The 72,089-nt window shown below is 35.8% G+C and overlaps 2 protein-coding genes and 1 pseudogene across 2 annotated transcripts; 1 reads left to right on the forward strand and 2 right to left on the reverse strand.

The window, feature by feature from the left end:
- Positions 1-34,492: 34,492 nt before the first annotated feature.
- Positions 34,493-35,449, reverse strand: LOC113261881 (olfactory receptor 6M1-like). The gene has a single exon (XM_026508197.3). It carries the CDS (start codon positions 35,447-35,449, stop codon positions 34,493-34,495), a length of 957 nt encoding a protein of 318 aa, XP_026363982.3.
- Positions 35,450-52,977: 17,528 nt separating this feature from the next.
- Positions 52,978-53,937, forward strand: LOC125282940 (olfactory receptor 6M1-like). Its single transcript, XM_048220770.1, has one exon. It carries the CDS (start codon positions 52,978-52,980, stop codon positions 53,935-53,937), a length of 960 nt encoding a protein of 319 aa, XP_048076727.1.
- A 12,482-nt stretch (positions 53,938-66,419) lies between these two features.
- On the reverse strand, positions 66,420-69,533 carry LOC113249698 (60S ribosomal protein L10-like; annotated as a pseudogene).
- Between the last annotated feature and the right edge of the window lie 2,556 nt (positions 69,534-72,089).

The following is a 72,089-nucleotide window of genomic DNA, read 5'->3' on the forward strand; positions in this document are numbered from 1 at the left end:
GAATGGGATAGGCTGGTAATGGGTAGTAAGGAGGGCACGTATTGCATGGTGCAGTGGGTGTTATATGCAGGTAATGAATCATGGAACTTTACATCAAAAACTAGGGATGTAATGTATGGTGACTAATGTAATATAATAAAAAAAATTATTATTAAAAATATAAATGTACCTAATGCCACTGAATAATGGTACAATTAAAAATGGTATAAATGTTAAGAAAATAGATTTCAGAATAAAAAAATATCAGATTGACTGAAATTAATAACTCAGGAAACAACAGATAGTGGCGAGGAACACTCTTACACTGTTGGTGGGAATGCAAACTGGTGCAGCCACTCTCGAACACAGTATGGAGGTTCCTCAAAGAGTTAAAAATAGAGCTACCCTGTGATCCAGCAATTGCACTACTAAGTATTTAACCCAAAGATACAGATGTAGTGAAGAGAAGGGCTATATGCACCCCAATGTTCATAGTTAACATGTTTTTAAAATATGTGTTTATTTATTTTAGAGAGAGAGAGCATGAACAAGAGGGAGAGGCAGAGGCAGAGGGAGAGGGAGAGAATCCTTAAACAGACACTCCCCTGAACATGAAGCCTGAAGCAGGGCTCAATCCTAGGACCCTGAGATCATGACCTGAGACAAAATCAAGACTCAGACACTTAACTGACTAAAGCACCGAGGTGCCCCAAGTTGTCATGTGAAAGGGAGTTTAGTAAAAGAATTCTGTACCATGAAATTATACAGTGACCCCGGATTCTACGTTCTTGTGTATAAGGTCACAATTAATTTTGATTAAACAAGTGAGAAATAGAAAACATGTTCTCCAGAAAATTCATTAAAGTAATATAAATATTAGTATCATAGTCCATAGTTTACCGAGACAGCTTATGATTTATATTTCAACTTTGTTATGTTGCTTACCAAATCAAAATTTTCAATTTTAATGACACACCTAGGTATAAATATACAAGCTTGATACAAACTTTGAAGTATTAAAATATTAGTAATAATATATGTAGTCATTGTTTTATCATACTTAATCTTTTAAAAATTCAACAATTAAAAAAAACAGCCATTCCTTCTTTTAATGTTTTCCTCACATATTTTATTTCTGTACTTCTTCAAAGTAATGAAGCATTTTTTTTTTATTAATTAAGATGCATTCACTGGACTTTTTCATTGCTAGAGAGATTATTTCTTCTCATATCACATAATTTTCTACCTACCAGTAGAAACTCCTGATGCATTTCTGATGTTTTGGGAAAACACAAGATTATTCACTTTTAAATTATCCAGTCTTAGATGTATTAGGGGGATTATTCTGTCCCTTTCTGTGCTCCCAACTACATCTTATACACAGCAGGATGATTGCCACCTCATTGTAATTTTGACAAAAATTACAGCTTGGGTCAGGCCAAAGATTTTCTTGAGGATAGATGGCAGCACAAGACCAGTCTCTTTCCAGGAAACTGTCTATAGGATACAGGGATACAATGGAGGTGGAAGTGGCTGTCTATAGGATACAGGGATACAATGGAGGTGGAAGTGGCTGTCTATAGGATACAGGGATACAATGGAGGTGGAAGTGGCTGAAAAGTCTCATTTATTATTTGTATACAGCATGTGTATAAAATAGATAGATTAATTATTTTATCTATCATTAGCAAAATATGTGTTTTAATGGATACTGGGATAGTTTCCATTTACCAAAGGATATAAAGCCAGGAGGAGGTAAAAGATTGCCAACTTCAAACCTGATGTTTTTAATATAAATCTTGCAAAGAGATATGTTCATAGTTTGGAAGGATTTTAATTTAATAATTTTTAAATGACAAAAACATGTACCTCTGAAACTAATAATGCACTACGTGTTAATTAATTGAATTTAAATAAAAAAATATTTTTCTCATGTAAAAATGGCAAAAAAATGATTTTGTATTGCCTAGATGTTTTATAACAATAGTGAACTGTTGGTAGTATTTATCAAGAAGAATTTATGGAAATTATTTGGTTAAAATATTCTTTTTTTCATTATGATATGTTAGTCACCATAGAGTACATCATTAGTTTTTGATGTAGTGTTCCATGATTCATTGTTTGCCTATAACACCCAGTGCTCCATGCAATATGTGCCCTCCTTAGTACCCATCACTGGGCTAGCTCATCGCCCCACCCTCTCCCCTCTAAAACCCTCAGTTTGTTTCCCAGAGTCCATAGTCTCTCATGGTTCATTTCCCTCTCTGTTTACCACCTCTTCATTTTCCCCTTCCTTCTCCTAATGATCTCCCTGCTATTCCTTATATTCCACAAATGAGTGAAACCATATGATAATTGTCTTTCTCTGCTTGACTTATTTCACTTAGCATAATCTCCTCCAGTCCCATCCACGTTGCTGCAAATATTGGGTAATCGTTCTTTCTGATGGCTAATATTCCATTAAAATATTCTGAGTGAAAAATCCGTTAGTTAAGCTTGTATTATGACTTTGATTTCTATAGAAATATGGAGACATATTTGTCAAGAAATAAATCCATACAGGAACAAAAATATTAGTTTCATTGCTGTGGAAAAATAAAAAGTTACCCAAAGTTTAATTAAACTTTTCCCCCCCTAGCTAATTATTTTGATCCTATTAAGGTGGAATAGGTATAGCCAGGATTCTGGTGTTATTAGCCCTAGCTAATTCCCTGAGGATTCTCTACATTTTACAGGAGTTCTCCCCAAGAGCTCCTTAAATAAATTCAGACTTCTTACTTCTCCTAATGATAATATTTTCTTAAAAGAAAATAAATAAGAAGGATGTCTTCTAGTTCAGCATTCTCTTCACCATGGATCACCACTATTATCGGCTATGTTTCTGAAAAGTAAATGTCTATTAATGAAAAATCAAACTCAATTTTGAAATGTGTATCATTATTGCTTTTTCTACTAAGGTAAGAGCTTTTTTGCAATCTCTACTTAGTTCCTCTTATGTTGTAATGGATTTAATGATATTTTCTAGGTTTCTTAGCAAAGATGCATACATGTCTCAGGTCTGTATCAATATTCATTGTTTTTCATATTTACTTTGATTTTCTTGAAATACTTTGATCCTGGCCAAGTAATCCTAATTTGTATTTCTGTAGATGTAAAGCAGATAAATGTTTTGGTAGTTGGGAAGCAGACATAGGGAAGGTCTATGAGAGTTTGTGCCTTCATGAGAGGAGTTAGCCTTCAATTCTGTTAAAAAAAAAGTTAGAGTTTCACTGAGTTATTTTTCTTTAGAGTTTCTTGATAAGCCAAATGGAACTAATTAAGAAATATCAAAGAATATCTATATTCAAAAAATGGGTATAAACAATTTCCAGAAGACTTATTCACCTTACAATAAGATATATTAGTAATGGAAAACACAAGCAAATTCAACCATCTGTATCCATGTATGTTCTTCACTCAGATGTGTGGATCTTCTGAAAATAAAGGGTAAGTGTAAACTGTATACATAGGTTTAAATCTGGGCCTACTGTAAAAAAATTTAAAAAATAATTGTATATTAAAACTTAAGCTGATCTGGACAAATAAAGCTTAGCTAACTAAATTATTATTTTATTATATGGCTTGACAATGTTTTGAATATTAATTTTAGTAAGTTTTTCATTCTGCCTCAGAGTTAGATAACCATCGTTTCCAAACTTATAGGAGAAATATAATAATTATTTAGAAATCATACATCATAAACTCTGAGGAATACAGCATGATATTTCCTGAATGAAACATATAATGTAGGTTGATTACATAAATCAACACCATAACTTTATGAATGAGATTTTTGAAAATCATTTGCTATTGAATTTGTAAAGTATTGAAATTGTTGGATTTATGAAAAGCATCTTTTGTGTATTTCTCTTAATGATTCCTAAACTCTGAAATATCTATTGGGCATTTTTTGCAAGAAATGTTATATTTAAAAGGAAGATACAATTTTAGATACATATTTAGATAACATTTACCTTGTGTCTCTATTTATATCCTGGTTCTGTTCATCCATTTATTAAAAAACATTTTAAAATTTAATTATTTCTCCCTACTGTTAAGAAAATAAGAGGATGTGAAGGAGTTTGTAATACAAATCCATGAGCAGTGTTTGAAATAAAATGATTAACTCTATAGGCTCCATTTGCATTCCAATTACTAATGATACTGGAGAAATTCAGGAATCCATTAAACAAGAAAGACTTAACCTCAAACTTTATACTACACAAAGATAATATTTGGAACAATATTAATTTGGAATTGTCATATTCTTTCAAAATACTACATTCAGTGATACTATAATTTAATTTTCAAATTTGATCTGAATACTCTCCAAGAGAAGCTTTGTCACTTTGAGTAACTTTGTAGTTTATTTTTATTTATTTTTTAAAGATTTTATTTTTATTATTTATTCGACAGAGATAGAGACAGCCAGCGAGAGAGGGAACACAAGCAGGGGGAGTGGGAGAGGAAGAAGCAGGCTCCTAGTGGAGGAGCCTGATGTGGGGCTCGATCCCAGAACGCCAGGATCACGCCCTGAGCTGAAGGCAGACGCTTAACCGCTGTGCCACCCAGGCGCCCCATGTAGTTTATTTTTTTCTATCAGTAATACTTCCCAGTCAAAAAATATTGAGAAAATATTTTTATTCTTGGAAATGTCAAGATGACATGAATGTTGAGTTTAACCATAACATAAATTGTATGAGTACTACTAATATCAATGTTTCTTATTCCACCAGATGCAGGAATGTAGCAGATACAGTAATGTATAAATTGAAGACATTATAGTAAAAAAAAAATATGAAGCCATGTGGTCATTCCAATAGTACAGATATATAAGAATATTTGGAATCCACAAGAGATTCAATAACTTTGAGTGGGGTTGTGAGAAAAATACCCAAACATGCAGAAGTAATTAACCTCAGATTTTAAGGATTGTGTGGTCTTGTTTGATAGAGATAAATTAAAACAGGAGATAAAGCATATATAGAAGATTGGCTTCTGGGAGACCCTACAGTCTTTGAAAAATAGTGTGTGATGATTTGCTTGAGACAGAATTTTTACATGTACCAAAAAATTAAAAAAAAAAAAGAAAAATCAGAACCAGATGTTGAGAACAATTTTCTGATAGCCCCTGGAGTGTGTAGTCAATGGCAGGAAGTTTTTCTTATATTTAGAGATTAATGTACAATGTACAATGGTAAAATGGCTAATTTAATTAATAAAATAATAATAAACATAATAGTCTGGATATTGCTCCCTGAATAGTCAAAAGAAAGGCTGCACTGCTAGCAAGACCAGGATGTTATGGGAACCTCAGTAGTAGAAGACAGATGTGGTTACTCTTGGCCAGGATGACTGAAGTCGGGTTCATTTCTTGGGTTTACTGACTCAATGAATCTGATCCTTCATTGTGTCAGATCTTCCTATTCCTGCATCAAACTGCTATTACTGAGGTTTGCTTGTGGGCATAGAGAGAAGCAGAATCATCTACCACAAATAAGCCAAGAGAGTCATTTCTATCTAAGAAGGATTCCTTACTTGTGCCTCCTAAAGAATAACTTTGGCGATTATATTTCAGTCAATGATTTGTGGAGAATCTGGTTTTTGAAGATAATTTTTAAGACATTAAGATTTTTAAAGATAATTGTGGTGCTTTCTAAATATCCTTCAATAAATATGGACAGAATATACTAAGGTTGGTAACCATTTTTGGAGTAGATTTATCAAGAATTGATTATTGCTTGAGGGGTACCTGGATGGCTCAGTTGATTAAGCATCCTACTTTTGATTCCAGCTCAGGTCATGATCTACACATCATAAGATCAAGCCCTTCATCGGGCTTTTCACTGATCATGGAGCCTGTTTAAAATTCTCTCTCCCTCTGTTTCCTTTTGCCTCTCCCCTCTCACACACATACTCTCTCTCTCTCTCTCTCTCAAAAAAAAAAATATTGCTTGAATGTAAAAGTTAAGATGTGACCTAAAAGAAAGGAAAAAAAAAAGATTAACAATGTCTATTAGAAGAAATTCAGGTTATGATAAGATATACATTAGGAGAGGAAGATAAATAAATATGGAAAAAGCAGGCAGGCTAGCCAAAATGCACTGTTCATTTAAATATACTAAATCACATTATTGAAAGAGAGATTGGGGCATAGGTTTAGGCTTCCAGAGATGAACATAGAAGAGTTCAGTGAGGATAGTTAGCTGGAACTTGAAGCCTTGACAGGAGATGAAGTCACTTACAGATCCTAAAACCAGACCTCAATGACAACTATCAGAACAAAATGTATAATTTGCTGTTTTGAAAAGTGGTTTAAACCACGTATGTGATGTATATAAAAAGAAATATAATTATCACAGTTTTCTTATGTATGATAAACTTGTGTTAATGCAAATTTTTGATGCTAAAAATAACTCTAAATCTGGAATGATAAGGCCAGGAGGCAATTTGGGTTTCCTTTTCTGCAGATAATGCTTTTTTTGAGAGATGGCCTTTAACAATGAAACTACAATCGTGACAGAATTCATCCTTCTTGGTTTTCACACTACCTGGGACATGAAGATCTTGCTCTTTTTCACATTCCTGATTACGTATGTGCTGACAGTTTTAAGTAATGCTACAATCATCCTACTTGTGTGGAATTGTAACCACCTTCATGCACCCATGTATTTGTTCCTTGCAAACCTCTCCTTTCTGGAAATTATGCTCACTTCCTCTGTGACACCTAAGATGTTGGCCATTACAATTTCACAAATGAATACCATATCCTTTGAAGGCTGTATCACCCAATCTTTCTTTTATTTTCTCTTTGGGACTATAGAATTCTTCAACCTGGCAATTATGTCATTTGACCGCTACGTGGCCATCTGTATTCCTCTGAGATATTCCACCATCATGAGAACCCAGGTCTGTCTGAAGATGATCATGGCCTCTTGGGTGGGAGGGTTGATGTATATTCTACTGCCTTCCATTGCAACCCTAAAATTGCCATTCTGTGGTCCCAATGTTATAGACCACTTTTTCTGTGACACTGCTCCCATGTTGAAACTGGTGTGTGGTGATCTCTACATTGTGGAGATGACTCATTTTATCTGCTCTGCAGTTCTTCTTCTGACCTCTCTTTTCTTTACCCTGACTCCTTATATCTTCATTGTGTTTACCATTGTCATGATGCCTTCTACCCAGGGACAGTGGAAGGCTTTCTCCACTTGTGCTTCTCACATGATTGTTGTCACTATATTTTATGGTGTTTCCATTTCCCTCTATGCCAGACCTTCTAAGAAAAATGTCTTATCTTTCAACAAATTGGGCACTATTTTGAGTTCAATAGTGACACCCTTGTTAAATCCATTTATCTATACTTTAAGAAATAAGATAGTCATACAGTCCCTAAGGCAGGCATTTGTCAAGCTGAGGGGTTTCCTAAGAGTATAAATAAATGTTTATTTGATATGTTATGTTAGCAATACATTGTACTTGCTTTTGGAACTGTTTTTTTGCTTTTTTTTTTTTTTTCATATGACACAAATAGGAAATATTTACAAAAGACATACTGGTAGAGAACTGTTAACTAAAACATACAATGATCTTATAAAATTCAGTAAAAAATGAACAACTCTATTAAAAAATGTGCAAAAAATGAACAGATACCTCCCACAAAAAGGTATGCAGATGTCAAATAAGCATATAAAATGATGCTCAACATCATATATCATTGGGGGAATGCAAATTAAAACAACAATGAGATACCATAACACACATATTTGAATTGCCAAAACCCAAAACACTGACAATACTTAATGATGGTGAGATTGTGGATCAATAGGAACTCTTATTCATTTTTGCTAGAAATGCAAAATGTCACAGCTACTTTGGAAGACATTTTGTTGCTTTTGTACAAAGCTAAACATAAGTTTACCATACAATCCATCTATTGTCCTCAATATTTACTCAGATGAGTTGAGACTTATGTCCACATAGGAACCTAAACAAAGATGTTTATAACAGCTTTATTCATTATTACCAAAACTTGGTAGCAACTAGGATGTCCTTCAGTAGGTAAATGGGTAAATAAACTTGTAGTGCACCAGACAATAGAGTGTTAATCAGTGTTAAAAGAAATGAGCTACCAAATAATGAAAATATATAGAGGAATCTGAAGTGTGTTTTCCTCAATACTGAGTAATACATATTACACATTTTACAAACCATAGAGTGTACAACACCAAGAATAAACCTTAATGTAAACTATAGACTTCAGGTGATAATAATGTGTCATTGTAGGTACATAAATTATAGAAAATGTACCACTCTGGTGGGGCATGTTGATAGTGGGAAAACTGCATGTATAAGGCAAGGGGTGAATGAGAAAACTCCGTACTTTCCTCTTAATATTGCTGTGAATGTAAAACAGTTACAAAATATAAAGTCTATTTAAAAGGAAAAAAAATAAAGCTGGTGAAATTCTTCCTGGCAAATTTGAAATAGAACGCTGTAGAACAACAACCACAACAACACACTAAAACTAAAATTATTGGTATTAAAAAAATATCTGTGAACATGAAGAAAAAGTGAAATTAAAAAAAAATATTTGAACAACAGCAGAAAGAAAGAGTGAAAGAAAGAAAGAGAAAGAAAGAAAAGGAGGAAAATTGACCAACCATAAGAAATAATTTGAAAAAAAAAGACAAAACATAATCTCATAAATGTAGACTAAACTACAACATGCCCTGCAGAGTTGATTTGACTGAAACGAATTTCAATATATGTAATTAAGTCAGTATGTGTAATAAAAGCAAAATAATCAAACTGATAAAGAAATAAAGATGTGAAAAAAATTAACATGTAAATGATTAAATCAGAGCAGAGAAAATTCAACTAAAGTATAATTTGAGTTTCCTAAGTAAGAAATAATTGTACAAATGATATAATAAAATTATAACCTGATAATTTTTTAAGAAGTTAATGAAGATCTCTGCATACACAATGGAAAGTGTGTACTCATGACATTAACATGGATGAGTTGATATTAATCCATGTTCTGAAAAAAACAAGTTACATTTTAAAGATAAATTTGTTGTCACCATGCATGGTGCTCAATCTCACAACCCTGTGATCATGACCTGTGTGAAAACCAAGTGTCTGATGCTTAACCGGCTATGCGAACCAGGCATCCCAAACTTCTTAGAATAACCTTCAAGACAAAGCACTTGAGCAACATCATGATCTTCAAGACAGAAAGGTGTCACACCTGGATGTTAGAGCTATCCATGTTGTCTTCAAGTAATACAACTATAGGAGACAAATTTCAGACATTCACCAAAATAGGGAATGCTGTAGTTGTTAACCCTTCCTGGGGAAACTACTACAGGATAGTATGCTCACAAGTGATAGCTTGATAAATTCTGGGAAGATTTTGATGGTGATCATGAAATATATGTAATAGTAATGACAGGATTTTAAAAAAATAGACTTTGTGTGAAAATTCAATTTACATGTATGCGTATACATATGTAACATTTTGATAAAAGAAATAATGTAATAAACATGGCAGAAAGGTGAAAGAAATGGAAAAATAAGCTGAGTTTATTGAGTAGTGCACAAAGTAAAGTGTAAAAACAAATATATTTTAAGCTGGCATACTATGAAGCAGAAGACTAAATAAGGGAATAAGTTTAGGATATGAAATATTAGTATGAAAATTGTTTCAAAATGTTGTTTTTAGACATTCTGACAGGTGTGAGTTGATCTCTCACTATAATTTTGATTTGTATTTTCCTGATGATGAGTGATATTGAGCATCTCTTCATGTGTCTGTTGGCCGTCTGTATGTCTTCTTTAGAAAATGTCTATTCATGTCTTCAGCCCAGTTTTAAACTGGATTATTTGTTTTTTTGCATGTTGAGTTTGATAAGTTCTTTATGTATTTTAGAAACTAACACTTTATCATATAAGACATTTGCAAATATCTTCTGCAATTCCATAGGTTGACTTTTAGTTTAGTTGATTGTTTCCTTTCTGTGCAGAAAATTTTTATTTTGATGAAGACCCAATTGTTTACTTTTGCTTTGTTTTCCTTGCCTCAGGAGATGTATCTATGTAAGAATTTCCTATGGCAGATGTCAAAGAGTTTACTGCCTCTGTTCTCTAGGATTTTGATGGTTTTCTGTTCACATTTAGGTCTTTCATTCTTTTGGAATATATTTTTGTGTATGTTGTGAGAAAGTGTCCACTTTCATTCTTTTGCATGTTGCTGTCCATGCTTCCCAACACCATTTGTTGAAGAGACCGTATTTATTCCACTGCATATTCTTCCTGCTTTGTCAGAAATTAATTGGTCATAGAGTTTGTGGTTCATTTCTGGTTTTCTGTTCTACAGGTCTGTGTGTCTCTTTTTGTACCAGCACCATACTGTCTTGAACACTACAGCTTTGCAATATAACGTGAACTCTGGAATTGTGATACCTCCAGGTTTGCTTTTCTTTTTCAAGATTGCTTTGGATATTTGGGGTCTTTCGTTGTTCCATACAAATGTTATCATTGTTTTTCTAGTTCTGTGAAAAATGCTGTTGCTATTTTGATAAGGATTGCATTAAATGTGATGATTTACTTGGATAGTGTAGATATTTTGACAATATTTGTTCTTCCAATTCAAGAGCATTGGATATCTTTCCATTTCTTTGTGTCATCTTCAAGTTCTTTCATCAGTACTTTATAGTTTTCATAGTACAGTTTTTTTTAGCTCTTTGGTTAGGCTTATTCCTTGGTATCTTGCTCTTTCTCCTACAATTGTAAATGGTATTGATTCCTTACTTTCTCTTTATACTGCTCATTACAGGTGTTTAGAAATTCAATCAATTTCTGTATGTTGATTTTGTATCCTGCAACTTCACTGAATTTGTTATCAGTGCTAGCAATTTTTTGTGAAGTATTTTGGGTTTTCTATCTAGACTACCATATCATCTGCAAATAGTGAACATTTGACTTCCCACTTGCCCATGTGGATGCCTTTTATTTCTTTGTGTTGCCCAATTGCTGTGGCTAGGCATTCCAATACTATGTTAAATAATAGTGTTGAGAGTGAATATCTCTGTCTTGTTCCTGCACATAGAAGAAAAGTCCTCAGTTTTTCCCCACTTACAATGATATTAGTTGTGGATCTGTCATGTTTGGCCTTTATTATGTTGAGGTACGTTCCCTCCAACCCTACTTTGTTGAGGGTTTTTATTGTGAATGGACATTGAACTTCGCCAAATGCTTTTTCTCCATCTACTGAGAGGATAATATGGTTCTTATCCTTTCTTTGATTTAATGTGGTGTATCACACTGATTGCTTTGCAAATATTGAGCCACCATTGCAAACCAGATATAAATCCCACTAGATTATAGTGAAAGATTCTTTTAATGCACTGCTGTATTCAGTTTGCTACTATTTTGTGGAGAATTTTTGTATCCATGTTCATCAGGGAGATTGGCTTCTATTTGCCTTTTTCAGTGGAGTCTTTATCTGCTTTCGGTATCAGGGTAATGCTGGCCTCATAAGATGAATTTAAAAGTTTTCCTTCCTTTTCAATTTTTGGGAACAGTTTGAAAGGAATAGGTATTAACTCTTCTTTAAATATTTGGTATAATTCACCTGTGAAGTCTCCTAACCCTGGAATTTGTTTTTTTGGTGAGAGTTTTGATGAGTGATTCAATTTCTTCACTGGTTACTGCTCTGTTCAAGTCTTCTATTTCTTCATTTTTCAGTTTTGGTAGTTTATATGTTCCTAGGAATTTATCCATTTCTTCCAGATTGCCCAATTTGTTGACATAAAGTTGTTCATAACAGTCTCATAACTGTTTGCATTTTGTGGTGTTGGTTGTTATTTCTCCTCTTTTATTTATGATTTTATTTGTTTGGGTCCTTTATCTTTTCTTTTTGATAAGTCTGGCTAGGGGTTTATCAATTTTATTAATTTTCACACACACACACACACACATACACACACACAACAGCTCCTGATTTTTTTAATCTCTTCTATTGTTTTTGTTTGCTTTTTGTTATATATCATTATATTTTGCTGTAATCTTTATATTTAATTCCTTCTGCCACCTTTAGGCTTCGTTTGTTGTTCTTTTTCTTGATCTTTTAGGTGTTAGGTTAGATTGTTCATTTGAGATTTTCCTTGCTTTTTAAGGTTGAGGCTATTGCTATATACTTCCCTTTCCGGACTGTTTTTGCTGCATCCCAAAGGTTTTAGACATTTGTGTTTTCATTTTTATTTATTTTGATGCATTTTTAAAAATTTCTTCTTCAGTTTCCTGGTTGAGCCATTCATTATTCTGTAGCATGTTTGTTAACCTCCATGCATTTGGGGTCTTTCCAAATTTTTTCTTGTGGTTGAAGTTTCACAACATTGTGGTCAGAAAATGTGCATAGTATGATCTCAATCATTTTATCCTTATTGAGGCCTGATTTATGACCTAGTTTGTGATTTATTCTGGAGAATGTCACATGTCCACTTGAAATGACTGTGTATCCTGATGTTTTAGTATGGAATATTCTGAATATTATCTATCAAGTGCATCTGGTCCATTATGTCATTCAAAACCATTATTTCCTTGTTGATTTTTTGCTTAGATTATCTGTCCATTGATGTAAGTGGGTGTTAATGTCTCCTACTATTATTGCAGTATTATTTATTAGTCTTGTTATGCTTGTGTTATGTTGTACATATTTGGGTTCTCCCTTGTTGGTTGCATAAATATTTACAATTGTTAGTTATTGTTGGATAGTCCTCTTTGTTGTGATATAGTGCTCTTCACCTCTTTTTTTTTTTAAAGATTTTATTTATTTATTCGACAGAGATAGAGACAGCCAGTGAGAGAGGGAACACAAGCAGGGGGAGTGGGAGAAGAAGAAGCAGGCTCATAGCAGAGGAGCCTGATGTGGGGCTCGATCCCAGAACTCCGGGATCACGCTCTGAGCCGAAAGCAGACGCTTAAGCACTGTGCTACCCAGGCGCCCCAGTGCTCTTCACCTCTTATTCCAGTTTTTGGTTTAAAGTCTACATTGTTAGATGTAGGTATTGCTACTCACGCTTTTTTTTTTTTTACATCTATTTTCATGACAAATGTTCCTCCATTCCTCACTTTAAGTCTACAAGTGTCTTTAGGTCTAAAATTAATCTCTTATATGCAGCATATAGATGGGTCTTGTTTTTTTTTTTTTTTTGCCTTTTTATATTGTGTTCAATTAGCCAACATATAGTACAATCATTAGTTTTTTATGTGGTGTTCAATGATTCAATAGTTGTGGGATTTTTATTGTTGTTGTTTATGTTTTTCCATTCCGACACCCTGTATCTTTTGATTGGAGCATTTACTTCATTTACATTCAGGGTCATTATTGATAGCTATGTATTTAGTGTCATTTCATTTCTTGTGTTGTCATTGTTTATGGAGATTGTTCAATGAGACCTGATACTACTTCCATTAGAACTGAAGGCCTACAGTACTCTCTGGTGTGGAGACATGGTGTGGGCAGAGTTTTTGCTGGTCTCCAGGAAAGTGGTGCACTCCAGTGGAAGTGAGGCAACCTTGACTGAGTAAGGAAGCCCCACCAGTGTGCAGGGGTGTGGTACTTGGTGTAAGCAGTTTAGGCAGTCAGTGTGGGCACTCCATTTTTTCTAGCAGGTGCTTCTGTTTTTATGCTGATGGGTAGGGGAGGGAAATGGTGCCAACCAGCTTCTTTGTCCATACAGAGACATCCCCATGAAAGCAAATTCTCAGGAGCCACTGCCAAAAGAGCAAACATTCTCCATCTGTGTGTCCCAGGTTCAGTTAAAGTGGAAGTTCTATAAAAACTGACACAAGAAGAGATTAAAAACTTGAACAGACAGACAACTAGCAAAGAAATTGAATCAACAATAAAAAAATCTTACAACAATTAAAGTCTAGAGCCAGATGGTTTCACAAATTCTACCAAACATTTAAGAAGAGTTAATACCTCTGCTTCTCTATTCAAAAAAACTCCCAAAAAACAAACAAACAAAAAAACCCAAACAAAACAAACAAACAAAAAAAAAAACCCAAACAAAACAAAACAAAACAAAACAAAAAAAAACCCTACACTAATCACAAGTGCACTCCTTAATCCCCATCAAATATTTATCCATGATTGTGTGTGTGTGTGTGTGTGTGTGTGTGTATGATGGAATATTAGTCAGCCATAAACAAAGAGAATGGAATCCTGCTATTTTCAACAATATGGAAGGAACTACAGAGTATCATGCTAAGAAAAATAAGTCAATCAGAGAAAACAAATACCATATGATTTCACTCATACTTGGAATTTAAGAAGAAAAATAAAGAGAAACAATCATGGAAACAAAAGGGAGAAACAAACCAAGAACCAGACTCTTAACTATAAAGAACGAACTGATATTTACCAGCGGGGAGGTGGGTGGGGGAAGGGGTAAATAGTTGATGGGGATTAAGGATTGTGCTTGTGATTAGTGCGGGTTTTGTATGTAAGTGTTGAATCACTAAATTGTACACTGAAAACCGATATTCTACTGTACATTAACTGACTGGAATTTAAACAAAAACTTTAAAAAATAAAATAATTTTCTGAAAAAAAGTATTATTCTGTTTCTGTAGTTCTAAAAGTTAGGTAATGATTATGAAAATGTATTTTATTTTGCTTTATTTTTTATAATTTTATATGATTCTTGTTTCTCCTCAAGACAAAACTACCTTTAATTCCTTGTTTCTCCAGCTATAAATGAAAGGATTCAACATTAGGTTAATGACCAAATAGAATAAGATTAGTTTGTCTCACTGGTGAATAGAAAGATTTGAGCTTCACGTTCCTGATCAAGCCTGTTCCATAAAATATCATCACCACAATAAGGATTGTACACGTAGAGGTCTGTGTTGCTGGTGCTGCTGGTTTCCCTTAGCTGAATCTATGTTCATCACAGCCACCAGGAAGCAAAGGTAAGAGAGTATGATGTGGAGGAAGGAGAATAACATTGTTGTAGCCCCTCCTAGAACTTTCCTGGTCTCCTGCAGGGATGCAATAGCACAGAACATGTATGAGAATAGTAATTTATAGAAAATCTAATCAAGAATATATGGACCACACAAACTGAGGGCTTCAGAGGGGAGGGGGGTGGGGGAGTGGGATAGACTGGTGATGGGTAGTAAGGAGGGCATGTATTGCATGGTGCACTGGGTGTTATACACAACTAATGAATCATTGAATTATACATCAGAAACCAGGGATGTACTATATGGTGACTAACATAATATAATAATAATAAAAAAAGAATATATGGACCACAAAGTAAGAGGATTGTGAAGTATAGATGCACCACTGGGGCAAAAACATTGATGGTCTAAGCCCCAAGAGCCAGTACCACAGCACAGATACATTCATGATGAACAGATATCTCCATGGGTAACAAATGACCACAGAGCAATCAAAATCATCCATGCAAGAAGAAAGCACTCAATTGCCTCCTTACAGGCAAAGCAGAAATAATATATGACTTTCTTGCTTGCAACAAAATTGAAGAAAACCTTTGGGACAAGTATACTAAAAATAGGTTGAGAAAAGTGATAAAGATGAAGAAATACATGGGTGTCTGTAGAATGGAGTTCAGAATTACTAAGGTGATAATCTATGTGTTTCCAAAGAGATTCAACAGGTAGAGCAGAGAGAAGTAGAAGAGGAGGATCTCATCTCGGGGCAACTTGAAAATCCCACAAGAACAAGCTCGGTGGTGGTACTGTAACCCTCATGCCCCATTTTGACATTGTAATCTGTATATCTTGATGGAAAAACAAAAATATAATAACAGTGTCATGTGGAAATAATAAAATGTACCAAATTTCTAACACTACCAAATGCAACCCTAATTATAAATATAGCTTGAATTAGAATGACAACTTTTTCTGGAATTTCATTGGACATATATATGATTATTTAGAACAATATCAAATTTCTTCTATCAGTTCAGCTATGATACACCCACTAAAACATTTTAGAGGAAAAAGAAAATCAAGTCCATATGTGTGTGACTTACAAAAAGGGCAGATAATTTCTCCCACCTCTTCCCAAGTGGAAGGAACTGACCTACACTGAAAACATTGAGTAGAAGCTGTATGGTATGAATATATGGACACATTGGATCTACAAAACCTCATAAAGCAATAACCAGAGACTTTCTAATTTTATGTAGTGCTCCTTTCAATTTTTTAAGTCATACTATTGAAGTATTGTTGACATAAGTTGTTATATTAGGTACAGGTGTATAACATAGTGATTTGATACTTCTATACATTACACAGTACTCACCACAGCTCTGGTTACCATCTCTCACCATCCAGCATTAATCTCCTTCCAATTCTTAATAACTACATAGTAATTATCCTTTCATGATGCTATTTTTTATTCATGACCTCATTTATCTCATACTCAAACTTAACTCTACTGTACATTAGGCTTTCAAAGTTTACTTTCACTAATTTTAAAGGAGCATGTCCAATTTCAGAAAAGTGACTAACATAATATAATTTAAAAATATTATTAGAAAAAAAATCCCATTTTATCTTCAAAAAATAAATAAATCATTTACTGCATTAAAAATAAAATAAAGAGAATTTTATTAAAAAAAGATATTTCCAGACCAGGGTCAATTCAAGGGAGGGTATCAAGTGTTTGCCTTGTGTTCCTCTTCCATTAAAACAGATGACCATCAACAAGCTTATGTAAAAGCAAATTTTGTTTCAGTGTGAACATGAACCCCCATGGTATCCTTAGGTCATGGAAATATAAACATGCACAGTGGTCTAAAAAAGTTGTATATATTTTTTAACAATTTTTCACTTTCAGAAAAGTAAGAGAAAACAATATTTCTTGCCTTAAAATTATGACATTTATAAAGTTTCTGATAAAATAAACAAGGATGTACCTAGTTTTGTGAATTGCAGGAAATGAATTAGAGCGTGCATCTCTCTGGGGATTTAATTGACAATATACAAGTGACTCAGATTTGTTTGTGAGAAGGTGATATCCTCATTAAAAGAATATTCCATTGGCAATCAGCAATTTAAGGCATTTTGTACAGACCACAGAATTATTTTCATTGTGTTTTCAGGGTACCATTAATCTATCCCAATAGCAACAATAGCGTTTATACTTTGGCTAAATTTTCAAGCAGTAAGATAAAAATTTGTCACTACAGAAAACTGTCTAAACTGATTTAATTGCCATTAATAAGAAAAAAATAATTTATGACTTTCAACTTAAGAATTTTTTTTCTTATTATCCTTTATTTTAACATTTTTAGCATAATGTATATGCCAGGAAGATTTATAGGAAATACTGATAGAGTAAAACTAATCTACAGAAAGCAAACAGAAATCTTCAATTCTGTGGGTAAACTCAAAATAAATGATAGTGTTAACTGATATAAATTTAAAATATCTATGGACAGGTAATCTGAAAGAAAAGGATAAACTGCTAGAAACATATAAACTGCCAAAACTGAAACAGGAAGAAATAAGAAACCTGAACAGACCCATAACCAGTGAAGATGTTGAAGCACTATTCAAAAATCTCCTAATGAACAAGAGTCCAGGGCCAGATGGCTTCCCAGGGGAATTCTACCAAAGATTTAAAGAATTCTTACATATTCTTCTAAAACTGTGGCAAAAAATAGAAATGGAAGGAAAATTTCCAAACTCATATGAAGCCAGCATTACCTTGGTCCCCAAACCAGACAAAGACCCCACTAACAAGGAGAATTACAGACCAATATCCCTTATGAAGGTGGATGCAATAATTATCAACAAGATACTAGCTAATCAAATTCAACAGTATATTCAAATCACCATGACCAAGTGGAATTTCTTTGTGGGCTCCAGCGGCGGCTCAACATCTGCAAATCAATCAACATGATATACCACATTAATAAAAGAAAAGATAAGAATCATATGGTCCTCTCAATAGATTCAGAAATAGCATTTGAACTAATCTAGCATCCTTTCTTGATAAAATCTTTCAAGAAAGTAGCGATAGAACAAACATATCTCAAGATAATATAAGCAATATATGAAAGACCCACAGTGAATATCATCCTCAAGGGGAAAAACAGAGATTTTCCGCTAAGGTCAGGAACATGACAGGGATGTCCACCCTCACCACTGTTTTTCAACATAGTACTGGAAGCCCTAGCCTCAGCAATTAGACAACAAAAAGAAATAAAATACATCCAAAACAGCAAGGAAAAGGTCAATCTTTCAGTATTCTCAGAGGACATGATACTCTATGTAAAAATAAAAACAAAAACAAACAAACAAAAAACCAAAGACTCCATCAAAAAACTGCTAGAACTGGTCTGGGGAGAGAAGATGGTGGAGGAGTAGGGGTCTCCTTCTTCAGCTGGTCCCCTGACTCGAGCTGGATAGGTACCAGACCACTATGAAAATCCAAGGAATCAGCCTGAGATGTAGGAAGATACATCTGGAACTCTACAAATGAGTGTCTCCAGCACTGAGTATTGAGGTAGGATGTGGGGAGCCGTGAATCTGCACAAAGACATTGGAAGATAAACGGAAGGGGGAGGGAGCCCCCATGCTCAGGTGCCTGGAAGCGGTAGCCGCATGCACTGGGGAGCGGCCAGACTCACAGATGGGCACCCACAAGAGAACAGACTGAGACTGTGAGCCTAGGAACGCATCCAAACTGAAAACCGGAACTCTGGAGCACTCACTGGAACCAGACTGAGACTGGGAGCTCAGGAGCACGTGTGCAACCAGACTGAAAATCTGCATTCTGGAGTGCAAGTGAACCTCACTGAATCAGGGAGCTCAGGAGTGCACACGGCGGGGGGGGGGGGGGGTGGAGGCTAGCGGAGTTAGAAACACAAAGGACAGAGACATGCCAGCCCTGGAAGTGAGGGCTGGGATGCCGGCTGCAGGGTTTTTAGCAGCACCAAGAGAAACAGAGTGAAAGAGGCCAGAAGAGCTCAGGGGAGAGTGGACTGCGATCTCTGTTCTGAGACAGAGGCTAGGATATGGCCACTGCTGCTCTGACTCTTAGAAGTCTTAGAAAACCACCAGAAACAAAACCCCAGAAATACCAGCTTATATTGTGCCAATCCCCATCCCCCCTAGCAGGGGACAGGAAGACTCTACCCAAACAGGGTTGCTGAATATCAGCGTGGCAACCCCCTCCCCCAGAAGGCAAGCTGAAAAATCAAGAGGCCCATATCCCTAAGGTCCCTATAAAACAAGAGCACACTGCCTGGGTCATGGTCAATAATTTGGGTCTGGGCAACCCCACAACCTCTCCTCATCAGAATGACTAGGAGGAGAAATCCCCCCTAGCAAAGAAAAGAAGATTCTGTGGCCTCTGCCACAGAACAGATGGATATGGATATAACCAAATTATCAGAAATGGAGTTCAGAGTAACAATGGTCAAGATGATGTGTAGACTTGAAAAAAATATTAACGAAAATAATAACGAGAATATAGAATCTCGAAGGGCAGAAATGAGGGTGAATCTGGCAGAAATTAAAAATGCTACGAATCAAATGCAGTCAAAACTAGATGCTCTGATGGCCAGGGTAAATGAGGCAGAAGAACGAATTAGGGAATTGGAGGATGGGATGGTAGAAAAGAAACGTAAACCAGAAACTTGGCTCAAAAAAATCCAATCTCAAGAATGTAGGTTATGGGAGATTACTAATTCAATGAATCGTTCCAATGTCAGAATCATCGACATCCCTGAGGGAGTAGAGAAAGAGACAGGTTTAGAAGAGATATTTAAACAAATTGTAGCTGAAAACTTCCCCATTCTAGCAAAGGAAACAAGCATTCAAGCCCAAGCAGCAGAGAGGACCCCTCCCAAATTCAACCACGACAAACCTACGCCCGTCATGTCATAGTGCAATTCACAAATATTAGATCCAGGGATACAATATTGAAAGCAGCCAGGGCAAGGAAATTTCTTATGTACAAAGGCAAAAATATTAGGATTATGTCAGACTTGTCTACACAGACCTGGAATGAAAGAAAGGGTTGGGGGGCATTTTTAAAGCTCTTTCAGAGAAAAACATGCAGCCAAGGATCCTTTATCCAGCAAGGCCGTCATTCAGAATGGATGGAGAGATAAGGAACTTCCAGAATTGCCAGTCACTGACCAATTTTGTAACCACAAAACCAGCCCTACAGGAGATATTAAGGGGGGTTCTACAAAAGTAAAAAGGCCCCAAGAGTGATACAGAACAGAAATTTACAATCTGTAGAAACAAAGACTTTACAGGCAACATGACATCATTAAAATAATATTTCTCAATAATCACTCTCAATGTGAATGGCCTAAATGCTCCCATAAATGCCACAAGGTGGCAGATTGAATAAAAAGACATGACCGATCCATTAGCTGTCCAGAAGAGACTCATTTTGAACTTAAAGATACATCCAGACTGAAAGTGAAGGGATGGAAAATAATTTTTCATGCCAATGGACCTCAAAAGAAAGCTGGGGTAGCAATTCTCATATCAGACAGATTGGATTTTAAACTAAAGACTGTATTTAGAGGTACAGAAGGACACTATATTATTTTTAAAGGATATATCCAACAAGTGGATATGACAATTATAAATATCTACACCCCCAACAGGGTAGCAGCAAGATATGCAAGCCAACTCTTAACCAGAATAAAGAGACATAGAGATAATAATACGTTAATAGTAGGAGACCTCAACACTCCACTATCAGCAATAGACAGATCATCTAAGCAGAAAATCAACAAAGAAACAAGAGCTTTGAATGCCATACTGAATCAGATAGACATCATAGATATATATAGAACACTACACCCCAGAACAAAAGAATAATCATTCTTTTTGAATGCACATGGAAAGTTCTCCAGAATAGACCATATGTTGGGTCACAAAACAGGTCTCAACCAATATCAAAAGATTGAAACTATTCCCTGCATATTCTAGACCACCGTGCTTTGAAATTAGAACTCAATACAAGGAAAAATTTGGAAGAAACTCAATCACTTGGAAACTAAGAAGCATCCTGCTCAAAAATGATTGGATAAATCAGGAAATCAAAAATCAATTTAAACAATTTATGGAGACCACGAGAATGAAAACACAATGGTCCAAAACCTATGGGACACTGCATAGGCAGTCCTAAGGGGAAAATACATAGCCATCCAAACCTCACTCAAAAGAATAGAAAAATCTAAAATGCAGCTTTTATATTCTCACCTCAAGAAGCTGGAACTGGAACAGAAGAATAGGCATAACCCATGCACGAGAAGGCAGGTGATCAAGATTAGAGCAGAGATCAATGAATTAGAAACCAGGAGCACAGTAGAGCAGATCAACAGAACTAGAAGCTGGTTCTTTGAGAGAATAAATAAGATTGATAAGCCACTGGCAAGACTTATTCAAAAGAATAGAGAAAGGACCCCAATTAACAAAATTATGAATGAAAAGGGAGAGGTCACAGCGAACACCAATGAAATTGGAAGGAACATTAGAAACTTTTATCAACAGCTGTATGCCAATAAATTAAACAACCTAGAAGAAATGGGTGCCTTCCTGGGAACCTATAAACTACCGAGGCTGAAACAGGAAGAAATTGACATTTTAAACAGACTGATTATTTATGCACAGAATGAAGCAGTTATCAAAAACTTCCTGAAAAACAAGAGTCCAGAGCCTGATGGATTCCCTGGGGAATTCTACCAAACATTCAAAGAAGAAATAATACCTATTCTCCTGAAGCTCTCTCAAAACATAGAAACAGAAGGAAAACCACCAAACTCATTCTATGAGGCCATATTACCTTGATCCCCAAACCAGGCAAAGACCCCATCAAAAAGGAGAATTACAGACCAATATTCCTGATGAATATGGATACGAAAATTCTCAACAAGATGCTAGCTAATAGATCCAACAGTTCATTAAAAGGATTATCCATCATGACAAATTGGGATCATCTGTGGGATGCAAGGTTGGTTCAACATTCACAAATCTATCACTGTGATACATCATATCACAAGAAAAGAGTCAAAAGCCATATGATCCTCTAAATTGAGGCAGAAAAAGCATTTGACAAAATACAGCATCCTTTCCTGATTAAACCCTTCAGAGTGTATGGATAGAGGGCACATTCCTCAATTTCATAAAACCATCTATGAAAAGCCTACAGCAAATATTATTCTCGATGGGGAAAAGCTCGAAGACTTTCCCTTAAGATCAGGAACACGACAAGGATGCCCACTCTTGCAATTATTATTCAACATAGTAATAGAAGTCCTTGCAACAGCAATCAGAAAATGAAAAGGGATAAAAGGTATCCAAATCAGCAAAGAAGTCAAACTGTGTCTACTCACAGATGGCATAATACTCTATATGAAAAACCCAAAAGAATCCACCCCCAAACTATTAGAATAGAGCAATTCAGTAATGTGGCGTGATATAAAATCAATGCTCAGAAATCAGTTGCATTCTTATAAATGAACAATGAGACCAAAGAAAGAGAAATTAGGGAATCCATTCTATTTACAATAGCACCAAAACTCATATGTTATCTCAGAATTAACTTAACCAGAGATGTAAAGGATCTATATTCTAGAAACTACAAATTACTCTTGAAAGACATTGAAGAAGACACAAAAAGATGGAAAAATATTCCATGCTCATGGATCAGAAGAATTAACATAGTTAAAATGTCTAAGCTATCCAGAGCAATCGACACTTTCAATGGCATCCTAATCAAAATACCAATGACATTTTTCAAAGAACTGGAACAAACAGCCCTTAAATTTGTGTAGAACCATAAATACCACGAATCACCAAGTAATTGTTGAAAAGGCAAAATAAAGCCGGGGGCATCATGTTGCCAGATTTCAAGCTATACTACAAACATGTGATCACAAAGACAGTATGTTACTGACACAAAATCAGACACATAGAGCAATGGAACAAAATAGAGAACCCAGAAATGGACCCTCGGCTCTTTGGGCATCTAATTTTTGACAAAGCAGGAAAAAACATCCAGTGGAAAGAAGAAAGTCTCTTTAATAAATGGTGCTGGGAAAATTGGGCAGCTACATGCAAAAGAATGAAACTTGACCACTCTCTCACACAATACACAATGATAAATTCCAAATGGATGAAAGACCTCAATATGAGATGGGAATCCATCAAAATCCTAGAGGAAACTTACGCAGCAACCTCTACGACATTGGCCACAGCAACTTATTTCTTGACACATGTCCAAAGGCAAGGGAAACAAAAGAAAAATGAACTTGTGTGACTTGATCAAGATAAAAAGCTTCTGCACAGCCAAGGAAACAATCAAAAAAACTAAGAGGGAGCCCATGGAATGGGAGAAGATATTTGTGAATGACACTACAGATAAAAGACTGGTATCCAAGATCTACAAAGAATTTCTCAAACTCAATACACAAGAAAGAAATAAACAAATCATAAAATGGGCAGAATATATGAACAGACACTTTTCTAATCAAGACATTCAAATGGCTAACAGACATGAAAAAATGTTCAAAATCATTAGCCATCAGAGAAATTCAAATAGAAACCACACTGAGATAAAACATTACATCAGTTAGAATGGCAAAAATTGACAAGGCAGGAAACAACAATATTTGGAGAGGATGTGGAGAAAGGGGATCCCTCTTACATTGTTGGTGGGAATTCAAGTTCGTACAGCCACTCTGGAAAACAGTTTCGAGGACCCATAAAAAGTTAAAAATTGAGCTACACTATGATCCAGCAATTGCACTACTGGGTATTTACCCCAATGATACAGGCATAGTGAAGAGAAGGGCCTTATGCACCCCAATGTTCATAGCAGTATTTTCCACAATAGCTAAATCATGGAAGGAGCTGAGATGCCCTTCAACAGATGACTGGTTTAAGAAAATGTGGTCCATACACACAATGGAATATTACTCAGCCATCAAAAAGAACAATTTCAGAAAAATTGCAGCAACATGGACAGGACTGGAGGTGAGAATGCTAAGTGAAATAAGTCAAGCAGAGAAAGACAATTATCATATTGTTTCACTCATTTATGGAACATAAGAAGTAGGAAGATCAGTACGAGAAGAAAGGGAAGAAGGAAAGGGGGGTTAACAGAAGGGGGAATGAACCATGAGAGATTATGGACTCTGAAAAACAAACTGAGGGCTTCAGGGGGGTGGGATAGGCTGTGATGGATATTAAGGAGTGCACGTATTGCATGGTGCACTGGGTGTTATATGCAAGCAATGAATCATGGAACTTTACATAAAAAACTAGGGATGTACTGTATGGTGACTAACATATTATAATAAAAATATTATTAAAACCTTAAAAAACTGCTAGAACTGATATGCGAAGTCAGCAAAGTGACAGGATAAAAATCAATGCACAGAAGTCATTTACATTTCTATACAGCAATAATGAAGCAGCAGGAGAAATCAATGAATTTATCCCATTTACAATTGCACCAAAAACCATAAGATACCTTGGAATAAACCTAGCCACGGAGGTTAAAGATCTGTATTCTAAAAACTATAGAACACTTATGAAAGAAATTGAGGAAGACACAATGAAATGGAATAATATTCCAACTTCATGGATTGGAAAAAATATATATTGTTAAAATGTCATACTACCCTAAGCAAGCTATACATTCAATGCAATCTTTTTCAAAATAGCACCAGCATTTTTCACAGATCTAGAATAAACAATTCTAAAATTTCTATGAAATCAGTAAAGACCCTGAAGAGCAAAAGTGATGTCAAAAAAGAAAACGAAAGCTGAGACATCATGATTCTGGATTTCAAGCTGTATTACAAAGCTGTACTCCTCAAGACAGTATGGTAGTGGCACAAAAACAGAGACATAGCTCAGTGGATCAGAATAGAGAATCTAGACATGTACCCTCAGCTCTATGATCAAGTAATCTTCAACAAAGCAGGAAGGAATATCCAGTGGAAAAAATACAGTCTCCTCAATGAATATTGTTGAAAAATTGGACAGCAACATACAGAGGGATGCAACTGTCCACTTTCTTACTCCATACACAAAAATTAATTCAAAATGAGTGGAAGACTTAAATGTGAGATAGGAAAGCATCAAAATCCTAGAAGAGAATACAGACAGCAATCTCTTTGAGCTCAGATGCAGCGACTTCTTACTGGACACATTTCTGGAGGCAAGAGACACAAAAGCAAAAATGAACTATTAGGATATCAAGATAAAAAGCTTCTGTACAGCAAATGAAACAATCAACAAAACTAAAAGGTAACCTATAGAATGGGAGAAGATATTTGCAGGTGATAAATGGTGGGTATCTAAAATCTACAAAGAACTTGGGTGCCTGGGTGGCTCAGTCAGTTAAGCTTCTGCCTTCAGCTCAGATCATGATCTCAGGGTCCTGGGATTGAGCCCCACTTTGGGCTCTCTGCTCAGCAGGGGATCTTGCTTCTCCCTCTCCCACTTCCCTGCTTGTGCTCTTGGTCTCTCTCTCTCTCTCTGTGTCAAACAAATATATAAATCCTACAAATAAACAATTATAAATACAATTTATAAATAACTTACCAAACTCGACACCCAAGAAAACAAAAATCGAAGATGACATACAAATGGCTAACAGACACATGAAAAAATGCTCAACATCACTCATCATCAAGAAAATACAAATCAAAACCACAATATGTCACTTCACACCAGTCAGCATGGCTAAAATTAACAGGTCAGGAAACAAAAGATAATGGGGAGGATGTGGAGAAAGGACAACTCTATTACACTGTTAATGGGAATGCAAGCTGGCGTAGCAACCCTGGAAAATAGTATGGAGGTTAAAAATAGAGGTACCCTATGACCCAGCAATAGTAATACTAGGTATTTATCCAAAGGATACATACATAGTGATTTAAAGGGGCACACACACCCCAATATTTATAGCAGCAATGTCCACAATATCAAAAATATGGAATGAACCTATGTGTCTGTCAACTGGTGATGAATGGATAAAGAGGATGTGAGATGATGATAAATGATAGATAGATAGATGATAGATAGATGATAGATAGATGATAGATAGATAGATGATAGATGATAGATGATAGATAGATGATAGATAGATAGATAGATAGATAGATAGATAGATAGATGATAGATAGATAGATAGATAAAGATCTGTAATGGAATATTAATCAGCCATCAAAGAGAATGAAGTCTTGTTATTTGCAACAGAGTGGATAGAACTAGAGCATATTATACTAAGCAAGAAGTCATTCAGAGAAAGACAATCCATATTATTTCATGTCTGTGGAATTTAAGAAGCAAAGCAGATGAACATAGGGGAAGGGAAGGAAAAATAAAATAAGATTAAGACAGAGGGAGGCAAATCATAAGACTCTTAACTATAGGGAACAAGCCGAAGGTTGCTGGAGGGGAGGTGTGTGGAGGATGGGGTAACTGGGTGATGGGCATTAAGGAGAGCGCTTGATGTAATGAGCATTGGGTGTTACATGCAACTGATGAATCACTAAATTCTACCCCTGAAACTAATAACACACTCTATGTTAACTAACTTGAATTTGAATAAAATGTAAAAGAGAATCTATGGGCAAAATGTTTGAGAAGTTGGAGGACAAATGGGATATACTGAAAAAAACTGAAAACAGTAAAGAAAAGAAAGTAAAATACAGAAGTCAATAATAAAATAATTGAGATACAAAGCCCAATGCATAAGATTTACTTCAATCTCAACCAAATTCAAGCATAATTTTTGGAAAAAATTACAAGGTCATTAAAAAAATGGACGGCACTGAAGGAGATAATGCTAAGTGAAATAAGTCAAGCAGAGAAAGACAATTATCATATGGTTTCACTCATCTTATGGAACATAAGCAGGAAGATCGGTAGGAGAAGAAAGGGATAAAGAAAGGGGGGTTAATCAGAAGGAGGAGTGAAGCATGAGAGACTATGGACTCTGAGAAACAAACTGAGGCCTTCAGAGGGGAGGGGGCGGGGGAATGGGATAGGCTGGTGATGAGTAGTAAGGAGGGCACGTATAGCATGGTGCACTGGGTGTTATATGCAACTAATGAATCATCAAACTTTACATCAAAAACCAGGGATGTACTGTATGGTGACTAACATAATACAATAAAAAATATTATTATAAAAAATAAATTAAAAAAGTAAGAATAATGGAAAGAATCTTGGAAAATGTTTAAATGAAATCTCTCAGATTTAGAATATTTACTGTATCTTAAGTTAAGGTTTACTCTATAGCTCTAGTAATGAAGACATTGTGGATTTGGTGAAAGTGTAACTAGATAATTAAAGCAGAATAAAATGTACAGAAATAGACCTGCACATTCTGAACAGTGATCTCTGACAAATGCAGGAAGGTAATTTAATGGGGCAAGATACTAATCAGTACATCATGAGGGAGAAGTGACATTATCAAAAAGGGGGCTCAGAAAATTTTAAATCTCATTACCCCTTAACCTTGAAACATCTTTTTGAAGAACTATCCATGCCTAAAAATACTTTCACAAGAGCCAAGAATTCCAGGTGAGGAATTCCAGCTCCTGGATGAAGCACAGAAATCAGAAAAGATATATTGATGAAGGTAGGGAAGATAGATTCACATTACCTCTATCATTCATCCCCCCTACCTGCGCAGCCCAGGGCAGAGTAGTGACACCTTCCCCAAAGGAAGAGAGGAAGTGACTGCCTGACTTTACCACAACCCCGTGATTCAGCTGACTCCAGCACCATGATGACCCCTTATGGCCCTAGGTGGCTCTCTGAAGGCTCCTGCTAACCCAAGATTCTGGTTCATCACAGCACATTATCAACTCCAGTGACCACATGTGGCTCCCGCAGCCTTAGGCAGCTCTCATGATCCATCCCTCATTTAAATGAACCCAGGTTCCTGGACCACCGGGCTTTGGCCAACTCCTGCAGCCCAAGTGGTTCCTGTGTCTGCTGGCTCCAATCCAGTCCCTGCTAACCAAGGCTCCAGCTAGGGAGCTGCAACCCTAGGTTTCTAGCTGGACCCAGTGCCAAGCCAACTACCACAGACTGATGCTTTCGACCAACTCCAGAATCAGACCATGTCCCAGGGCCAGAAACCCCAGCCCATCTCAGACCAGTCCAACCCCTGGACCTAGACTCCAAACACTAATCATCAGGGAAATGCTATCAAAACCACAATGAAATATCACTTCCTACCTGTTTGAATAGCTACTAATTAAGGGACAAGAGCTAACAAGTGTTGGCTATGATGTGGAGAAAAAGGAACCTTTGTGAACGATTGGTAAATTATTACAATCTCTAAGGAAAACATTATGTAGAGTCTTGAAGAAAAACTAAACATAGAAACTAGCATGGAACTTAGTAATCTCATTTATGGTTACATAGCCAAAGAAATGAAATCATTCTTAAGAGATATCCGCACCCCATGCTCACCGGAGCATTATTCACAAAAGCCAAGATATGGAAACAACCTTTGTTTCTACTGATGGGTAAATGCATAAAGAAAATGTGGTATATAAATACATAATGGAATATTATTCAGCCATAAAAAGGAGGAAATCTGGCCATTTACTACATTAATTAATATTTAGTGCATTATGATAAGTGAAAAAGTCAGACAGACCAAAATAAATACTACATGTTCTCACTCATATACGGAGTCTAAAAATCCTAAGTCAAAAAGACAGATTAGAATGTTGGCTGCCAGGGTTTGGGAATGTGGGAAACAGGTAGATGTTGGTCACATGACACATACTTCAGCCTAAAAGTGGCCTAAGGTTCTGACATCAAATGTATAGCATGGTGACTAAAATTAACAATATTGTATTGAATATGTGAACATTATTTTGAAAGTTGACTTTAAGGGGCACCCGGGTGGCTCAGTTGGTTAAGTGTCTGCCTTGGGCTCAGGCCATGAACTCAGGGTCCTGAGACTGAGTCCCACATGGGGGTCCCAGCTCAGTGGGGACTCTGCTTCTCCCTCTCCTTCTGCCCCTCACCCATGCTTGTGCTCTCTCTCTCTCTCTCAAATGAATAAATGACATCTTTTTTTAAAAAGTTGACTTTAAATGTTATTGCTATAAAAATGGTAATTATTTGAGGGAATAGAGGTGTCAACTAACCTTATTATAATGATCCTTTCACAATATATGCTTACCAGATCATCATGTCATATACCTTAAAGTTACATATGTTATATGAATGATTTCAGTAAATCTAGGGAAAATTTAGGAAATATACAGGAAAAAATATATCACGGACAAAAATATTTACGCAAACTTATTGAAGAACATTTCATCTCCACCTCATTTCATATGGAAAAAATTAATTTATTCCTTATATATAAAAGGTAAAACTATATGATTGTAGAAGAAAATATAGGCAAAGATACCTTAAAGGTGAAACAGCCATTAAGCAAAATATTCAGCTCATGGCATATCAGTACGTTAAAATAAGCTCAGGATCATTAGTAATCAAATGCAAATTCAAACCAGAGGGATATACAGCTTTGCATAATCCCCCGTGGCTTTAAAAAATAATATACAACACCAAACATTGACAAGTGTGTGATATAGAAGAACTTTCATCTCTAGTGACAGTATAAAATGTTATACAAACATTAAAATACTCTTCAGAAGTTTCCTATAAAATCTAGTATTTGCCTATGCTATGAACAAAGAATTAGACTTCTAGACATTCAATAACTTTATTCAAAATATATAACTATAGGGGAAGGGAGGGAAAACTGAATGGGAAGAAATCAGAGAGGGAGACAAACAGGAGAGTCTCTTAATCATAAGAAACACATTGATGGTTGCTGGAGGGAAGGTCGTTGAGGGAAGGGGTCACTGAGTGATGGGCATTAAGGAGGGCACCTGATGTGATGAGCACTGGATGTTACACACAACTGATGAATCATTGAATACTAAACCAAAAACTCATGATGTATTATATGTTGGCTAATTGAATTTAAATAAAAAAAAGTGTTTTTGTGCCAGTACCATGCTGTCTTGGTGATCACAACTTTGTATTATAGCTTGAAATCAGGTGACGTGATGCCCTCAGCTTTGTGTTTCTTTTTCAACATTTCCTTGGCAATTTGGGGTCTTTTCTAGTTCCACACAAATTTTAGGATTGTTTGTCCCAGCTCTTTGAAAAATGTCATTGGTACTTGATCAAGATGGCATTGAAAATGTAGATTGCTCTGGGTAGCATAGACATTTTAACTATGTTTATTCTGATCCATGAGCATGGAATGTTTTTCCATCTTTTTGTGTCTTCTTCAATGTCTTTCATCAGGGTTCTGTAGTTTCTAGAGTATAGATCCTTTACTTCTCTGGTTAAGTTTATTCTGAGATATCTTATGGTTTTTGGTGCTATTGTAAATGGAATAGTTTGCCTAATTTCTCTTTCTTCAGTCTCATTGTCTGTGTGTGGAATGCAACTAATTTCTGAGCATTGATTTTGTATCCTGCCACATTACTGAATTGTTGTATGAGTTCTATTAAATTGAGGGTGGAGTCTTTTGGGTTTTCCATATAAAGTATCATGTCATCTGTGAAGAGAGAGAGTTTGACTTCTTCTTTGCCAATTTGAATTCCTTTTATTCTCTTTTGTTGTCTGATTATTGTTGCTAGGATTTCTACTAGTATGTTGAATAATAATGGTGAGAGTGGGCATCCTTGTCATGTTCCTGATCTTAAGGGAAAGGCTCTTAGCTTTTCCCCAGTGAGAAAGATATTCACTTTGGGCTTTTTATAGATGGTTTTTATGAAATTGAGGAATGTACCCTCTATCCCTACATTCTGAAGTGTTTTAATCAGGAAAGGATGCTGTATTTTGTCAAATGCTCTTTCTGCATCAGTTGAGAGTATCATATGGTTCTATGCACCCCAATGTTTATAGCACCATTGTCCACAATAGCTAAACTCTGGAAGGAGCCGAGATGTCCTTCAACAGATGAATGGATAGAGAAGATTTGTTCCATATATACAATGGAATATTAGCCATCAGAAAGAAAGATTACCCAACATTTGCAGCAACATGGACAGGACTGGAGGAGATTATGCTAAGTGAAATAAGTCAAGGAGAGAAAGACAATTTTCATATGGTTTCACCTTTTTTAAAAGATTTTATTTATTTATTGGATAAAGACACACAGTGCGAGAGGGAACACCAGTAGGGGGAAAGGGAGAGGGAGAAGTAGGCTTCCTGTTGAACTGGGAGCCTGATGTATGGCTCGATCCCAGGACAATGGGATCATGACCTGAGCTGAAGGCAGACCCTTAACGACTAAGGCACCCAGGGACTCCATACTGTTCCCTTTTTTGAAAGACATAGGCTGGTGATGGGTATTAAGGAGGGCACGTATTGCATGGTGCACTGGGTGTTAGACGCAAGTAATGAATCATGGAACTTTACATCAAAAACTAGGGATGTACCGTATGGTGACTAGCATAATATAATAAAAAATATTACTAAAAAAAGAATTTTCCTTCTCTTGTCATTGCATAAGGTCTTCAGTGTCTCATGAAGGCTCTCATGTATGTGTAAAAATCCAATGAAACTTGTACACTTTTTTCCTATTAATCTGGTTTATGTAGAGTTAATTCTTCAGATCAGACAGAGACCCTAAGTGGACACAGGACAGTTTTTCCTCCTCTATGAATAGAAAGTTTGTTCTGAAGATAGTGTGTTGTTTTAATGTTTAGTCGCATCAAATTGTTTGATAGTGTTTACAAATTCTGTATGCTTACTGATATTTTTTACTGATAATTACTTAGTGTTTATCAATCCCTGAGAGAGAGCATATTAAATTCTCTTACTAGGATTGTGGATCAGTGAGTTTTCCTTGAAGTTCTATAAATTTCGGCTTCATGAACTAGATGCTCTGTTACATTGTTACATAATTTGGAATATTATGACATTCTCGAAACTGTCTCCTTTTTCCATCACATAATACTCTTGATTACTTTTTGTGATAATGTTCACCTTGAAATGTATTGATTGAAATATCACTGGTTATTCCATTATCCCTTTGCTTACTATGCCCATAGAATATCTTCTTTATTCTATACTTTACTTTTTATGTACATGTTTCTTTAGAGTGCATCTTTGAAGACTGTAAATAAAGTTCTTTTTTATCCAACTGACAAGCTCTGCCTTTATTTGATATTAGTGCTTTAACTCCATTCTTATTTAATTAAATTTCTGCTTCAGGCTTTGAATCTACCTAATTACTTATTTTCCCTTCATCTTTATTGTTCCTCAGTTTAACCTTTCCTGTCTTTTTTTTTCCTTTTTCATCAATGACACCCTATTTTACTTTTTATTTTTATTTTTATTTTTTAGTGACACATTAGTGTTCCCTGTCATTTATTTTACATGGTGTCACCATACACTCCATATTTTCTCCTTGCCTCCTCTTCCATCCAAACCAACATGAGATTTCTAGATTCCACTTCCTGTACCCTACTTACAGTTCCTTGTCCTATTTTATTTCACAAATATAATAATCATCAGTCAACTTTTATCATATATATTAGTTCTGTTCTGAACATTAAGATTTGTATGCTTTTTATGATTATACTTGTTTTTTAAATGGCATGATGAACAGAAAGCAAAACCTTTCATAATTGCCAACTTATTAACCATTTCTGGTGCTTTTGCTGAACTTAATGAATCCAAATTCCCATGTTTAACAATTTCCCATCAGGCTTAATATATCCCTTAATATCCCTGTAATCTACATATGTGGGTGATCAATTATTTTTGTTTTCTTTAATCAGGAAAGCCCTTATTTTGTGATAATTCATAAAGCATATGGATATTTGAACTCCAGAGTTTGTCTTTGTTTTTCATTTTTTTTCCAACCCTTAAAACATGCCTTTCTGTTGTCATCTGTCTACCACATTTTGATGGAAACTCAGGGATGACTTTTAGCTGTTTTGTTTCCATATTCAATAAGCCCCTTCTTCCTGTATTTACTTGCAAAATTTATCATTAGTAGAGGTTTATAGCAGTTTGGCTAGTATGTGCCTAATTGTTGTTAACTTTATAAAGATCTTGTATGAGATTTGCTATCCTTTTATTTTTTTTTCTTTGTGGAAATCTGTCACTTTTATAATCTGAATTGGGGATTATTCAATCACTATTTCTTCATACTTTTTCCCATAGTTCATTTGTTTCTACCCTGGAAATATAAATATACATAGAATAAAGCACATCAAATTGTGACAAGGCTCCCTTTGGTGATACTCATCGTTCTTTGTTTCCCCTCTATTCTTCAATTAAAATTATTCATATGACTCTGTCTTCATGTTCAATTTCCCATTTCTCTGATATCTCTAATCAGCAGCTTGGATGTACAGAAAACTTCCTGGAGCATATATGAGCATGGATTGTTCTAAAGCAGAATTTCTAATATTACCAGTTGCCAAATGATTTTTTCCTGGCTTATGCAAAAAAAATGTTCCATTCTTTGTCCTTGAAAAATCCATATCTGTTACTTGCTCCTTCCCTGTGTTTGCTCCTTAATTACCATCTGTTGTGTAGTCCTTCCTTTAAAGTAAGTGTAGTAGATTTTTCTAATAGTAACACTGAATTATGAAATACTTGAAGATACTGTGGAACATATACATCCGTAAGTACTTTCTTTAGAAGCTTTTAATCTAAATAGAAATGACATAAATAAAACTGAACTGAAGAATAAAGAAAAATTAGTAAAGTATATGTCATTCCAATGTAAGACAAAATTTCAGCCCATTAAAAGATTTAAATCCTATTCTGAGTTGGAATTCCTGTATATCTGCGTGTGTTTTGGGTGCAGAAATGTTCTAAAACCTTTTTTTTCCATATCTATTATATATAAATATGTATTTCCATCCAAGTGATATCTGAAATAGAGTTCTTAGTGAATACTACTACTTCTATTACTCCTACCGACCATTATATTTATTACCAACTGGAAATGAAAATTTCAATTATTGACACAAATTTTTCAAAATCTAACATGCATGAGAAACTAGAATATTTTATTATCAAGTTAAAATACTTCCATATGGGGCGCCTGGGTGGCACAGCGGTTAAGCGTCTGCCTTCGGCTCAGGGCGTGATCCCGGCGTGGTCGGATCGAGCCCCACATCAGGCTCCTCCTCTGTGAGCCTGCTTCTTCCTCTCCCACTCCCCCTGCCTGTGTTCCCTCTCTCGCTGACTGTCTCTATCCTGTCGAATAAATAAATAAATAAAATCTTAAAAAAAAATAAAAAAAAATAAAATACTTCCATAACCAAAACTATCATTAATTTACATACTTCATGGGACATTTCTAGAATCGTTGATGAAGCTGAGGATCACAGGAGTAAGATGATTCTAAAAGATCATGTCACTTGGACCTCATCTGATGGAGGAAGTTCTGGCCCTTGGCCAAGCTGTCCTTCAGTGCATCTTTCATGGTTTCATTCCGTAGACTGAAGATGAAGGGGTTCAGGAGTGGTGTGATGACAGTAGAGAGGATAAAGAGGATCTTGTTAAGATGCAAGCTGCTCTTCTGGGAGGGCCGGACATAGATAAAAATGGAGATCCCATAGCCCATGGAGACCACAGTGAAGTGAGACGCACAGGTGGCAAAGGCTTTGCGTTGACCTTGTCCTGAGGGTATCTTCAGAATGGTGGAGATGATGTAAACATAGGAGACCACGGTGAGGGAGAGGGAGCTGAGGAGCAGGACAAGAGAGGTGAGGAAGTCCAAGAGTTCAATGACACGGATGTCAGCACAGGCCAAGTGGAGGAGGGGGGCACTGTCACAGAAAAAGTGATCGATCACATTGGGGCCACAGTATGGAAGCCCAGCCTTAAGGATAGTGGATGGGAGAAGGAGGAGAAAGCCACCCACCCATGAGAGGATAACAAGATGCACACAGAGTGAGCTGGTCATAATCACAGGGTACTGAAGGGGGCTGCAAATGGCCACATAGCGATCATAGGACATGACTGCAAAAATGATGAACTCCGTGCATCCAGAAAGGAAGTAGAAATAGTACTGGGTGAAGCATCCACCAAATGAAATGCTCTTTCTCTCTGACAGGAAATCTGCCAGCATCTTGGGAACAGCAGAGGTGGTAGTTAATACTTCACTGAAAGAGAGATTGCTGAGGAAGAAATACATGGGTGAGTGAAGCCTGTAATCCAGGAGAATCAGGGTAATGATGAGGGTGTTTCCAAGGACTGTCACCAAATAGGCCAATAAAAAAATCAAGAACAGGAGGACCCCAAGGGCTCTAGTCGTTGGCATTCCCATAAGAATAAACTCAGTCACCAATGTCCAATTGCCTGTTTCCATGTTTATGCCTCTTTTTACTATAAAGAGAGTGATAGCAGAAAAAAAAAAAAGGTATGGTGAATCATTCATTAAATTAAGAAATTTAAAAGAAATTTAAAATAAATTATTTTAGCAACATTTTTTCTAGCAAAGTTGATCAAAAGAACAGATATTATAATTTGATATAACATATCCTTCAAAAATCCAGCTTCTTATGATGCCTGGGTGGCTCAGTGGGTTAAGCATCTCCCAGTGGGTTAGGTTATGATCCCAGAGTCCTGGGATCGAGTCCTGTGTGGGACTCCATTCTCAGTGGGAAGTCCGCTTCTCCCTGTCTCTGTTGCTCCCCCTGCTGAAGCTCTCTCTCTCTATCTCCAGATATCTCAACAAATATAAATAAATAAATAAATAAATAAATAAATAAATAAATAAATAATAATCTTTAAAAAATCAGCTTCTTTTCTTTCTATATTCTGTAAATCTTTGCAAAGTTATGTTTAATTTATAATTACAATTATATGTTTTCTCAATAAGAATTTTGTCATGTAAGTGTTCTGACAAAATACACCAATGAAATATTTAGTTGTTGCCTCTAAATATAAAAACAGTTTATTTCCAGTGCTTATCTTATAAGATCTGGGATGTCTAGATGTTGAAAGCACACATAGAGGGTACAGACTCCAGCTCCAAGTCAATGGTGCAGTTTGGTTTGAGAGACACAGTGGACAGTGCGCAGAAATGGCAGCCAGGTTTTCCCACCTGTGACTCTGGCACTCCAAATGCCAGTTAAGGTGGAAAAATATGTGAATTAGCTTATCCTCCTTTGTATATTTAATATTACCTTTTTACGTTTTTATTTAAATTCCAATTGTCTCTATAGATTTCAACTAGTCCTTCCTTTGTAGCCCTTCTTTTTCATTGCACTGTACTAAATCCTGTCAAAATGAATCTCTTCTTAAAATTTTTGTATTGTAAAGAATTATACAATAATGTGCTAATATTCATAAGAGTTTGATAATTATTCAATTATGTTTTTAAATATTATATTTGATGGACAAGGTAATGATTACAGGTTTGTGTCTGAATTAATTACAGAAAAGGAATAAAAAACTTACAATGAGTTGGCAGAAGAAGTACACAAAGGTTCCTCAAGTTTGACAAATAATCATATAAAAAATAAGCACAATAGTATATCTAGAGGTACATAACGTAACTTGGACAGAAGTTAGAGTTACCAAAAGTGACTTCCTCCACACACACACACACACACACACACACACACGCATAAAATGTGGGATAAAAATAAACCTAATTGTCTTTTGATATAACAAAATAAACAACAACAACAAAAAATGCACAAAAAGCATTTTGAAAATAATAATCATAAATCTGAGCAATAAGAATTGTACCAATAAATATTAAAATATTCCCTGGTACTGTTATTCATCTAATATAAAACCAGTACATTTGTCAGAAACACACACAACATAAAATGGCTCAAGATGTAAAAAATATAAGCACTGGTATAAATATTTTAGGAAAAACTTGTGAGAAACTGAAATATGTGGTACCATATTAATGGTAGAAAAATCATTATCAAAGCAAGGGACACAAAATTAGATAAAAAATGGATCAAAATGTCATGAAACTATATGACATGAACGATCACATCAAATTTAAGGGAGACAACTTTTAGAAATAGAAGCAGAAATGAAAAAAAACATGGCAATAAGAGAATTTGACACAATATTTTCTATATGTTTCAAAGGGAATTAAATAAAGAATTAATTATATGAGTATTAGTAGAATAAAGTAATTGGAAATAAATTCTAGGAAATGTCTGTAATATTACAAATGGAATATAGAACAAATCCATTAATTGGAATCGATACTGCAAAATTATTTATAACTAAGATTCAATTATAACTAAAAGGTAGGATTTGATTTAAGTTCAGAAATGGCCAAAATATGGAAAATATAATGTCTAATTTTTAAAGACTCTATTTTTAAGCAATAAAATAAATATGATTTCACAGTATCAGCTAGTATACTAGACAGAGGAAAACACTGTAAGATAAATCACCCCAACGTTATAAACGCCCATATAAGTAGTTTATTTAATTCTGTAGAGTAGGTATAAGGAAAGAATCTTAACTGACCAGTGATATTCAGATGGGGCATACTTGGGCACCTGGGTGGCTCAGTTGTTTAAGTGTCCACTCAGGTCATGATCCCAGGACCAGGCTGCCTGTTCAGTGGGGAGTCTGCTTCTCCCTCTGCCTCTGCTCCTGCTCTTGCTCTCTCAAATCCATAAATAAAATCTTAAAAGAATAAAATGGGCCATACTCTATCTGTAATCCACAAAGTCAAATTCCTTTTAAGAACTGATTGTCAGAATACATAATACAGTGAGCATTACAAGGAAATGTGAAGTAGACAGAAGACCAAGACTAACAAATGTATATTTAATAATTTTAGTGACAGCAACAAGTGAGGCAGTGTTCTTCATAATCTGATTTCAGAAAACATGCATCAGTATCAGAAATAGAGGTGAGAGAGAGAGAGAGAGCAAGGGAGTGAGACAGAGGGAGAGGGAGAGAGGGAGGGAGGGAGAGTGAGAGACAGAAAGAGAGGGAGGGACAGAGGGAGGGAGAGGGATGGAGAGATCAATGAAGAGAGAGAGGGAGGGAGGGGAAGAGAAAGAGAAGAAGAAGCTCTCTCAGAATAGATAAGAAATAAGATTGATATAAAAGTTGGAACAGCTATTTGATGAATGTGCCTTGAAGTAAACCTAGACATTGAATGTTTGGGTTGGGGTTCAGGAAACTAATGAGGCAAAGTAGATACTACAGAAATGAAGCAATGTTTGAAATCCTGAAGAAAAATACGTGAGAGTATGGAAGTTTATTTCTCATTAAATTGAATCAGTCCTGACTTTCTTACAACAAAATCTCAAATTAAGACCTAATCATACAATGTACTAACTTCCCTATCATCTCAGTTTCAAACAAATGTAAACTATGAAATGTGGGTACATTTGCTCTCACTGGACAAACTTTTACACAAAAAAATACCTTTAGGAAGTCCCCCATCTTCTCTCCAACACAGAAAACTTCTTTCTCTATCACCCCATCGTCCTGTCTTACAAGAAGTGCCCCCTGCCCAATAAAAATGATTTAGATGAAGGAAAAGCAGAAGAAATGCCCATCTTTGTGCCACTTTTTTCCTTTTGAAACTCAGCTCTTGGGCTCAGGAACTGGGGTTCCATAAAAACTGTTCTGTCCCACCCCTTGTGGTGACAACATAATACAGGATAAGTCCCCAGTCCCAGACCTTCTGCAGAAATAGTTTCAGAGGTTGGAACAGTTTTGAAAGCAGCTCCTCAGCCTATAAGCCCCCAGGGAGCATAGCTGGGTGGGGCGGGGCCATGTTCTCACTCTCTCTGTGTTCCTGAAACTTTAATGAGTGTAATCCTCTGTGACTCCAATATGCAGAGAACACTTTGCTTTCCCAGAGGAGTTTAAAGAATAAAAGGATGACATATTTCAAAAAAAAGTAATTGTTTTCTGTGCAAACGTGGCTGAAACTTTTTAGGTAAAATATTGTTATCTCTGAATAAGGTGTCCTCTGAAATCAAGAATATATGTACTCCATTATTACTTTTTTTATTTCTTTTCGGTGGATGACTCTGGTTTACATGCAATCATGATTTCCCACATGAACCTGTCTAATAAATATGAAAGATTTATTCATCAAACAGAATCGGATTACTTCACTAGAAGCCTACATGAGGGAGGGAGAAATATTGATGAACATGTTGTTCACTGCAAAAAGAGCCCGGGTCAGGGGCAGGTTCCAATGGACACCCAAAATAATTCTCTGTGTGTGTGAGGATGGGGTTCTCAAATTGATGAATCCATTTTGTTACCTTTTTTTTTCCAGAGAAAGGACATTTTTTTTTCATTTCCTTTTTGTTCCTTTATGTATTTGTGGTAGGTCTGCTTGTATGTATATTGGATCTTACACTATTTTATTTCCACATTTTTTCATCTCTTATTTCCAATTAATGCTCAATGTGCACTGTATTCTTGTTCTGGCAGGAATTATTTTCTGGGATTCAAAAATAATATTTTCTTTCAACACTGTTAGATTTACAAATATAATTTCTTCTTCCACAAATGCCTCTCTGTCCCTTTTTCCTTTAGGTAAAATGAAATAGACATTTAAAGCCTAATATAATGTCCATCTTTTTTGTGTTCTCTCTGACTGAACATATGATTACCTTTCCTGACTTGTAGGGTCCTCTGCAGATTACAAATATACTCTTATACACACTCTGCTCTTAGTCTACGTCACAAGTATAGCTATCCCTTTCTCAAATCCTTAGTGAACTTATTCGGAATAAATACTTTTTTCACCTCGGATATTTTAACACAGTACAGTGGCATAGGTTGGTCGTTGAAAGTATTTTGTGAGTGTTTGAATGGATGAATGAATGAATGCATGGAAGAATGAATGAATGAATATGGGAAATTGACAGTACTGGCTGTAATTCATGAACAGTAGCAAAATCTGTAAGAATCATTACTTTTCTTAAAGAAGATTATAATGAAACTTCCACGCTGTGGATTGGAAATTAACAAAGACTATATCCAAAAACTATGTATAATTTTGAGGCTATCACGTTATTGAAGGACAAATAAGAAACTGGTTTCATACAATTTATTCTAGAAATTAACATTATGAGCAGATGTTATGACCTTAGAATTTACTCTCAATGTGCAGTATCTGAGAAGATGATTTACATAATTTAGAGGAACAGTTGATAAATCATGCACAGACAAAGGCACTGTGAGGAACTATTGCATTTTATAGCTTCTTTTGAGGCAGAAGAGAATGCTTAGGCTTTCTCTACCTCAATCCCTCCCTTCATGCAAACCAAAATACTTCTCATTTGTAGAAGTGATATTTGGAAGCTGTGAATTATGAAGATTCTCTCAGTTTAGGGCTCCATAGGAGCCAATATGTGTCCTTCTTTGTTCCATGTTTTCCTCGTCTTCAAGGTGTAATTTAACACAATCCCCTTGAAAGGGGTTTTGTTACTACTCCACTGCCCACCAACCCATTCCAGCTCCATGGCTGTGACTTCAGAATCCCATCAAGTAACCATCAGGCTGGGTTGTCACACAGGTTCAGGTTTCTTGTGTGTTACTCATATCTGTCCAAACAGAATGTTATGCATAAGGGCATGAACCACACCTAACATTCACTACTGTTATGCTCAACATCTAGCACAGTGATCAATAATCACTATAATGATTGCTAGTACAAATTCCCACACAATTCCACATAAATCTCACGTAATCAGAAAGGAAAGAATCTATCAAATACTTAAATTGAAAAAGCAACGAAGATGCATGAAATATAACTTTGTTTTTTTTATAATAATATTTTTTATTATATTGTTAGTCACCATACAGTACATCCCTGGTTTTTGATGTAAAGTTCAATGATTCATTAGTTGCGTATAACACCCAGTGCACCATGCAATACGTGCCCTCCTTATGACTTCGAAGAAAGAAAGGAAATATATCCGTAATTTGAAAATACAAATCCTTATTATAATTATAAACATAATTTAATAGACATGAAAGTTAATTTTAGCAGTAATAATTATATACTGTTTTATTATGTGCTTTTTCCCCATGACCCTACGTAATAAACTATACCCTTTGTGTCTATTCCACATGTTTAAAATTATTCATAATTAACTTACAGAGATGGTATTGGAGATGGATCTTATCTGTCACAGTTGCCCAATTTCCTTTTTTTTTTCAGAGTTTTAATTTTTTTAATAATAATATTTCATTATATTATGTTAGTCAACATACAGTACATCCCTAGTTTTTGATGTAAAGTTCCATGATTCATTAGTTGCGTATAACACCCAGTGCACCATGCAATACTTGCCCTCCTTAATACTCATCACCAGCCTATCCCATTCCCTCACCCCCTCCCTTCTGAAACCCTCAGTTTGTTTCCCAGAGCCCATAATCTCTCATGGTTCATTCCCCCTTCTGTTTACCCCCATTCTTCTTCCCTTTCTTCTCCTACCGATCTTCCTACTTCTTATGTTCCATAAATGAGTGAAACCATATGATAATTGTCTTTCCCTGCTTGACTTATTTGGCTTAGCATTATCTCCTCCAGTCCCATCCATGTTGCTGCAAATGTTGGGTAATCGTTCCTTCTGATGGCTGAGGAATATTCCATTGTATATATGGACCACATCTTCTTAATCCAGTCATCTGTTGAAGGGCATCTCAGATCCTTCCACGATTTAGCTATTGTGGACAATGCTATGAACATTGGGTTGCATATGGCCCTTCTCCTCACTACGTCTATATCTTTGGGGTAAATACCCAGTAGTGCAATTGCTGGATCATAGGGTAGCTAAATTTTTAACTTTTTAAGTACCTCCACACTGTTTTCCACAGTGGCTGTACCAACTTGCATTCCCACCCACAGAGTAAGAGGGATCCCCTTTCTCCACATCCTCTCCAACATTTGTTGTTTCCTGCCTTGTCAATTTCTGCCATTCTAACTGGCTAAGGTGGTATCTCAATGTGGTTTTGATTTGAATTTCCCTGATGGCTAATGATGTTGAACATTTTTCCTTATGTCTGTTAGCCATTTGTATGGAAAAAATAATATAAGCATGAAAGGTTCTCTTCTAAAAAATAATGGGACAATAGACATGGAGGGGACTCAAATGATTTCTTGAGAGATCAATGTTGGGCTAGAACAGTGTCATGACAATTGAAGAGAATGATGGCAGCTCTCAGCATTTTAACATGTGAAGATATGTGACAGAATAAATTCAAGAAGAGGAAAAGAGAATAAAGCAGAGGTGGTGAAAATGTGAACACCGAACAACATACAATGTAATTTGGCTTGATAAAGAAAAGAAATGATAAAAGCTTGATTAAAATATTTTTGAATGCCATTTAACAAAATAAAAAAATAAGGCAATGAGTACACAATTTTAAATGAATAGATTTTCTCATTCATTATTTTGTATGTCCCCAAAATCAGAAATAGTCATAAAATATATTTGTGTATCATTATCTTTTTATAAAGTACATTGCACTTATATGTAGGATAGCATAACCTCATTTGTCACACTCAGGAATTCTTGGGTTCTGCCAGTTGTCTCAGCAAATCATTAACATTGATTCTTTTTATCATCAGCATTATCTAATTAGGCAATCAAAAATATGCTTATCCCCCAAAGAAGACAATAAGTGACACATTTGGTAATTAATTTCTTAAACTCATTTGCCTCAGCCTTCCCTTCTGTTGCCTATGTTCAGCATAGGGAGTAAGAATTCAAGAGAAAAAATGCAGAGTAGGAGACACCAGACTTTATTATCCACAACCACCCCCCCACACACATATACAGCAACTAGCTAAGAAAAATAAACACAGATAAAATAATCAAATAAAAATATATCTTGGAGGGCTCAAAAGTCCAATTCAAAATTTACAGCCATATAGTGGACCAATATGAAGAATAGCCACACAGAAAGGACAACTGGAAGACATCTGGAGATGTCTGGAAAAGGCTAGAAATATGAAGGAAGAGGGGACCAGTATTAAGTCATGCAGCAGGTGTCATTGTCAACCCCAGTGGCTTCCTCTGCAGTAGACCCTAACAGACTTTGTTTTTGTGGACCTCCCCAAACCCCACAATAGCTACAGACAGAGGACCATGTTGTGTTTTCATCAAACCACAGTTGCTTGCTTTGCAGAGGACACTGGCAGGTCTCATGTCTGAGGTAACCAGTAGTCATTGCTGGGAGATGCAGCTCTGCTCCATCATCCCAGAAGGAACTGCTATTGTGCCACCCCGGGAAAAGTGCTGTGAATGCCCATAGCCATGAGTATCCCATGAACCCCAAATTCTCAGCTCAACTATGTATACTTGGGTGCCAAACTCTAGCTCTGTGTCACCTCCTCATGTCCCCATCCTCCAGACTTCAGCTACACAGTTTCTCCTTATGTGCCCGTGTTTCAGGCAGCACTACAAAAGCCACTGCAAACTAGTCAGGGCCCCAGACTCCAGGACTGTTGTCACTCTGTGAGCACCCATGCCCCAGTCACAGCTCTGTGGCTGCTTCACCCATCAGACACTGGTGCAACCACCACTGAGAAAATCTCAAACAAACAACCTATTTATGACTCAAGGAACTAGAGAATGAGCAATTTAAGCCCAAAGTTATCACAAGGAAGGGATAGCAAAGATCAGTAAAGAAATTAGTTGAATGGAGATGAGAAAAACAATAGAAATATGAAATTGACAAAACTTTAGTTAGACCAAAAAGAAAAGAATATGCAAATAAAGAAAATCAGATTTGAAAGAGGAGCCATTACAACTTACAGGGAAGATATACAAATGGATCATAAAAGACTTATGGATACTTACATGCCAGCAAATTGGTTTATGTATAAGACTAAGATAAACTCCTAGAAACATGTAACCTGCCAAGATTAAATCATGAGAAATTGAAAATCCGAGCAAACAGATAACTAGTGAAAGATACTGAATTAGTAATCAAAAAACATGGGGCGCCTGGGTGGCACAGCGGTTAAGCGTCTGCCTTCAGCTCAGGGCGTGATCCCAGCGTTCTGGGATCGAGTCCCACATCAGGCTCCTCCGTTATGAGCCTGCTTCTTCCTCTCCCACTCCCCCTGCTTGTGTTCCCTCTCTCGCTGGCTGTCTCTATCTCTGTCAAATAAATAAATAAAATCTTAAAAAAAAAAAAAAACAAAGCCCAAGAACAGTTTGATTCACTCATGAATTCTACCAATCATGTCCAGAATAATTAGCATCAATGCTTCTCCAACTCTTCCAAAATATTGAAAATGAAGGAATCCTTCAAAATCATTTTATCATGGCCACACTGTATTTACACCAAACCCCAAAGTAGTCTACAAGAATGGAAATTACATGTTAATATGATTAATGAAAATAGATACAGTATACACAACAAAATACAAGCAAATGGAATGCACATCATATCAAATGAATCACACACCACAGCCAATTAAAATACATCTCTGGAAAACAAGAACGGTTTAAAATATGTAAATCAATAAATATGATTATCCATCCATGAAGGAGGAGGACATTTTGTGATTTGGACAACCTGGAAGAACCGGGAAGTCATTACATTAGATAAAACAAGCCAGCGATAGAAAGGCAAATAACACATGTATCAGTAAGATGTAGAATCTACAAATAGAAACAGAAACAAAAAAAGGAAAACTCAGAAAATGAGAGTAGAATGGTGGATGTCAGGGGCTGGGAGGTAGGGGAAATGGGGATATATTGTTCAAAGGGTACACATTTGGTGTTATTCAATGAAAAAATTCCAAGGATCTAATAACTAATATACAACATACTTAATATAGCTAATGTTACTATATTGCATAATGACACTTGCTAAAAGAGTATTCTCAACCATTCTTCACTAAAAACAAACACAAAATAAAATGTTAATTGTGTGGCAATAAAATTGTAATTATCTTGACTGTGGTAATTATTTCACAACATAAATGTATATATATTTATATATATGTATGCAAATATACCAATCACATTGCAATATTTAAAAATATATAAAAATATATATTGTCAATTATATCTCATTAAACATAATTACAACAAATATATAGATATAGATATAGATATAGATGATATAGATATGCATTGTTCTCCTTAAGCTGAGAATCTTCTCTTCAAATATGTGTGATGTGCATGTGTGTGTACATGTTTGCATTTATTATTTGGGGGACCATTCAAATGCTTTATGGCTATTCTTACAAAAAGTTGCTCTTGGTATCCTTTCTTGCTTTTCCTAGTTTTACTGAGATATAACTGACATATAACACTTGTAAGCTTAGGGTGTGTAGTATGATTATTTGATATACTTACATATCGCAAAACAGTAAGTTTGGTTAACACCATACTTTACTTCACATAATTAACCTCCTTTCTAAAATCTTACTGTTTAATCAGTAAAGATATTGAGCCTCACAGGAACTAACTTATGTCACTCATCTTAAACCTCAACTTAGTATCAGTACTTGCTCTCAGAGTAGACATACTCATCAAAAGTTGGAATCACATTCCTGACCCCCCAGATTCAAGTGGAAGGAAGAGCCATGGAAAGTTTATCTTATTTCAAACTGAAAGAAGAAGAAACGAAAAAGTTGAAGACATTGATAACCAGGAAAGGAACTTAATCAGTATTAAAGATCTCCCATTTGGGAATCTGGGTGTTCCAGTCAGTTAAGCAGCCCACTCTAATTTGTCTCAGGTCATGATCTCCGTGTCTTGGGATCTAGCTCCATGCTCAGTGGGGAGTCTGCTTAAGGATTCTCTCTTACCCTCTTCTTCTGACCCTCTCCCTATTCATGCTTTCTCTCTCAAATAAAAAGAAATAAATCTTTTTACAAAATCTCCTAATAAATGAGAGTCCAGGGTCAGATGGTTTCACAGGCAAATTCTACCAAAAAAAAATTTTTAATGTTTTTTATTATATTATGTTACTCACCATACAGAACATCCTTGGTTTCTGATGTAAAGTTCTATGATTCATTAGTTGCGTATAACACCCAGTGCACCATGCAATACGTGCCCTCCTTACTACCCATCACCAGTCTATCCCATTCCCCCACCCCCCTCCCCTCTGAAGCCCTCAGTTTGTTTCTCAGAGTCCATAGTCTCTCATGCTTTATTCCCCCTTCCGATTAATCCCCCTTTCTTTATCCCTTTCATCCCCTACCGATCTTCCTAGTTCTTATGTTCCCTAGATGAGAGAAATCATATGATAATTGTCTTTCTCTGCTTGACTTATTTCACTTAGCATTATCTCCTCCAGTCCCATCCATGTTGCAGCAAATGTTGAGAACTCATTCTTTCTGATTGCTGAGTAATATTCCATTGTATATATGGACCACAGCGTCTTAATCCAGTCATCTGTTGAAGGGCATCTCGGCTCCTTCCATGATTTAGCTATTGTGGACAATGCTGTTATGAACATTGGGGTGCATATGGCCCTTCTCTTCACTACATCTGTATCTTTGCAAAATTTTTTTAAACTTATTTTATTTAGATTTAATTAGTTCACGTATAGTGTATTATTAATTTCAAGTGTAGAGTCCAGTAATTCATTAGCTGCATATAACACTCAGTGTTATATCACCTCACATCTATCTATGTATCTATCTATTATCATATATATAATATATATATATACATATATATATATATATATAAAATATATTCTTTATCCATTCATCAGTTGATGGAAATTTGGGCTCTTCCCATAACTCGGCTATTCTTGATAGTGCTGCTATAAACACTGGGTTGTGCAATCCCTTTGGATCAGCCTTTTTGTATCTTTTGGTAAATACCTAGTAGTGCAATTGCTGTGTCATTTGGATAGTTCCATTTTTAACTTTTTGAGGAACCTCCATACTGTTTTCTGAGTGGCTACAACAGTTTGCCTTTCCACCAACAGTGTTAACAGGGTTCCCCATCCACCTCATCATAGCTAACACATATTATTTCTTCTGTTGTTAATTTTAGCCATTCTGACAGTTGTGAGGTGATACTTCATTGTACTTTTGAATTGTATTTCCCTGATAATAAGTGATGTTAGCATCTTTTCATGTGACTTTCAGGCATTTGCATGTTCTCTGTGAAAACATTTCTACTCATATTTTCTGCCCATTTTTTAACTGGATCATTTGTTTTGGGGGTATAATCCTATTCTTATAACTTCAAACCTTCTGCTTTTACTCACATTTGTACTCAGCATGAATGCATAACCAAGCATCTTCACCCCAAGAAAGTGAAACAGGGATAAAAATCCTTTCTCCAATTTTTTCTCAGTGTATTCTAGTTCCAGAATTCTGTTAGTTTATAATTTTCATTCACATCCTAATTACTAGTTTAATCTAAAAGGGTTTATGCATTTAAATACTTTTCATTATCTTATGAGATTGAGGGGCTTTTTTTTTAATCATCAATTACTTCAAAAGTCTGCTTTAGAAATGGTGAGTGATGACATCGTACTTGAACATATCTTAAGCTTTCCAGTATTGTATGTCTTTATGGCATTGGCACTTCGTAATGATTCTCTTTGAACTTTTGTTGTATAACACACTTTAACTTTTTTCCCCTTATCTATGTTCTCCTCTACCACCTTCTCCACTTAGTAATCTAATTTCTTTTTTTCTTTTTTTATTATAATATTTTTTATTATATTATGTTAATCACCATACAGTATATCCCTGCTTTTTGATGTAAAGTTCCATGATTCATTAGTTGCATATAACACCCAGTGCAGCATGCAATATGTGCCCTCTTTACTACCCATCACCAACCTATCCCGTTCCCCCACCGCCCTCCCCTCTGAAGCCCTGTTTGTTTCTCAGAGTCCATAGTCTCTAGTGCTTCATTCCCCCTTCTGATTAACCCCTTCTTCTTCCCTTTCTTCTCCTACCAATCTTCCTAGTTCTTGTGTCCCATAGATGAGAGAAACCATGTAATAATTGTCTTTCTCTGCTTGACTTATTTCTAATTTCTGTTCATAAATTTAAAGACCTTGAACTCTGACCCTTCTAGTTGACTTAAATTCCACATTTATTTGTTCTCTTGAATTCATCACATGCACACTTGGTTTTTCCTTAGGCACCTAAAACTACACATTTACAGAATAGTGTTACATTTCTTTTCCCAATATAGTATGTTTCTCACATCATTCACCAATCTGTTAATTAATCCATTAATACTGTCCTTACTGAGGTGGTCTTACAGGAAATGAGCTCGATATTTTAGATACAATATTAATAGATCAAACATCGTTCCAGGTCCCCTTTAAAGTTTAGCTTATTTATTGGATACCTGGGTAGCTCAATTGTTAAGCATCTGCCTTTGGCTCAGGTCATGATCCCAGAGTCCTGGAATCGAACCCCACATCAACCTCCATGCACAGCGTGAAGCCTGCTTCTTCCTCTCCCACTCCCCCTGCTTGTGCTCCCTCTCTTGCTGTCTCTCTCTCTCTCTGTCAAATAAATAAATAAATAAATAAATAAATAAATAAATAAAATCTTTAAAGTTTAGCTTCTTTGGGAAAACTGATGCTACAGATTAACGCAAATATTATGCCTTAAAATACAATAAAAGTATAATGCATTTGCATAGAGACCACTGTAGCTAAGAATCTGGTTATGTTTATAGAAGATTTATTCAGATCACCTGAGGCTTTAGACTGGTAAATGTGGTAAATTGTGTAGTGAGAAAATTCCAGACAAAGAGAAATTAGATGTACTAACTATACGTTGAAAAATTTAAAGATATGTAAACAACTAAAGAAATTCCAATATAGATGGCAAGGGGAATGAGACAGAGAATAAGGACCTAGAAAAAAGAGAAAATGATTACAAAGGGCTACCAAAATTTTATAATTCATCCTACATAGTATAAAATACAACAAATTATTTGATAAGGATCGTTTATTAAACACTGAAAGCAAGAACAGATTATCATGGCTTTTTATCTGAATTACCAAATATCTGCATGATTGGAAACCATCAGTCTATTGATTAGGGTATACTTTAAGTATAGTTTCTGTTTCTATATATGTAACCACTTCTCTTACCTGTAAAAGGATAACTTGTCATGATGAAATATTTTGAGAGAACATCATTCAAACATTTCAGTTTTCCTTCCTTTCCCCTATGATCCTCTGCATTATTTTTTATGCTGGTTAATTGAATTTAAATAAAAAAAATAAAAACAAAACAAACTTTTCATTTTTTCTGGTTTCTATCATTTTTTCCAGATTTTTATTTTTATTTTTATTTTATTTTTTTTTTTTAAAGATTTTATTTATTTATTTGACAGAGATAGAGACGGCCAGCGAGAGAGGGAACACAAGCAGGGGGAATGGGAGAGGAAGAAGCAGGCTCATAGCGGAGGAGCCTGACGTGGGGCTCGATCCCATAACGTCGGGATCACGCCCTGAGCCGAAGGCAGACGCTTAACCGCTGTGCCACCCAGGCGCCCCAAGATTTTTTTTTTTTTAAATTTAAAATCTATTAGGGGCACTTGGTGACTCAGATGGTTAAGCATCTGCCTTTGGCTCAGGTCATGATCCAGGGATCAAGCCCCTGCATCATGGACTCCTTGTTCAGTGGGAAGCCTGATTCTTCCTCTCCCTCTCCCCCTTTCCCTACTGGTGCTCTTTCTCTCTCTCTCTCACTCAAATACATAAATAAAACATTTAAAAAATAAAAAATAATAAAATCATTTAATAAATATATTATGTATTATTAATTTCAAAGGTAGAGATTAGTGATTCATCAATCGCATATTCAAACATTTCTTAAGTACAGAAAAACATTTTCCATACTCTATATCCAAAAACACAAATTAACATGTGTGTAAATTTTTTTAACACATTTATGTCTTTTCACTCTGACTGAATTATAACTTCTGATGCAAGCATCATTTCTCAGTGACTCAGAATATGTTTAAGCACCCAATACATTTTAATAATTTACATTGAAATAATAATTTATAATATATAAGTTCAAATTTCAATACCCTTTAACACTTTATATGGTTTGTCTTATATGAATTATATAAACTAAATACCACAAATGAGCAATAACATCACATTCCTCATATTATTGTTAAAAGGGTAAGAGAGATAATATATGGAAAAATTTTTAACAAAACACCTAATACATAAGTATTCAAAAATTACAAATACTTATGCTAATTATAATGATGTTAAAATTACCAACTTTGTTCTAACTCAATAACAGTAAATTGCACTGTATACTTTTATTAATTAATTTTGGTCCAAAGCACATCCATATGGGTAGCTATTTCTTTTTTTGGTGGGGGAGGGGGCGGGGTACATATTTTATGGAAGTTTTTGTTGTTGTTCACTTTGTCAAACTTGGGGAAATGACTTCTCATTTAATTATAGCTGTTTTTATGTATGTACATATGTATATATTTTTCCCTGCAGACCACTTATCTGAGAAGCCCTGCCTCCAGGGGAGAAGCAATGATGAACTCAAGCTGTAATCCTCTTTCCAAATTGCAGTGACTTAGAGATATGATCTTCGAAATTTCATAGTCTTAATTTTCTGTCCTACAAGGCAAGGGGAGAAGACCCATCCTTCCCAGACTAAGCTGTTATAAACTGTTCTATAGTCATCAATATATTCTACACCCCTTCTTTCCCAAAATTCTAAGACTGTCAGAAAAAGCAGCAACAACAACAAAAACAGCAACAACAACAACAAGAGTAACCGATTTATAGAAGTGATTCCAACTATGGATCTCATCCAAGCCATGTAGCTTAACAAGGGAGACACCTTGTTCAATTCTAAAAAGATTAATGTAAACATTGATACACAGTGTGATGCATACTTCAGCAGGTAAGTAGAGAAGAAACAATACAGTTAACCCTTGAACACTTTGTCTTTTTTTTTTTTAATGGTATGTTCTCTTCTCTAGCTCACTTTATTGTAAGAATACTGTATATAATACATACAACATGCAGGATATGTGTTAATCACTGTTTATGGTATCAGTAAGGCTTCCTGTCAATTTTTGGCCAATAGGAGTTAAGTTTTCGGGGAGTCAAAAATTATAATGGATTATGAATTGCAGGAGGGATCTACACCTCTAACGCCTGCTTTGTTCAACGGTCAACTGTATTATTTTCTTTAAACTGTTTTTTTCCCAACTCATTTATTTTTTCTCATCTTCCTTATTACTATGATTTCTTCCTCTCTCCCACCTCTTCCTTTCCTTTAGCTGAAGCATTATGCAAAATTTTGCAGTTAACCAAATGGGCCTTGAAGTGTCTTCACTTGATGGTTCAGTTCCTGCCATTCCTGCAGCTTTCAGTCTTTCTCATAGTGCTCTCTCAAGGTGCCCATTGTTTTCTCAAATTCAAACCACCTTTTATGTAACTACATAAAGAATTTGTCCCAGTGATGCCCGTTAGTCCAAAATCATCTTTCTCTTCTCCAAATGTGTCACATTTTCTTTTCTTTGGCACAATAATAGAAAAACAATCTGATTAAAGTCCTTCACCTAATGTCAACATATTAAAAATGTGGTATCTTGATAATTACTTAATTCATGTGATACAATTCTAAAAAATCATTTTAAGGAATCACAGAGAAAATACCAACTTGGATACAAAATGAGGGCATATTTAACCTTTTCATTTTTAATTACGTATGTCAGAAAGTCATTACTGTCCCTGGTCCATTAAATGTATAATAATGAAATGAATGAAAGAAGGAATTAATATTTTGATTCAGAAAGAAGAGCAAACCTAAGTCAAAAAAAACAGAATATTATCTCACTTCTACCACTGAACCTCTATGGACCCTTACAAATTTTAGCTCCCCACTCCAAGCCTCACTCATCAGTCTACAAAAGAATAATAATAAAACATTTGTTTAAAATTAGCTCTCAAGCATCTCTTAATATTGAACTTCTATGTGTCTTGTAATAAGGGATATGAAATGTCTCATGACTCTTAACCTGTGCTTTTTGTCCTGAATCACCTAGATATATGGAGCAATATACACACTCCCAAATAATCAGCTCAGTGAGTAAGTAAAAAAGCTCTTCTCTGCACCATGTTGCTGTTTGTTTATTTGTTAAACTGCTTGCTAACCATATACTCTTTCTGACTGAATTCTAAGATAAACAGTAAATAGTGATCAATTAAGTTATATTTCATCCTCTCCCTAATGCTTGTAAGACCTGTGATAACCTCATTCACTCTGGAGCCTGATTTCTTATAAAGATTACATTACACTGATTTCATATTGTTAGAAACTGATTTGGTAATGTGGAGGCTGGAGCCTGTGAGTCAGGAGTCATGAACATTTTGGAAAATATTTCTGTTATGTAATTTTGTTCACTGATTCTTGAATATTTTCGTTCCACATGTAAAATAATACAATTAGCACAAAAGGTGCTTTTTAAAAAAAATATATAGAATTAAATTTTACTAAAACTCTGTTAGCATCTCAAAGAATACCATTACATCCTTGATGGATTAGTGACACACAATAAGGGATCTATTTCAGAGGGAGATTGGACAAGAGTCTGTTTCCTGTTACTTGATCCATTGTTCAGTTCCCTACACTTAAAGGAGTCTCAAGTGCTTTCCCAAATCATAATTACCACAATCTTAATGTGGAATTGATTTTGCTGTAATAAGTAAGTGTCACCCTCAGCACTAAATCTTGTAGAGTTTATCTCAGTAGATATTTATAAACTGAAAATAAGTGTATTTGTCTGCATTAATCAATCCTTGGCGACAACAGCAGCAAAAAATAGTTATGAATATTGACAAGGTTTATCCAGGGTTAAGATGCAAGGATTAATTATAAAAGAACTATCTGTTATTCCAGGTTAAACTGGGGACATTATGGATTATAGGAACAAGACCAGAGTCACTGAATTCATTCTTCTAGGGTTTCAGAATGAGAAAGAAGTAGAAATTCTTCTGTTTTCTGCATTCCTGCTCATGTACATGACATCTCTGAGTGGCAACACCATGATCATCCTTTTGGTGTGTGGTGACTACCGTCTGCATTCACCCATGTATTTCTTTGTAGCCAACCTTTCCTTCCTTGAAGTTGCCATCACCTCCACAGTGGTGCCTAAGATGTTAGCTAACACATTTTCCCACACCAAGGCAATATCCTTCGTGGGATGTCTCACACAATCTATCTTCTACTTCCTTCTGGGATCCACAGAATTCTTCATCCTGGCTGTCATGTCATTTGATCGATACGTTGCCATCTGCAACCCACTGAGGTATGCCATCATCATGAACAGGCAGACATGTATAATGTTACTTCTGGGATCTTATATGGGTGCATTTTTGTCAATGTTGGCGCCATCTGTCTTAACTGCCCCATTAATCTTTTGTGGGCCAAATAAAATCCATCATTTCTTCTGTGACAGAGCCCCCATGCTACAGCTGGCCTGTACCGATATCGCTCTGGCTGAACTGGCTGACTTTGTCTCCTCTGCTGTGTTGCTCTTGGGCTCCTTGCTCCTGACAGGAGTGTCTTACACCTACATTGTGATTACTATCCTTGGAATGCCCTCTGTGCAGGGGCAGCAGAAGGCCTTCTCTACTTGTGTTTCACATATTACAGTGGTTACACTTTATTACGGGAGCTCCATCTTCCTCTATGTTCGTCCAAAGAAAGGCAGTGCAACAAGCATTAACAGATTTGCCACAGTGCTGAACACCCTTGTCACACCAATGTTGAACCCTTTCATCTACAGCCTTCGAAATGAGAAAGTCAAGGAATCCCTGAGAGATGCCTCCAGAAAATATATAGGTATGCTAATAAATTTAAGACCTCAAAAATGATATTTTTACAGAATTCAATGACTTGCATGATTGCCAACAAAAACATTCTTCATGATATAATTATGTAAATGTTTAAATTTTTACATGAGAGAGAAACATATGTAAAGATAAGGTCTTAAATATCATATATATGATGTATATATAATATTAATACATATAAATTTAGAGAGCAGGGGGAGAAGAAGCAGGTCAGGAAGAATCTCAAGCAGATTCCTTGCTGAACATGGAGCCCAACACAGGGCTCCATCTTATGACCCTGAGATCATGACCTGAGCCAAAATCTAGAGTTGGACATTCAACCGACTGAGCCACCCAGGTGCCCCACGTACATATGTTCTAAAGCAGTCCTTATTCCTCCCATTTTCCTGTTCATTTAATTATTCCAAAGTCAATTCCTGTACAACCCCTTCATTTTAAATCTGATAACTCTTCTTGACATTCTCACTTTTCGTTACACGATTCTCTGGTATTTTTTTTCTCTGTAAATATCAATGTATGTTTGAATTTAATATAAAGTCCCATATTAAAATGGTAAATTTCATTTGATTTGATTTTTGAAATATTACCTTCAGATGCTTTATCCATTTAATACTTAAGTTTTAAGTTACTGATGGATCTTCTCAAGCCTCTACTGAATTTAAAATCTGCAGCAGTTATGCTCCTCTTTCTATGCCACAGATGCTGTGGCAATAGAACTCATCAATGTAAAGCCTCTGCTGAATATGCAGAGAAGGGACAGCCAGCAGGAAGCTATCAGAGACATTATCTATTTTACCTTTCAGAGCCATTAGAGATGAATTCAGCTGTTCAACTCAAGACTACACTTTTCTTGTTTTTTTTCCAAATGACATTTTGTTTATTTATTTGTCTGTGACCCTGTATTTTTCTCCAAGCCCCTTAGGCTTACACATCATTAAGCTACTAATGTAAACTTACATCAACCAGCCATCCAACTTATGTTCCAGAAAGAGGATTTATATATGATATTGGAAGACAAGAAACATATGCATGGGATTTTTGAGCAAGTGTCATGATTGAATAAATTGATATTCATTCAAAGATGAGTAAAAAAATAACCACATTTTGAAAGTCAGTGTGCCTTCTTGTTTAATTGGTTTCGATTTTGAAACAATGTTGTGTTGTGTTGTAGCATGGTCATGTGTTACTGTGTGAATTTGGTCCAAATATTTAGTTTGTTTAGTCTTCTAAAATCTAAAATTAAAATAATAGCACACATTACACTATTGTTTTAATAATTGACTTAATAATAAATAACATAAAAACCAATGCAAAAATCACAATATATATATAACTTATCAATAGTGCCCCCTTAGATGGCCTAAACCTGCATAATGTTTTATGCTCAAATATGTTAAATTTCTACTCAAAATTTAGAGATAAAGTATATCTAAAAAAACTTTTACTCTCAATTTTTGAAGCATCTTTTTCACACTATTTGCACCAATAAAATTTAAGAAAAATGGATTTTTCAATACACTGATAAACAATAAAATGATGGAAAAATACTTAGGTGATATAAGCACTAATTAAATTAAGAAGAAAATTTAAGGAAAAAAAACACAAAAAACAACAAATATGCCATTACAAAAAATCAAAGCTACCAACTCTAACCATCAACCAGGCAAGGAACCCAAATATGACTGTATCAGGGAATGACATCAACAAGCTAAGAAAGTAGACAGTAATCAGTTTATGTTCCTCAATGTAAACATTGAAAAACTAATGTAAATGATTGGAACAGCTTCTTCAGATCTCTGTAAAAAACAATCAAATGCTTAGCCACCACATGACTGCATCATCAAGAAAAAGCAAATATGATAAAAAAAATGACTTTGTGGCATATTTACATGCCCTTTTGGCACTCCCTTCTTTGGCTTGTAGTCAGTGTTCTGTTTTTTTTTTTTTTTAATTTTTTATTTAAATTCTAGTTAGTTAACATGTAGTACAATTTAGTGGCATGAGTAGAATTTAGTGATTTAGCACTTACATACAGCACCCAGTGCTCTTCACAATGAGTGCCCTTCTTAATAAATCAAAACCAAGTAAGAATAGTATAAACGTATTATCAAAGTATAATTGTACTCATCAAAATTGAGGCAAATATTTCACAAATTTAGGAACTGAATGCTGCAACAAAAAATAATATATTACCAAGTAGGCTTTATATATGACGAGTTGTTTTAATATTTAAAAAGTATAAGGCTGTAATTCACTGACCTAAAATTATGAGGTAAAATAAAAAATGATGACTGCAATTGATGAAAATTCCACTTCTAACCTATCATTTTTAATGATCAAATGTTAAAGTCATTTCCATTATATCTGTAACAAAACTTAGAAGCTCATTTCTGCAACTTATATTTACATTTGTACTAGAAGTCCCAGAAGAACATAGCAAAGATATAATTCAATTAAAAGGTTAAAAAATAATTTAATTAAGAGTCTTCTGTTTTTATTCCTTAAGCTGTGCCTTTTATTCTCATGACTTATGCATTCCTTACTTGGCAACCTGTATCTTCCACTCCTCTTAACAGGTTTTGTCCACACCCCCGCCCCTCCCCTCTGGCAAACATCAGCTTGTCACTATATTTACAGGTCTAGTTCTCCTTTTAAAATTCTTTTTCGACTCCATATATGAGTGAACTCAAATGGTATTTGTCTGTGTCTGACATTTCACTTAGCATAATACCTTCTAGATCCATCCATGTTGCTTCAAATGACACAATCTCATCATTTTTATGACTGTGCAATATATCACATCTTATGTATCTATTCATTTCTCAATGGCAACTTAGGTTTCTTCCATATCTTGGCTATTGTAAATAATGCTGCAATAAGCATAGGGGTGCATATAAGTTTTTGAACTAGCATTTTTGTTTTCTTTCTGCAAATAGTCAGTAGTGCAATGACTGGATTATATGGTATTTCTAGTTTTAACTTCTCAAGGAAACTCCATACTGTTTTACACAGGGACTATACCATTTACATTCCCACCAACAGTATCCAAATGCTCCTTTTATTACACATTTTTGCCAACAACTTGCTATTTCTTCTTTTTTTTTTATTATTTTGGCCATTTTGACAGGTATAAGATGATATCTCATTGCGGTTTTTTAAAAATATTTATTTATTTGAGAGAGAGCACATTTAGCAGGGAGCCCAATGCAGGGCTCCATCTCTGGACCCCGGGATCATGACCTGAGCCAAAGGCAGATGCTTAACTGACTCCCACCCAGGTGCACCTCTCACTGTGGGTTTGATATGCATTTCTTGATGATTAGTGAGGTTGAGCATCTTTTCATGTGTCTGTAGGTCATCTGTATGTTTTTTTTTGGAAAAATATCAATCCAGTTCTTCTGCCCATTCTTTAACCACATTGTTCATTTTATTATTATTATTTTGTTGTTGTTGCATCAATGAGTTTTTTATATAGTTTGTATGTTAACTCTTTATTGGATACATCATTTGCAAACATCTTCTACCACTCAGTAGTTTGACTTTTTGTTTTATTAATGATGTATTCACTGTGCAAAGTGTTTTTATTTTGGTGTGGTTCCCAAAGTTTGCTTTTGCTTTTGTTTCCCTTGAATTAGGAGACATACCTAGAAATACGTTGCTATAGTCAATGCCAAATAACTTACTGCTTCTATTGTCTTCAAGGATTTTCATGGTTTCAGGTCTCACATTTAGGTCTTTAATCTAAGTTTATTTTTCTGTGTAGTGTAAGGAAGTGGTCCAGTTTCATTATTTTGCATGTAGCTGTTGAGTTTTTCTAACATCATTTATGTAAGAGATTGTATATTCTTGCTTCCTTTGCTGTCAATTAACTGATCATATAATAATAGGTTAATTTCTGGACTCTCTTCTGTTTCATTGATCTATTGGTTTATTTTGAGGGCAGTGCCATACTATTCTGATTACTACAGTTTTGTAGTATATCTTGATCTAGGATTTTGATACCTTTAACTTTGTTCTCCTTTCTAAATTGGCTATTCAAGGACTTTTGTAATTTCATACAAAGCTTAGTGTTATTTGTTCTAGTTTTGTGAAAAATTCTGTTGGTATTTTGACACAGACTGCATTGAATCTGTGGATTGCTTTGGGTAATATGGACATTTTAACAATATTAGTTACTTCAACCCATGAGAATGAAATATCTTTCCATTTGTTTGTGCTGTCTTCAATTTCTTTTATCAATGTTTTATCGTTTTTAGAGTACTGGGCTTTTGCCTATTCAGTTAAGTTTATTCCCATGTATTTTTTTTTTTTTTTGGTTTTCTGTGAAATTTTTAATAGAACTACTTTCTTAATTCTCTTTCTCCTACTTTATTATTAGTGTATAGAAACAATACTGATTTCTGGGTATTCATTGTGTATCCTGTATCCTACAAATTTCCTGAATTCGTTTATTTCCAAGTTTTTTAGTGGAGTCTTTTTATTTTTTTATGTGTATTATCATGTCATCTGCAAATAGTGACCTTTTAACTTCTTCCTTTTCAATATGGGTGCCTCTTTTGTCTTTGTCTCATGATTGCTGTGGCTGGGACATCCAGTGCTGTGTAGAATAAAAGTAGCATGGGTGAACATCCTTGTCTTCTTCTTGATCTTAGAGGAAATTTCAATTTTTCACCATCGAATATGATGTTAGCTCTGCTTTTGTCTCATATTGACTTTACTATGTTGAGGTATGTTCCCTTTACACCCACTTTCCTGAGGGCTTTTCCCATAAGTGCATGCTGAAGTTTGTCCAATTCCTTTTATGCATCTGTGAGATTATCATATGGTTTTTGTCCTTGGTTTTGTTGATGTGGTGTATCATATTGGTTGATGTGTGAATATCAAACCATTGTCACATCTCCGGAATAAATCTCACTTAAATGTGCTGAGTGATTCTTAAATCTATTCTTGAATGAGTCTTGCTAATATTTTGTTGAGGCTTCTTGCCCATATGTTCATCAAAAATATTAGTCTTTGGTTTTCTGTTTCTTTTTTTCTATGGTATCTTTGGTTTTGGCATTAGGGTAGTACTGGCCTATTATTAGTAGTTTTTTTAATACCAATTCAATTTCATTACTAGTAATCAGTCTATTCAGATTTTCTATTTCTACCTGCTTCAGTTTTAGAAGCATGCATGTTTCAAGGTCATTTTGCCTAATATAGGTATTGCTACTCTGGCTTTTATTCACTTCCATTTCTATGGTAAGTATTTTCCATGCTTTCATTTTCAGTCTATGTCTTTAGGGGTGAGCTGATTCATTTGGAGGTATCACATATATGGGTATTGCATTTTTAACTTTTAATTGGAACTTTTAGGCTATTTACATTTAAGGTAATTATTGATAAGTTTGTACTTATTGCCATTTTGCATTTGTTTTCTTGCTTGCTTGCTTGCTTGCTTTCCTTTCTTTTTTTCTTGCTTTCTATTTATTTTTCTTTTTTAGTTCTCTGTTCCTTTCTTCTTTTACTCTCTTTTTCTCTGTGATTGGTGAGTTTCTGTAGTGTTATGGTTGGCTCTATTTCTCTTTCTTTTTGGGAAACTACTTTCTGGGTTTTTATATAAGGTTCTTATATAAAATCCTAAGTACATAGCAGTCAGTATTAATTTGATGGTAGCTTAAGTTCAAACACATTTTAAAAACTTACTTCTTTTTTTCCTTCCTCCTCCACATGTTTATATATATATATATAGATAGATAGATATATAGATAGATATATAGATATATAGATATATAGATATATAGATATATAGATAGATATAGATAGATATATAGATATAGATATAGATAGATATGTTGTCATATTACATGTATTTTATTGACAATTTTCTCATGTCCAATTATGACCATTCATTTTCAGTTAATGAAATCTCTATAATATTTCTTGTATGGTTGTTTTAGTGGTGATAGACTCCTTTATCTTTTTCTTTCCTCAGAAACTACCTCAAGAGGCTATAGACTCTGGGAAACAAACTGAGGATTTCAGGGGGGAGGGAAGTTGGGGTATGGGCTAGCCTGGTGATGGGTATTAAGGAGGGCACATATTGCATGGTGCACTGGATGTTATACACAGTGAATCATGGAACACTACATCAAAAACTAATGGTGTACTGTATGGTGAATAACATAACATATTTTTAAAAATTAAGAAAAAAAGAAAGAAACTATCTCACTTTCAATCCTAAATGATAGACTTGCCAGGTAGAATGTTGTCACATGTGGGTGTTTTCCTTTCAGCATTTGGATATGTCATACCACTTCTTTCTGACTTGCATAATTTCTGCTGAAAAATCAGGTAGTAAGCTTATATGCTTATGCTGGTAGATGACTTTTGCTTTTCTCTCTCTCTCTCTCTCTCTCTCTCTCTCTCTCTCTTAAAGATTTTATTGATTTAATTGAGAGAGAAAATGCACCTGCAAGTAAGAGCATGAACGGGGGAGGGGGCGAAGGGGGAGAGGGAGAAGCTGACTTTCCACTGGGCAGATAGCCTGAGGCACAGCTCAATCCCAGGACCCCAAAATCATGACCTGAGCCAAAGGCAAACATTTAACCAAATGATACTTTCCTCTTATTCTTTTAAAATCATCTCTTTATGTTTAATTTATGACATTTTAATTATTATGTATTGTAATGTAGACCTCCTTGGTCCATCTTGTTTAGACTCTCTCTGCTCGTTGGACCTTGATATCTATTACCTTCCCCAGGTTAAGGAATTTTTCATCTATTATTTGTTCAAACAACATTGTACTTCCTCTCTCTGATTTCTTCCATTCAGTTTTCCCTCCCTTCTGCTATGATTGTCTCTGCTGTCCACTTTCCTCTCGAGCATAGTCTTATGTCTACTCATCTTGTTTGACTGTAAGTTTTTTATGGGAGAAACTACTTCTCCAAACTTAAAGGAGTGGTCTTGTGTATGGTCTTACCCTATATATACTCTGTGTGCTTGGTGCCATTTACTAGCGGGCTAGAGCTATGGATGGTGTGGCCTGGGTGTCCTGGGGATTTCCATTCAGTGAATGTCATATTAGGAAATCTAAATCTATCTTGGACACAGGCTGGTATGTCTCAGTGTTCTATGTGTTGAGGAACCCTGGCAGAACAAACAAAACTGAATTGGGTGCAAGCCATGGGTGCTCTATGCAGGGTGCACCCTGGTTGGGTCACTGGAGTTGAGGTGGTATGCAGTTTGGGAGGTGACTGAGCTCTCTGTGCAGAGGGTGCCCTGGCAGGATGGCTGGGATGCAAGCTGGGGGACTCAGGGCTTTATGTACAGAGGACTTCTTGACAGGAAAGCTGAAAATGAAGTGAGTGTAAATGGGTGTTCCAGGACTCTCCACACATAGGATTCCCTGAAGGGGTGGCTGGGGCTTAGGTGGAGTTCAGGCCAGGAGGTCTTGGGGCAAACTATGCAAGGGCTCCCTGGAAGGGCAGCTAAAACTACCATAAGCATGGGTTGATGTGGACCCTGAGATACCTGTGAAAATTATGTCCTGACAGGAAAGATGACACTGAATTGCATTCAAACCAGGGGTCCCAAGGTGGTCAGCACAAGGGATGCCATGGTCATTGTTGTTCTCGTGTAGCCCAAGTCATTTAGTCATGTGTGTTCCAAGGGGCTTCATATAATGGGAGTATGAGTGGAGTGGCTGAAACTGATGTAAGCCTGGGATAGGGGTTTCCAGGGTACTGCATGCAGAAATCACCCAGGGAGGTTGGCTGGATCTTAAGCAGACATCAGCTGAGAGTTTCCAGACCACTGTACATTGAGAATGCCCCATTCAATGAGCTGAGCAGTTCTAGAACCTTGTAATGGGGGGTGCCCTATCAAGCTATTGTGTGGGCCTGAAGTGATCTGCAGTGCTTTGCACCTCCATCACCTTGGTGTAAAGCCTGGGGCTGTAGTGATTGCTAATCAGGTGTGTTCCAGTGTATATCACTCGTGGCCACCTTGGTGGGACAGCTGGGGCTGGTGTAGGCTATGAGCCCTGAGCTCACTGAGGCAGCAAGCCAATTATTACACCTGGATGAGTCTGTGATTTCAAGGTGGAGAGCGTGCATAGACTGTCCATCAGTCCATCCCCTAGCATCTCCCCCAGCCATTTGTTGGTTCTTGGGCTGACTGTTTTATATGCTAGCTGCTTCTTAAAACCATTGATTTTATAAGAAAAGATTAAAAAGAGAAAAGAGGAGGACCTGGGTAATGCAGTTGGATGAGCATTGGACTTTTGTTTTTGGCTTGGGTTATGAAGTCAGGGCTGTGAGATCACCTCTTTTCAGGCTCTTCTTTCAATGCAGAGTTGGCATCAGACTCTCTCTCTCTGCCTGTCTCTGCTGCATACTCTCTGTAAAATAAATCAATAAGTCTTGGAAAAAAGAGAGAATAGAAAGAGAAAAGATAGGAAAAGAAAAAAAATGATAGGAAAAGAAAAAGAAAAGAAAGGGGAAGAAAAGAAAAAAAAATGTTTTGTTTTGTTTTTTTTTTTTTGCATGCCATAGTGTGACCAGGTCTGGTGTTGGCTTGTGCACCCAGCACTCACTGAAGTAGTAGGTGCCCCTGACAAAAGCATTCCCAAAGCCCCTCTGCCCTCCCTTTTAAGCATGTGCTTTTTTTGTGCCCTAGCATGACTGAGACTGATACGAGTTTGTGGACCTGTGGCTTGCTAAGGCAGCATATGGCCAGTGGACCGTGCCTGGTCTATGCTTTTAAGGTGGAAAGAAAACATAATCTTGTCATCCTTTAATCTCTGTGACCCACAGAGCATTATCACAGCTACTCTGCCATTTGACAGAATTATATGGTTGTTTCTTTTATATGCTAGTTTGTGCTGTTTTAAACTGCAGCTTTTTTTTTTTTTCTTTTTCTGTGCCTTGGTATACTTAGTCCATCTGCACCATGTCTTCCTTACAGCATTCACTGCCTTGGGGGTAATGTTTCCCTTTATTATCCTGTGTCCATCTCTCTTGGCTGTTCTCTTTTGCCGTTCTCTCTGTCTTGTGATGTGGGACCCGCACCACACACCTACAATTTAGCCATCCCACTCTTACATATATACCAAGGAGAAAAAGAAAGCATGTTTACATGCAAATTTGTATAATGCAACGTTCACTTCAGATTTAATTGTTATTAGCTAAGGTTGGATATAATGGATACAAATTTTTTGAAGGGGATGTGATCTCAGTATTATGATGCCACATCTCTTCCCTTTTTCTCTTCCCTTTGATTTACAAATAATCAGCATCCATAACCAAAAGAAAACAAAAAAAAATCTTTGAAAAGCGTATTGGGATCCCTGAAAGATCCATACATTCAAGCACCTGGTCCTGGGTGGACTGGACGGCAGAGGATAGAGGATGCTGTGGAGCAAGAAGAGTGGTAGCAAAATTGGAGGCAGAAGTGGTAGTGGCAGAAAAAGTGGTGCCAGTTCCAAGAGTGGGACAGCGAGATCTTTCTGGCAAAGCAAGTGGAGGGGAAAGGCGGTGAGCAAGACTCTGCCCTGCCACCTGCAGCTGGAGGGACATGTTGCTCTTTCTTTGAAGAGAGACTGCAATGTCTGAGGAAAGGGAAATAGGAAAAGAAATCTGAAGGGTAATGTCTCTTACTATTTGCCCTGAAATTCTGGACCTTGGACTTCTGGGACCCACACCACTACTCAGGAATCCCACAAGTAGGGTGTTTGGTGTACACCTTCCCACACTGTGCCACAAGGTCCCCTTTACTTTTCTTCAGATTTTTTAACTTAATTTAAAAAAATAAGAAAAATTAACACACAGTGTTACACTAGTTTCAGATGTACAAAAAACCCTGTTATTTTGTTTGTCTCTCTCTCTCTCTCTTTCTTTTTCTTTCCCTACCAGCTTTAAATAATAATAATAATAAAATGATAATAACAATAACAACAATAATAATAATGATAATAATACTGCTTTTCCTCCCAACTTCAGTAGTAAGTCATTTCTGGAAGGAGAAATAAAAATTGTGTGCCAACTTGTGGAAGGCTCATAATTACTTACCTGTGACCTGTTAATATCAAATAAACAAAGCCTTGTCTAAATAATAAGGCCATTTGTTTTTTTAAATGCAAAAACAGATTAACTTTTTACCAAAGACCACAAAAATACATGGTAATATATCACACACAAAAAATGAGTTTTCCAGCAAATGAACTGAAAGTTATAGAGTATTGCAAGCTAAATCATAAATTTGAAATGGCTATTATGAAAAAGTTCCAGCAGGTACATGAAAGCTCAGGAAGACACTATGAGGTTATGATGACCTCAGGAATAAAATTAATAAATGGAAGGAATACTTTACCAAAGAGATTGAAACTCTGGAGCTGAAGATCTCAATAAATAAAATGAAAAATGCAATAGGAAGCATTGGAAATAGGGCAGAGCAGATGGAAGAGAGAATTAGTGAGCTAGAAGATACAAATGTAGAAGGGATTCAGGTGAAAAAGGAGACAAAACTAAGATTCTTTGTAATTGAAGCAATTTGACAAGAGCTATCAGACTCCTTTAGAAAAAGTGAACACAAAAATCATGGAAATTCCAGGAAAAGAAGAAAGGGAGAAGAGGGCAGAGGGTTTGTTTACAGAAACAATAGTTGAGAACTTCTCAATGTGTGGGATGAACTGAACGTGCAGTCCAAGGAGCTAATAAAATACCCATTACCTCAAAGAAAAAAAAAAAAACCTGAATCTAAGATGAAACATATTACAACTGTCAAAAGCTAATGACAAAGAATTATTTTATTTTATTTTATTATTTTATTTTATTTTAAAGATTTTATTTTTTTATTTGACACAGTGAGAGACAGCCAGCGAGAGAGGGAACACAAGCAGGGAACACAAGCAGGGGGAGGAGAGGAAGAAGCAGGCACCAAGCAGAGCAGGGAGCCAGATGTGGAGCTTGATCCCAGGACTATGGGATCACGCCCTGAGCCAAAGGCTGACGCTTAAAGACTGAGCCACCCTGACACCCCATAATGACAAAGAATTTTAAAGAGAGTCAGAGGTAAAAATAAACAGTAATTTAAAAGGAATCTCAGAGGGAAGGGATGTGGGGAATGGGAAAAATGGGTGAAGAGGATTGAGAGATACAGGTTTCCTGTTATGGAATAAATAAATCATGGGAATGAAAGGCACAGCATAAGGAATGTAGTTAATAATATACTGTCATAGTCAATAATAGCATTGTGTGGTGATAAATGATAGCTACACTTGTGGTTAGCATAGCATAACACACAGAGATGCTGAATCACTATGAAATTAATGTAACATTGTGTGCTAACTCTACTCAAATTAAAAAACAAAATAAAAGATAACTTGTGACATTAAAATATAAAAGGGGAATAAAACAGGATGAGACCTCTATAGGCAAGTAAAGATAAATTGCTATCAGCAGAAAAAAATAAAACTATTTATCTATAAAAAAATGATTTGTAAACCTTATGGTAACCACAGAGCAAATATCTAGACTGGATGCAAAATTAAAAAAAAAAAATAGGTGAAACTGACCAAATTGCCATGGAAAACCATCAGCTTACAAACTTAGAGTGAGAAAAAGAAAAAAAAAGGAACCAAAAAAATGAATAGAAGACAAAAGAGAAAATAGTAGTAGTAATAGTTGTAGTACATATTAATGGTTGTGCAAATTGTAAATGTATTAAACTCTCTAACCATAAAGCACAGAATGCCTGAGTAAAAAAAAAAATAAATAAATAAAGAGATCCATCTGTATGCTGCCCATCTCAGCTACAAAGACAAACATAGGCTCAAAGTAAAAAGATGGAAGATGACATTTCAAGCAAACAGAGTAGAAAATAAATGAAGAGTGCAAAAGAAGAGTATAGCAGGGATAGCTGTACAAAATAAACTTCAAGTAAAAAACAGCAACAAAAGACAAGGATCATTACATAATGATAAAATGGTCAGTTTTGAGAGGAAGGTTTATTGCAATTAATGCATATATTTAAAAAATTAGCTCTCAAATTAAAAAAAAAAACTACCTTTACATCTAAAGTAATTTTAAAGGCAAGAACAAATTAAGCCCAAAGTTAACAGAAGGAAGGAAATAATAAATGTCAGAGCAGAAATAAGTGAAATAGAGACCATTGAAACAATAGAAAGCATCAATGAGAGTGAGAGCTGGTTCTTTAAAAAGTTGAGGTAGACTAAGAAAAAATGAGCGAACTCAAATAAAATTGGAAATGAAAGAGGAGACATTATAACTGACCTTTTAGAAATAGATATAATCATAACAGATTGTCGTGAAAAATTCATTGCCAGGAAAGTACATAACCTGGAATAAATAGATACATTTCTAGAAATATAAAAACCTACCAAAACTGAATCAGAAAGAAATTAAAAAAAAATCTGGACTAATAAAGAGTAAAGTTTTTTTTTTTTTGACAGGAAGTAGGAGTTATTGGTGCACATGAATAAGTACAAGGCAGTGCCTAGTTTGTTACGAGTGCAAAGCTCACCATTTGTCTAGGGGGCCACAAATACTGGGATGTATTTGACTTCACAGCCATGTGGGATGAGCTCCTTTTCAGCAATCATGTTTTCACGTTTGTCTGCATTAAACTTGGTAAAGCCCCACTCCTTGGAAATGTGGATCTTCCAGCAGCCAGGGAATTTGAATATGCCCCTGTGTAGGGCTCAATCACATGCACCTTGTTCTGCAGCTTCCTACAGAAGGACATCATGACATGGTTAATATGGACACTGGTCACTGTGACCTGGAGCTTTCTAAAGGCAACCTGCATATTTGTCTGTAGCCTGTCAGTCCCAGCAAGGGACAATGTCTTGTTGATACAGATGACATGGAAGGGGTGGAGCTGCATTGGATGTGAAGACATCTTTGCCATAGCTTTTCACCATGTACTTGGTGGCACAAATACGACAGCTTCTGGGGACTTCAGAGGAGAATTGCTCATATTCATCTGACACCTTGTGACCGCATAGTGGGAACACATCCACTTCTGTCTTCTTCCACCCCAGGTCAAAGATGCAGATCTTGGCATCGATGATGACTCTGCAGAAGCAGGACTTAGGATATGGCTTGTTCTTACACTACTGGTAACACCAGGCAGGCTGGCGACCAATGGCCACACCAGGATCTTCAGTGGTGCACCATGGAAAGAGCTAGAGATTTAATCAGTAATCAACTCAGGAAATTCCATGGGCAGATGAGTTCATGGGATAATTCCATCAAACATTTAAAGTAGAATTAGCACCATTCCTCCTCAAAATCTTCCAAAATACCAAGAAGGACTCATTATAGGAAGCCAACATTACTTTGATATCAAAATCAGATAAAGATATCACAAGAAAAAGAAAACTGTAAACCAACATAACTGAAGAATACAGATGCAAAAATTCTAAACACAACACTAGTAAACCAAAATCAAGAACACATTAAAGTATTATACTCGATGACCAAGTGCCATTTATCCCTAGGATATAAGGATGATGCAACATATAACATTCAATAAATGTAATACATTGCATCAATATGATGAAAGATAAAAATCACATGTACATCTCAGAAGATCCAGAAAAAGTATTTCACACAGTACATAATTCTTTTGTGTAAAATCCCATAGCAGATGGGTATAGCAGAAACAGCTCAACATAAAAACAGACCATATACAAGAGATCACACCAAACATTATACACAATGGGTAAAAATCAAAAACATTTCTTGTAAGACTAGGAACAGGACAAGGATGCCCACTTATGGTGCTCCTATTCAATTTACTACTGAGCGTCCTAACTAGAACAATTTTGCAAGAAATAAAAGTATTCAAATTAGAGAGGGAAAAGTAAAATTGTTGCTATTTTCTGATGATATTATCTAATATAGATAAAAATCGAAGATTAACCAAAAAATGGACTTCTTTAAAGATTTCAGTTGATTGCTTAGATACAATATTACCATAAATATCAATTGCATTCATTTCCACTAATGATGAAGCATCTCAAAAAAAAATCTATCCCATTCATGATAGCCTCAAAAACAATAATTAACTTAGGAATAAATTTAACAAGGGAAGTGAGTTATATACATAATGAAAACTGCAGTACTTTGCTAAAAGAATTGAAGAAGACACAAGCAAATGGAACAATATCCCATGTTCACAATCAGGATAATTATTGTTAAAATGGCCATAATACACAAACCCATATAAGAATTCAGCACAATCTCCATCAAAATAACCAGTGATGTTCTTCACAGAAATAGAAGAAACAATTATAAAACTTATGTGGAACCACAAAATACTCCAAGTAATCAAAGAAACCCTGAGAAAAAAAGAACAAAACCAGAATATCATACTTCCTGATTTCAAAGTGTGCTACAAATCCATAGTAATAGAGACAGCATGGTACTGACACAAAAATAGACACATTGACCAATAGAACAGAAGAGACATCAAAGAATTATGTCCCAGGATATACAGATAATAATATGTGTGTGGGGGGGGCATGAAAGTATGAATATCCAATTGGGAAGGATAGTCTCTGTAATAAGTGGTGCTGGGGAAACTGGGAAAATCACATGCAAAACCAAGAAATTGAACCCTTAATTCACACCATTCACAACAATTAACCGAAAGTTGATCAAAGACTGAAACATAGAACCCCATAGCCATAAAGCTAGAAGAAAATGCAAGGAAGATGGTCCTTGACATTGGTGTTGGCAATGAGTTTTTTGACATGATGTCAAAAGTATACACAAAAGAAAAATTCAGAAAGGAGGACTGCATCAAACTCAGAAGCTTCTGCACACAATGGAAAAAATTCCCAAATGAACAACCTAGACAATGGGGAATTTTTTTGCAAGGCATCTATTAAATTAAGGGTTAATATCCAAAACATATAAGGAATTCAGTCAACTTAAAAACAACAACAAAAACAATTTTTCCATTTATTATTTATTTTATTTATTTTTATTTTTGAAGACTTATTTATTTATTTATTTATCAGAGAGAGAAAGAGAGGGAGACAGAGAGCAGAAGCAGAGGAACAGCAGGCAGAAGGAGAAGCAGGCTCCCCACTGAGCAAGGAGCTTAATGCAGGACTTGATCCCAGGACCCCAGGATCAGGACCTGAGCCAAAGGAAGACACTTAACTGACTGACCCACCCAGACATCCCTATTGATTTTATTTTTATTATATGTTGGTTATTAGCATTAAAGGCTTTATCTTCCAATAATATGTACACTATTCTGGTTTTCTATCCCATTATTGCTTATTTAAATAACTATGGTAGTATCGTCTTTCAAAGTTTAAGACCCCTGGAATTAAATTTTTACCTTTTAAATTTAATTTGAGTATGGTTGTCACACAATGTTACATTAGTTTCAGGTATACAACATAGTGATTTGACAACTCTGTATGCTATGCTATGCTATGCTATGCTATGCTATGCTATGCTCACAAGTGTACTTACCATATGTTACCGTAAAACGCTATTACAATACCATTGACTCTATTCCTTATGTTGTACCTTTTGTGTCTGTAACTTATTCATTCCATAAATGGAAGCCTGTACTTCCTTCTCCCCTTTCCCCATTCTTTCTTATCCCTCCACCCCTCCCCTCTGGTAATCATCAGTTTCTTTTCTCTGTGCTTACAGGTCTGATTCTGCTTTTGCTTTGCTTGTTTATTCGTTTATCTTTTTTTTAATTTAACAAACATATTTAAAAATGAATAGAACTAAATAGCAGCAATGTCCATCCACAATAGCCAAATTGTGGAAGGAGCCGACATGTCCTTCAATAGATGAGTGGATAAAAAGGTGGCTCATATATTCAATGGAATATTATTCAGCCATTAGAAAGAATGAATACCTATCTTTGCATTGACATGGATGGACTGGAGGGTATCATGCTAAGTGAAATAAGTCAAGTGGAGAAAAGCTATTATCATCATATGGTTTCACTCATATGTGGAACACAAGGGGTGGTGCAGAGGACTATGGGGGAAGGGAAAGAAAACTGAATGGGAAGAAATCAGAAAGGGAGATGAACCATGAAAGACTGGACTCTGGGAACCAAACTGAGGGTTACAGAGGGAAGGGGAGAGAAGGGATGTGGTAACCGCGCGATGGGTATTAAGGAGGGCAGATGTTGTGATGATCACTGGGTGTTATATGCAACTAATGATTCATTGAACACTACATGAAAAACTAATGATGTAGTATATGTTGTTTAATGGAATATAATTTTAAAAATAAAGTAGAAAATAATGACAACATAGATACAGAACACAAAAGGGATTCTGGAGATGCCTGGGTGGTTATGTTGGTTACACATCTGACTCGGTTTTGGCTCAGGTTTTGATCTTAGTGTCCTGAGATGGAGCCCCACAACAGGCTCTGCAACAAGCACAGAATCTGCTTGTCTGTCCCCCTCTTGGTCCATCCACCCTTGCCCCTGCTTAGGCTTTCTCTCACTCTCTTTCAAATAAATAATTCAATTTTTAATGGGAAAAACAAAGCTAAATGGATATTTTTCTAAGGATACAGCAAAATGATCAACACAGATAAAAAAGTCGGCATTACTAGTCATCAGGGAAATGCAAATCAAAAGCACAATGATGCATAATCCTTTTAATGTACTGTTGAATTCTGTTAGCAAGGATCTTGTTGAGAATTTTGGCGTCCATATTCATTAGGGAAATCAGTCTGTAATTCTCCTTTTTGATGGGGTCTTTGCCTGGTTTGAGGATCCAGGTGATATTGGCCTCATAGAATGAGTTTGGTAGCTTTCCCTCTATTTCTATTTTTTGAAATAGCTTTAGGAGAATAGGTATTATTTCTTCTTTGAATGTTTGGTAGAATTCCCCAGGAAAATCATCAGGCCCTGGCATTATGTTTTTTGGAAGGTTTTTAATCACTGTTTCAATCTCTTCATAATTAATTGGTCTGTTTAAAAAATCAATTTCTTACTGTTTCAGTCTTGGTAGTTTATAGGTTTCCAGGAAGGCCTCCATCTCTTGCAGATTGCTTAGTTTATTGGCTTAAAGCTGTTGATTAAAGTTTCTAATAATCCTTCTAATTTCATTGGTGTTGGTTGTGACCTCTCCCTTTTCATTCATAATTTTATTAATTTGGGTCCTTTCTCTATTCTTTTGGAAAGTTTTGCCAGTGGTTTGTCTATTTTATTTATTCTTTCAAAGAACCAGCTTCTAGTTCTGTTGATTTGCTCTACTGTGCTCCTGGTTTCTAATTCATTGATCTCTGCTCTAATCTTGATCAACTGCTTTCTCATGCGTGGATTAGGCCTGTCCCTCTGTTGCTGTTCCAGCTTCTTGAGGTGAGAATATAAAAACTGCATTTTAGATTTTTCTATTCTTTTGAGTGAGGCTTGGATGGCTATGTATTTCCCCCTTAGGACTTCCTTTGCAGGGTCCCAAAGGTTTTGGACCATTGTGTTTTCATTCTCATTGGTCTCCATAAATTGTTTAAATTGATTTTTGATTTCCTGGTTTATTGAATCATTCTTGAGCAGGGTGGTTCTTAGTCTCCAAGTGTTTGAGTTTCTTCCAAATTTTCCTTGTGGTTGAGTTCCAATTTCAAAGCATTGTGGTCTGAGAATATGAAGGGAATAATTTCAGTCTTTTGGTACTGGTTGAGACCTGTTTTGTGACCCAGAACATGCTCTATTCTTGATAATGTTCTATGGGCATTAAAATAGAATAAATATTCTTTGGTTCTGGGGTGTAGTGTTCTATATATATCTATGAGGTCCAACTCGTCTAGTATGGCATAGAGAAGGACACTATATTATTCTTAAAGGGTGTATCAAACAAGAGGATCTAACAATTATAAATATCTATGCCCCTAACAGGGAAGCAGCTAGATACACAAGCCAACTCTTAACCAGAATAAAGAGACACATAGATAACAATACATTAATAGTAGGGGACCTCAACACTCTGCTCTCTGGATTAGACAGATCATCTAAGCAGAAAGTCAAAAAATAGGAGCTTTCCATGACATACTGGGCCAGGTGGACCTCATAGATATATACAGAACACTACACCCTAGAACAACAGAACTCTCATTCTTTTTGAATGCACATGGAACTTTCCTCAGAATAGACCATATACTGGGTCACAAAACAGG

Source organism: Ursus arctos, unplaced genomic scaffold (genome assembly GCF_023065955.2).
Source record: "Ursus arctos isolate Adak ecotype North America unplaced genomic scaffold, UrsArc2.0 scaffold_5, whole genome shotgun sequence".
NCBI lineage: Eukaryota > Metazoa > Chordata > Mammalia > Carnivora > Ursidae > Ursus > Ursus arctos.

Excerpts from the sequence above, each read along its gene's own strand:
- LOC113261881 (XM_026508197.3), bottom strand. The coding sequence starts at position 35,449 with ATGGAAACAGGCAATTGGACATTGGTGACTGAGTTTATTCTTATGGGA.
- LOC125282940 (XM_048220770.1), top strand. The coding sequence starts at position 52,978 with ATGGATTATAGGAACAAGACCAGAGTCACTGAATTCATTCTTCTAGGG.